General features: G+C 42.2%; 1 protein-coding gene across 2 annotated transcripts; it reads left to right on the top strand.

Moving 5' to 3' along the window:
- Positions 1 to 31,568: 31,568 nt before the first annotated feature.
- On the top strand, positions 31,569 to 51,259 carry SPIB (Spi-B transcription factor). Of its 2 annotated transcripts, none has more exons than XM_044281626.1 (6): positions 31,569 to 31,682; positions 35,965 to 35,989; positions 40,904 to 40,991; positions 45,809 to 46,011; positions 48,186 to 48,330; positions 49,639 to 51,259. In XM_044281626.1, the coding sequence occupies exons 1-6, from the start codon at positions 31,660 to 31,662 to the stop codon at positions 49,956 to 49,958; spliced, it is 804 nt and encodes a 267-aa protein (XP_044137561.1). In that variant the 5' UTR covers positions 31,569 to 31,659; the 3' UTR covers positions 49,959 to 51,259. The 2 variants fall into 2 exon arrangements, with proteins under 2 accessions (XP_044137561.1, XP_044137562.1); XM_044281627.1 differs by having other exon boundaries at positions 31,587 to 31,686.
- Positions 51,260 to 60,948: the final 9,689 nt, after the last annotated feature.

The raw sequence follows: 60,948 nt of genomic DNA on the forward strand, positions 1-60,948 counted from the left end.
TTGTGCTGTACTGTGGTATTTGGTTCTGCTGGGGTGTTATTTTGTGTGTTTTTGTGCTATTTTCTTGTGTTGACCACCTTCTGTCAATTTGGAACTGCCTACGATATGTGAGCCACTCAGTGATGTAGCTAAAGGCTCATGGGCTCTGGTGCAAGAGTTCAGCTTGGGCCTTCCCTTCGTGGCAAGGGGCAGGGGTTGCCCCTAGCCTTTATGCTGCCTGAGGTAAAAATTGAAACGGCACCCCCCCCATACCAAATTCACAACCTACCAGCCCTACTGTTATAAAGACATACAGCGCTACAAAACATACAGGGTAATACAGCTCCACATACGTCTTACATCCAGTGGTGTAGACATTCTCTCCTCATCATCTTCATTCAGACCAGACCGACTTGATATCATCTTTCAGCCATCTCTTCTCTCTGCAGAGTTTGACGAACAGACATCTTAGTTTTCTACTTTTCCAATCAGCCTCCCACCTTCTCAACACCCCATCCTGCCACCCCCAATACTGTGCCCTCGGTGCTCCCCAATACTATACCGAAGAAACAGTCCCCTTGAAAATACTAATACCACACCGATAGTGCCCTCTTAAATAATTTTTGATCACACAGTGCCCTTATATAAATAATTGCACCCAGCAAATAGTGCCCCTTACACTAATAGTGCCCCAAACATAATGTCCTCCAAAAATACTTGTGCTAAACTGGTACTGTGCCAGGGTGACCCCCACAGTAATAGTGGATAATAGTGCATAGTGTTAACAGTGCTCCAATAATAATAGGGATGAGCGAATCGACTTCGCATACAACATCCAAAGTTGATTCGAATAAAACTTTGTTTCAATACTGTACAGAGCGAGCGCTCCGTACAGTATTAGAATGTATTTGATCCGATGAGCCGAAGTTATTACTTTGTGAATTCTGGCAAGGCTTTACATAACTTCATAAATTGATTTCTACTGTAAAAAAACATTTTCCGAACTCGGGTTTGGTTCGCTCATCCCTTGTAATAATGCCCCAATTGTGTCCATACTAGTAATCATGTTTCCCATAGCCCCCCAGTGGTAATACTTCTCCTTATAATGTATGCTACTAGAAAAATGCCCCCAATATGTGCCAGTACAAAAATAACCCCTTTCAATGTGCGCCACTACAAAAAATACCCCTTTATAATGTGCTCCAGTGCGACAAATACCCCCTTATAATCTGTGCCAGTACAAAAAAATACCCCCTTATGTGCCAGTACAAAAAATACCCCTTTATATTGTGCGCCAGTACAAAAAAAACAGCACTCATTGTTGTCCACTTTATAAGACTCACTGCATCTTATAAAGTGAAAAAGATAGTAATTAGCGGTGCGCAAATAGAAAGGGGGCCCCCCGGTTTAGGGGCCTGGTCGCAATTGCGAATCCTGTGACCCTTATAGCCACACCACTGGACTTTTTTTTTCCCCCAGGACCCCTTTAAATTTCCAGGCCACTCCTGTTTGCAATAGAGACTTCAAACAGTTTTTCAACCTAGCTGATCACATTTTTAGCAGACAGAAGGCTGCCTTCAGCCATAGCAAATGATCATTCGCCCAATCTTTTAGACCATTGTTGGCCATAATTGGCCATTTCAGTGAACTTTACACATGGAAGACCTTATTATGGCATATGACTGCTGATGCCTGTGATTGACTGAGTGGTCAAGTGAGCAATGGACATGACATCATCACTTCTGGTTTGACAGGGACCAGAAACCCTAGGGATCTGTAGCTGGTGAGTAAAGCTTTATTCTTTGTTTTCTAAGCCTCTCTGCTTCCATGAAGGTTTTGAAAACATCAGGACAACCCCTTTAATATCAGACCCACGTTTCTGCAGAATTGAGCATACATTCCAATTCACTTTACCTTTAAAAGATAAGTCTGTTTTATCATTTCTTTTTGAGAAATCAACTTTTTATAAAGTTGTGAATTAGGGGAATGTCTATGGAATGGGAAGGAGGTTGTCACTCCGTTCATTCAGCCACTATCCTTAAAAATTAATTAATACCAAAATCATATAATAACAGCATATAATATTGTAGCCTAGGGACAAGGACTTGGATCTAAACAGGTAGGACAATTTCCATATATTGCCAGGACTGCCTTTTAAACATTTAAAGAAGCTTTGTCTGTGTGCTCTATTATCTATCAAATCATTAGACATTCAAAGAACCTTCCCCTAGGACATTTGCATGTTTCAGATAAGAGCCATCCCTTTCTATAGAGAACAGGGTTTCTACTTTACCTTCCAGTATATATATATATATATATATTTAAAAAAAAAATTTTTTATATAATATGCCAAGACTGCCAATGAACCCTCTGAAGTCCAAAACCATCATCTGTACTTTTTCTTAATGATGCATAGAGCCTTGGAAGTGCATTGAGTCCCTATAGTTCCTTGAAAGGACATTCCAGTTATTAGATTGGTAAGGATCCTACTGCTGGGACCCCCACCGATCACGAACACTGGGCCCTGTAAACTTCAGCTCCCCTTTAAAAAAAAATGGAGCTGCAGGTTGGGATTTTGAACTGCCGCTCTCAGGTCTACGGGGTCTCCAGTGGGGTTCCCAGCGGTAGGACCCTCACAAATCTAATAAATAACTTGTAACAAACGGTGTGCCTCTACAGTGAGGAACAGAAGTATTTGAACACCCTGCGATTTTGCAAGTTCTCCCACTTAGAAATCATGGAGGGGTCTGAAATTCACATTGTAGGTGCATTCACACTCTGAGAGACAGAATTTAATAGAAAATTCAGGAAATCATTGTATGATTTTTAATGAATTTGTCTTGCACTGCTGAACATAAGTATTTGAACACCTGAGAAAAATCTGTGTTAATATTTGGTAAAGAAGCCTTTGTTTGCAATTACAGAGGTCAAACGTTTCCTATAGTTGTTGACCAGGTTTGCACACACTGCAACAGGGATTTTGGCCCACTCCTCCACACAGATTTCCTCTAGATCTGTCAGGTTTCGGGGCTTTCGCTGAGCAACATAGAGTTTCAGCTCCCTCCAAAGATGTTCTATTGGATTCAAGTCTGGAGACTGGATAGGCCACTCCAGAACCTTGATATGCTTCTTACGGAGCCACTCCTTGGTTATCCTGGCTGTGTGCTTCGAGTTGTCATCATGTTGGAAGACCCAGCCACGACCCATCTTCAATGCTCTGACTAAGGGAAGGAGGTTGTTGCTCAAAATCTCACAATAAATGGCCCCATTCATCCTCTCCTTAATACAGTGCAGTGGTCCTGTCCCCTTCGCAGAAAGGCACCCCCAAAGCATGATGTTACCACCCCCATGATTCACAGTAGGTATGGTGTTCTTGGGATGCAACTCATCCTTCTTTTTTCTCCAAACGCGACGAGTGAAGTTTAGACCAAAAACTTCTACTTTGGTCTCATCTGACCACATGACTTTCTCCCATGCCTTTTCTGGATCATCCAGCTGGTCATTGGCAAACTTCAGACGGGCCTGGACATGTGATGACTTGAGCAGGGGAACCTTCCGTACAATGCATGATTTGAAACCATGACGACGTAGTGTTCTACCGACAGTCACCTTTGAAACTGTGGTCCCAGCTCTCTTCATGCCATTGACCAGCTCCTCCCTTGTAGTTCTGGGCTGATTCCTCACCTTTCTTATCAGTGATACTCCACGAGGTGAGATTTTGCATGGAGCCCCAGTCTGAATGGGCTCTGCACCTCATGGTGCCATTGAGACATAGGTTGCTAGGGGCTTGGGTTTTCTGCCCTTTCCCCTGTTCTGTTTCCCTGTGTTTTTATCTTCCCCAGGTGATGTGAGCCAGCTGGATACCGGGCAGCTTCAGGATTGGTCAGTGGGGCTGAGGGGCCAGTGATTGTTATTGGTTAAGTCGGTTGCTGTCTGGTTGCTGGGCCCTGTTCTAATTTTATCTAGGTCCTGGATTGGTTGGTGGAGCGGTTCGGCGGGAAGTCTTCCTATTTAAGAAGGTATCGTACCTGAGGAGTTCAGTCGTCGTGTCAAGATCAGAGAAGAGGCTTGTCCACGTCGGTGAAGAGGTCCGGAGGCGTCGGCGGTGAAGAAGGAGCTCCGGGTGTCGGCATCTGAAGGAAGAAAACGGCGGTGTGAAGCAGCGGTGAAGCGGCGCCTGAAGCGATAAGTGGGGCGAGTGTCGTTTGGATTCTGCGGCCCCTGAAGCAAAGAAGACCGGCATCGGAAGAAGAGTTTGCGGCTGAAGATGGACCCTAGCAGTACAGAGGCTCTCCTCGGCCACATTCGCAATAGAGCTCTTACCTGTGGCGGCGATGAATGGCTGCGCAGGTTGTTGGCCGGGGAGGTGCTGATGTCGCAGGGTACCGGTACGCAGCGAAACAAAGGAGTCGGGACGGCGCATGCGCCGGAAGAGGCGGTGCCAAGTTTTCATCATGTCGTGGCCGGAAGTTCGTCATCACAGGTGGCGAACCAGGAAGTGGGTGTCGCTGCTGGGGAGCTGTCGTCGGCCACCGCTACAAGGAGCTCCAGCAGGAGGAAGAGACCCAGGAGGGTTTATTCGCCGCAGAGGACCAGCAATCAGGGCAGGCACCAGCAGTCTCCTCCCAGGTCGGCGGTCTCGCAGCCTGGTTTCGAGGAGATAGCTGTGTCGCCGCCTGAAGACCTCATTCAGCCACCCAGGGGTGAGATTGCAGACAGGCAGTCATTGCTGTCTATTAACCCTAACATGTCTTTTTTGCAGGATTTAGCTGCATTGTTGTCAGATTTAGCTAAGGGAAATGGAGTAGGTTCAGTGCAGCCAGCGGAATCGCCATCAGTGGCGTGGGTGGACCCCCCGTTGCCGGCGGCTAGTTCGGCTCCTGGCGGAGGGGGTCCGGTTTTTGAAAATGCGGTAGGGGTTAATGAAGCTTGTTTAAAGGAAGCATTGTCATGTGAAGCTTCTCCTCTGGGCTTTCATCTGTCTAATGTGGTAAAAGAGAAAATTTGGCGGTGTGAGTATGTGGACATTTTGTCTCTACTGCCGTCTGCCAAAGAGGTTTTTAAGGTAGATAAAAAGACAGATGAAAGATCAGAGGAAGAAAGGCGAAGGGGTATTGTTAAATCATTTAACAATTGGTTACAGGCTTTTTCAATGTATGCTTCCATTTTAGTTAGTAAGTATCCGCAACTGGGAGTGGGTCTGTTTCAGCATGTTGATACTATATTGGAAGCTTATCGTAATTTCGGTGGGCTTTCATGGTTTCATTATGATGAAACTTTTAGACAAAAGTTGGCGGTGCATCCGGGATTAAAATGGGGCAACAAAGATGTAGGTTTATGGTTGAGTTTAATGTTACCTCAAAGGACGGTGTCAAGCAATAGGCAGCAGGTTGCGGGTTCACAGAGTTCGTTTAAGAAGGGCTTATGTTTTGCCTTTAACGAGTCGGCGTGCAAATGGTTGAGTTCGTGCAGGTATAAACATGAATGCTCCATTTGTGCGGGTCCGCATCCAATGTTTAGGTGTTTTAAAAGGCCCTTTGGATCTCAGCAGGTTGCCAATAACCGGGAGTATTCAAAGGGCGCGGACTCCAGTGATCTTGCAAAACATGCTGCCTTGGCTAGAAATATACCCAAACAAGGAGAAAGCAGAGTTATTAATTAAGGGTTTTTCAGTGGGTTTTTTCGTTCCTACTTTTAAAGGGCCAGGTTGTTTTTTAAGTGAAAATTTGAAGTCAGTTTCAGAGAATATGGATATTGTTAGAGAGAAAATTGTTAAAGAAGTAGCATCTGGTAGGGTAGCAGGCCCCTTTTGTTATCCCCCTTTTGAAGATTTTCGTGTTTCCCCTCTAGGTTTAGTGCCTAAGAAAGCTGTGAATGAGTTTAGGATTATTCATCATTTATCCTATCCAGAAAAATGTTCTTTGAATGATGAAATCGATGATCAGTTATGTTCAGTCTCTTACAGTTCCTTTGATGATGCTATAAAATTATTAAATTCATTTGGTAAAGATTGTTTAGTGGCAAAGGCAGACATTAAATCCGCTTTTCGTTTATTGCCAGTGTGCCCTGAGGGTTTCAACTCCTTAGGTTTTCAATTTGATGGGAGTTTTTTCTATGATATGTGTTTGCCCATGGGTTTCTCTTTGTCATGTTCTTATTTTGAATCTTTTTCGTCGTTTCTTCATTGGGTTTGCATGTTTAATGTTAAAGTTGGTGGTTTGCTACATTATTTAGATGACTTTTTGTTTATTGGTCCAGCAGGTTCAGAGGTTTGTTTTAGTTTATTGAATCGTTTTTATGAAGTATGTAGGTTTTTTGGTGTTCCGCTAGCGGTAGAGAAAACTGTGTTACCTTGTTGTTCTATTGAGTTTTTAGGCATAACTATTGACACCGTTGCAATGGAGTTTAGGTTGCCAGGTGAGAAAATTGAGAGGTTGTTGTCGTTAATTAGGAGAATGTTGTTAGCTAAGAAGACAACTTTAAAGGAGCTGCAAAGTCTATTGGGTTTGTTTGCTTTTGCGTCTAGGGTGATTCCAGTTGGTAGGATTTTTTCTAGGAGGTTGTATATGGCGACGAGTGGAGTGAAGTCTCCAGGAGCTCATGTCCGTTTGAAGAAAGAGCTTAACCCTTTCATGACCAAGGGTCATTGATGCCCCAATGTCCAGGTCAAAATTTACAAATCTGACATGCGTCACTTTATGTGGTAATAGCTTTGGAACACTTTTACTTATCCACGCCATTCTGAGATTGTTTTCTCGTGACACATTGTACTTCATGACAGTCATAAATTTGAGTCAATATATATCACCTTTATTTATGAAAAAATCCCATATTTACCAAAAAATTGTAAAAATTTGCAATTTTCTAAACTTCAATTTCTCTGCTTCGAAAACAGAAAGTGATACCTCATAAAATATTTATTACATAACATTCCCCATATGTCTACTTTATGTTGGCATCATTTTGGAAATGTTATTTTATTTTTTTAGGACATTACAAGGCTTAGAAGTTTAGAAGCAATTCTTAAAATTTTTAAGAAAATTTCCAAAACCCACTTTTTAAGGACTTGTTCAGGTCTGAAGTCACTTTGTGGGGCTTACATAGTGTATACCCCCATAAATGACCCAATTATGGAAACTACACCCCTCAAGTTACTTAAAACCAATTTTACAAACGTTATTAACCCTTTAGGTGTTCCACAAGAATTAAAGGAAAATGGAGATGAAATTTCTAGATTTCACTTTTTTAGCAGATTTTCTATTTTATTAATTTTTTTTCTTTAACACATTAAGGGTTAACAGCCAAACAAAACTCAATATTTATTACTCTGATTCTGCGGTTTACAGAAACACCCCACATGTGGTCGTAAACTGCTGTACGGGCACACGGCAGGGCGCAGAAGGAAAGGAATGCCATACGGTTTTTGGAAGGCAGATTTTGCTGGATTGGTTTTCTGAACGCCGTATGTTTTTTATTTTTCTACCGATCGTCTTGTGCAGGGGCTCATTTTTTGCAGAAAGAGTTGAGGTTTTTATTGGTACCATTTTTGGGTACATAAATTTTTTTGATCATTCATTATTACACTTTATGGGACAAGGTGGCCAAAAATTGGCTGTTTTGGAATAGTTTTTTTTTTTTTTTTTTTTACAGCGTTCATCTGAGGGGTTAGGTCATGTGACAGTTTTATAGAGCAGATCGTTACGGACGTGGCAATACCCAATATGTATACCTTTTCTTATTTATTTAAGTTTTACACAATAATAGCATTTCTGAAACCAAAAAAATGATGTTTTAGTGTCTCCATAGTCTGAGAGCCATAGCTTTTTATTTTTTGGGCGATTGTCTTAAATATGGGCTAATTTTTTGCGGGATTAGGTAACGGTTTGATTGGTACTATTTTGGGGTATATACGCCTTTTTTGATCGCTTGGTGTTGCACTTTTTGTGATGTAAGGTGACAAAAATGGCTTATTTTTTTACACCGTTTTTATTTTTTATGGTGTTTATTGGACGGTGTTGATGATGTGATATATTTATAGAGATGGTCGTTACGGACGCGGTGACACCTAATATGTGTGTTTTTTTTTTTGTTTTGTTTTTTTATAGGAAAAGGAAATTTATTTTTTACATTTTTATTTATTTATTTTTACTTTTATTATTTTCACTTTTTTTTTTTTTTTTATCAGTTCCCTCTTGGATCTTGAAGATCCAGTGGGGCTGATGATTGTACTATACTTTGCAATGCTCTTGCATTGCAAAGTATAATACAATCAGATGCCTGTAGGTGGCAGCACTGGACGCCTATACCATGGCAACCGGACGCCTTTGCAAAGCGTCCGGTTGCCATGGCAACCATCGGGCGCTGCGATCGCAGCAGCCCTGATGGTTGAGAGAGAGGGAGCCCTCTCCCTCTATTAACCCTATGGATGCCGCAGTAGCGGCATCTATGGGGTTACAGCAGTGTCAGCATAGAGCTGACACACGCTGCTGATGGCGGCGGCTCAGGAATGGAGCCGCCGCCATCACACACAGAAGGGGGACCGCATCGGGGGCAGGGGACGGGGCATCGCTGGAAACTGGGGAGAGGAGAGGGGGGCAGCATTTCATTATTTACAGGAAGGGGCTGCAGGAAGGGGCGGACCGCATCGGGAGGAAGTAGCAGGAGAAGATGATGGACAAGGGGGCGCAGGTCGGGGCAGGAGGGGGCGGACCGCATCGGGGGGGGCAGGACAAGAACGGGGCACAGATCGGGGGCACGGGGGCTTCAGGACACATTACCGATTTCAGGCTCTGATCTGCAGACCGCAGATCAGAGCCTGAAACCGGCATTTTTTTCACACAGCGATCCGATTAGTTAGTCTGCACAGACTAACCAATCGGATCGATTGTCGGCAAGGGGCCACTCTGATTGGTCCCTTGCCGGCATTACTGCACTGTATGCTGTCCGTGACAGCATACAGGGCAGGGGCAGAAGCTTTAATCCAAGCGCTTTGCAGCGCTTGGATTAAAGAGCTGCCAGAACGTATATATACGTGGTAGCTGCACGGGGTATGTGCAGCTATCACGTATATATACAGATTGCAGTCGTGAAGGGGTTAAGGATGATTTGAGAGTATGGGAGGAATTTTTAGTTAATTTTAATGGAGCAAGTATTTGGCAGGGTGAATTTGTGGAGGCAGCTGAGTTGAGGCTGTTTACTGATGCATCGGGCTCTTGGGGTTATGGGGCATTTTTAGATGGTCAGTGGTCAGCGGAGGCGTGGCCGGAGTCATGGAGAACAGCGGGGTTCACGAGGAATTTAGTTTTATTGGAGTTGTTCCCGGTGGTAGTGTCCTTAGTAATATGGGGTTGTGAGTTGGCCAACAAGAGGGTGTTATTATATACTGATAATAAAGGTGTATTATTTGCAGTAAATTGCTTATCATCTAATAATAAATTAGTAGTTAAGTTGTTGCAGGTTTTGGTTAGATGTTGCCTGGCTAGAAACGTTTGGTTGAAGGCGAAGTATTTACCAAGTAAAGAAAACGTTATAGCAGATTCTCTTTCTCGTGCACAGTGGAAGGAGTTTCAAAGGCTGGTTCCAGACGCGAGGAAGGAAGGCATCCCTTGTCCGGCTTACTTATGGGAAGTAATTTGGCATTAATGAACGAGCTCATTCGGAATTCGTTAGCACCTAATACGTGGAGTGGGTATGAATTAGCTTGGAATAAATGGTTGGGTTTTTGTAGAGATAGGAATGTAGGGGTTTTTGAAGGTGACATGGGTTCAATTTTAGATTTTAGTTGTAGTTTAGTTAGGATGGGTTTGGGTTATTCGGCTATTCAGAAGACACTGGCTGGTATTTCTTTCTTTTTTAAATTAGCAGGTCTTGCTCCGATTAATAGTTCCTTTATTGTGAAGCAGTTGTTGAAGGGTATTCGGAAAGATTCGTTTGTAGCTGATATGCGTAGGCCGGTTACTTTTGAGCTGTTAAAGAGGTTAGTGTCGGCTTTAGAGCAGGTAGCGTCGTCTTTGTTTGAGTTCCGGCTGTTTAAAGTGGCTTTTGTTTTAGCATTTTTTGGGGCCTTTAGATTAAGTGAGTTAGTGGCACCAAATACTCAGTCAGTGTCTCCATTAGGTTTGTTGGATGTTAAGTTGGGTAGTGATTCAGTTTTGATTTCAGTGTCAAAGTCAAAAACAGATCAGTTGGGGAAAGGTTTGGTTTTTTCCTTGAATAAGCTGGGTAAGTCGGAAGTTTGTCCTGTTCAGTCAGTTAAGGAATTTTTAATGGTTCGCCCGGTTGGCGCTAGTTCTTTTTTGATTCATGAGAATGGTTCGTCTTTATCTAAATTTCAGTTCAATGCTGTTTTTAAGAAATGTTTATGCTTGTTGGGTTTAGGTTCTGAGCGTTATTCATCTCACTCCTTTCGTATCGGGGCAGCTACGGAAGCTTCTAGATTGGGTTTAGATAGAGCTCTGATAAAGAGAATTGGTAGGTGGGAGTCGGACTGCTATAGAGCATATGTTAGACCTAATCTAGTGTGATGATTATAATTCTTTTTCAGATTCTGAAGAGATTAGAATTTGGATTATGGGACATTCGTTCATTTTCTGGGCTGAAAGGAGATCTTCGGTCCGTAATTATTCCCAGCAAGTATTTTTCAATATTCCATCTGTTTGTATATATTGGTTTGGGTTCAGAGGTATGAAATGGAGTCAAGTGGTTCCTATTTTAAAAGGGGAGTTACAGTCCAACTTACCTCCGCATGTGATTATTTTCCACGTGGGTGGGAATGATTTAGGTAGAAATAAAACGCTAGATTTATTAGCTGAAATGAAGAGAGATTTAGTTTTTATTAATAAGCGCATCCCTGGGGTGGTTTTGATTTTTTCAGAGATTATTCCTCGTTTTTTGTGGAACAATCCTCAGCTGAGATTTTTAGATAAGATTCGTAGAAGGATTAATCGAGGCTTGGAAAAATTTATGCCAATAGTGAATGGATGGTCTCATCGTCATTTGGAGTTGGAGGGGTCAATCCGTGGGTTATATCGAGAGGATTTGGTTCACCTCTCGGATATTGGGCTTGACATTTTTATTAATGGTTTGCAAGTAATGATTGAAAGGGCTGCGGTTTTATTGGTGGGGGGGGCAAGTGCGGATAAATCCCCACTTGCCTGTTGGGGTTAGTCGCTCAGAATTCTGGGTGGATTTAAAATTAATTCAGTAAATGGACTTGAATATTATTAATTTGGTTTTATATTGGTTTTAATGGTTGAGTTATGTAACCCCTAATAATTTAATAAAGACCGCGGCCTTTTCATCCATTTGGTGTGTTTGTGTGTTATTAATTTTGTTTTAAGGTTATTGTTGAATATGGCACCATGATAGGGGCTTAGCCTGAATGGGCTCTGCACCTCATGGTGCCATTGAGACATAGGTTGCTAGGGGCTTGGGTTTTCTGCCCTTTCCCCTGTTCTGTTTCCCTGTGTTTTTATCTTCCCCAGGTGATGTGAGCCAGCTGGATACCGGGCAGCTTCAGGATTGGTCAGTGGGGCTGAGGGGCCAGTGATTGTTATTGGTTAAGTCGGTTGCTGTCTGGTTGCTGGGCCCTGTTCTAATTTTATCTAGGTCCTGGATTGGTTGGTGGAGCGGTTCGGCGGGAAGTCTTCCTATTTAAGAAGGTATCGTACCTGAGGAGTTCAGTCGTCGTGTCAAGATCAGAGAAGAGGCTTGTCCCGCCCACCCTCCCTGAACTTTTTGTCGCGGTCTTTGTTTCTTTGAGGGGGGGTTAGTCGCTCAGAATTCTGGGTGGATTTAAAATTAATTCAGTAAATGGACTTGAATATTATTAATTTGGTTTTATATTGGTTTTAATGGTTGAGTTATGTAACCCCTAATAATTTAATAAAGACCGCGGCCTTTTCATCCATTTGGTGTGTTTTGTGTGTTATTAATTTTGTTTTAAGGTTATTGTTGAATATGGCACCATTATCCTCTTCCATTTTCTAACAATTGCTCCAACAGTTGATCTATTTTCACCAAGCTGCTTGGCAATTGCCCCGTAGCCCTTTCCAGCCTTGTGGAGGTCCACAATTTTGTCCATGGTAGTAGTGGTGGACTTTTTAAAGGCACAGTAACAGGTCTTTGAGAGCCAGAATTCTTGCTGTTTCTCAGGTGTTCAAATACAAACCGGATTCCAAAAAAGTTGGGACACTATACAAATCGTGAATAAAAACTGAATGCAATGATGTGGAGGTGCCAACTTCTATTTTATTCAGAATAGAACATAAATCACGGAACAAAAGTTTAAACTGAGAAAATTTACCATTTTAAGGGAAAAATATGTTGAATCAGAATTTCATGGTGTCAACAAATCCCCAAAAAGTTGGGACAAGGCCATTTGCACCACTGTGTGGCATCTCCCCTTCTTACAACACTCAACAGACGTCTGGGGACCGAGGAGACCAGTTTCTCAAGTTTAGAAATAGGAATGCTCTCCCATTCTTGTCTAATACAGGCCTCTAACTGCTCAATCGTCTTGGGCCTTCTTTGTTGCACCTTCCTCTTTATGATGCGCCAAATGTTCTCTATAGGTGAAAGATCTGGACTGCAGACTGGCCATTTCAGTACCCAGATCCTTCTCCTACGCAGCCATGATGTTGTGATTGATGCAGAATGTGGTCTGGCATTATCTTGTTGAAAAATGCAGGGTCTTCCCTGAAAGAGATGACGTCTGGATGGGAGCATATGTTGTTCTAGAACCTGAATATATTTTTCTGTATTGATGGTGCCTTTCCAGACATGCAAGCTGCCTATGCCACATGCACTCATGCAACCCCATACCATCAGAGATGCAGGCTTCTGAACTGAGCGTTGATAACAACTTGGGTTGTCCTTGTCCTCTTTGGTCCGGATGACATGGAGTCCCAGATTTCCAAAAAGAACTTTGAATCGTGACTTGTCTGACCACAGAACAGTCTTCCATTTTGCCACACTCCATTTTAAATGATCCCTGGCCCAGTGAAAACACCTGAGCTTGTGGATCTTGCTTAGAAATGGCTTCTTCTTTGCACTGTAGAGTTTCAGCTGGCAACGGCGGATGGCACGGTGGATTGTGTTCACTGACAATGGTTTCTGGAAGTATTCCTGAGCCCATTCTGTGATTTTCCTTTACAGTAGCATTCCTGTTTGTGGTGCAGTGTCGTTTAAGGGCCCGGAGATCACGGGCATCCAGTATGGTTTTACGGCCTTGACCCTTACGCACAGAGATTGTTCCAGATTCTCTGAATCTTCGGATGATGTTATACACAGTTGATGATGATAGATGCAAAGTCTTTGCAATTTTTCGCTGGGTAACACCTTTCTGATATTGCTCCACTATCTTTCTGCGCAACATTGTGGGAATTGGTGATCCTCTACCCATCTTGGCTTCTGAGAGACACTGCCACTCTGAGAAGCACTTTTTATACCCAATCATGTTGCGAATTGACCTAATTAGTGTTAATTGGTCTTCCAGCTCTTCCTTATGCTCACATTTACTTTTTCCAGCCTCTTATTGCTACTTGTCCCAACTTTTTGGGGATTTGTTGACACCGTGAAAATTTTAATCGACGTATTTTTCCTATAAAATACATACATTTGATCTGTCATCTACGTTCTTTTACAAATAAAATATTGACATTTGCCATCTCCACATCATTGCATTCAGTTTTTATTCACAATTTGTTTAGTGTCCCAACTTTTTGGGAATCCGGTTTGTATTTATCTTCAGCAGTGCAAGACAAATACATTTTTTAAAAATCATACAATGCGATTTCCTGATTTTTGTTTATTTTTTTATTCTGTCTCTCAGAGTGGGAATGCACCTACAATGTGAATTTCAGACCCCTCCATGATTTATAAGTGGGAGAACTTGAAAAATCGCTGTATGACATTGCTTATAGGGGAGAGTTTTGCTAATATGGCATCTGGTGGATATAGAACAGATACATGGAGAGTGTATGGGGTTGCACAACTTGGAATTTGTGTGACACTGTATGTAATACAGGTGCATGCCTAAGGTCTAATTTTTATACACCCTGAATGTACTGTTCAAAATCTGCCAGATCACAGAACAGTGACAGAGGGAATCTCTTGCTCTGGATGGCCTGTCCTGTACTGCAAGTTGTCCAGTTTACAATATTGATGATCAATCCTCATGACAGGTCATCAATATTAGATCGGCACTCCTGGCACCTCTGCTGATCAGGTGTTTGAAGAGACCACAGCATTTGTGCTAGTACTGCGTTCTCTTCCATTGCAAAGGTCTTGTACTGCAGAAGAGTACAAGGAATATGATAGGGAGGCTCTCTGTGGAAGGGATGAGGGTGAGAAGAGCATTCTGTGTAATAGAGGAGGGTATTGGGAGCAGTCTGTGTAATAGAGGCCTGTACGTGGAGAGCAGTCTGCATGAGAGGAGGTGGCATGATTGAAAACAGGCTGTGTGAGAGCGTGGGGAATGATGGAGAGCTGTCTGTGAGAGGGAAGTGGTCTGTGTAAGTGGGGGGAACCATGGAGAGCAGTCTGAGAGAGCACTGTGGGGGAGCAGTATAAAAGAGAGGGTGGCATGGGGGAGCAGTCTATGTGAGAAAGAGGGAAGCATAGGGGAGTAAGTAAGGGTATTACCCAGGACCTTAATAGAATTAAAACTTGTTTTAGCAATAGGAGCAATGTCATCTGAGAAGTAAGCAGTAATGCCAGTTAAACAATATAGGGATTTAAGCTGTCTTGTAGATCTGGGGTCTTCCTCTTTAAGACTAGAATGACTGACAGTGGGAGGTTGCTGCTTCTTATATCACCTGAAAATTATGCAATCAAATAGCTGATTCTGATTAGAGGTTTATTCATTTTTAATTAAGCCAATAAGCTTAGAAGTGTCTAAAACTGACCCTCATTGGGTTTCCTGACTTTAGGATCCTCACAGAGCACTAAACGTCACTGTACTGTAATTGTGAGTGAGGTCTGAATTTGCCATAAAAGTCATCATCGTGATCTGGGCTTGATGGAGAAGAAAGAGAATTTCTGCAATAACATAAAAATCATGGTCATGACCAAAATTTGGTGTATGGAGCAGCACAGCAAAAAAAGCTTCAAAATAGTCAGGAGCAGGCTTTAGAAGGTTGGACCAAAACCTTTCGTAGAAAAAAACTCAAAGAAGGAGAAAGTTGTTTTTAAAGAAATCCTGTGGTTTACTCACCATGTGGTCTTTCACCATTATATTCTGAGATATATCTGTCTGATTGTATGAAAAACATCAGAATTTTGTCGTCACTCTTATGGAAATTGTGTTTTGCTATGTTCCACGACCATTGTCTGTGGTACAGGCTGTTAGACAAAGTAAAGTGCAGCACGAAAGTTTATCAGTGTGCTGAGGCTCCATACCCGTTTATCATTTTACTGAAAATGGGAGATTCTGGGATAACATATTTAAAGGGTAACTAAATATTTGTAAAAACAAAAACATGACTGGACAGAAACACCTCTGAGTGCTCTTCCCCCTTTGGCTTTTATTGGATCTGCTCTGCATTTTGAGCATGCGGAGTACAGTTCCATAGATAGGACAGTATATGGCTGTGATGGCTACCTCCATCACTCCAGCTGTGGTAAAACTACAACTCACAAGATGAACACTTGCTTGGCTGTTCTCAGAACTCCACAGAAATGAATGGAGCATGCTGGGAGTCATAGTTTCACCACAGCTGCTGTGCCGGAGATTAGCCGTCACTGGTATATGGGATCTGTACTCCACACACTCGAAAAGCTGAGGAGAGGCAATGAAAGTTGAAGGTGAATAGGTCTCTGAGCAGTGCTTTTTGCATCTTTGTAATCACGGACGGACTGGGAACTTAAAGTGGCCCTGAAAAACGTTGTTGTTGGGTCCAAATTGACAGAAGGCAGGGCCAACACAAGTAGGCAGGGCCAGCAATACCATATTGCGGCACATTATACCACCTCAACAGAGCCAATTACCACAGTGCATCACAAAGTACCGCCCGAGCGGCACAAAATACATCCCCAAAAACAGCCACTAACTGGCTGTGAGGAGGGCTTAGGTGGTTTCCTGGGCCTCGGCCCACTGGGAAGATTCCCTGTAGGATCAATGACCAGTCTGTCCCTGTTTGCAATTATGTACAAAGGTTCAGTCGCCAGATTGTAGAGTGTGTAGAAGTGCCATCAACCACCATATAGTCCTGTGGTTTGACAGCATGCAATACCATGCAACATTGCCTAATTGCATAATCACACCATTTATTTACATACAATTTTACAAATACGAAGCTAGCGCCACCTATACTGCCTCAGACTGTACAGCTGCAGCGCAGACTAGTATCAGTAAGTAGTAAGATCTGGTATCGTATCGATCCGGGTCTAAAAGTATTGATTGAGTATCGATACTTCGATAGCCGGTGCAACACAAAAAATCCTTGTTTCCCAGGGGCAGATCATGCTGTGTAAACACAATCTGCTACCGGGAAACAAGTCTGTATGGAGAAGAGCAATGGCAATAGCGACCGCTCCTTCCCATATTCTGGAGGAGATCGCTGCATGTAAATACATCAGTCTCCTCCGCTAGCGATCAGCAGATTGTTGGGAAGGAACGCTTCCTTCCTGGTAATCTGCTTGTACATCGTCCCATGTAAAGGGACCTTTAGGGTACAACCACACAATGCGGTCATGTCATGGCTGCGGTTGAGTATCACCTGGCCATACGAAAGGTAATGGGTTCTAATTAAGCTAATTAGGACTCCACTGTTTAGTTGGTCTATATTAAGAGCTGTGCGGTCCTAATTAGTTTAATTAGAGACTGCTGTGACTCATACGGCCACATCACAACCTCGACATGACCACGATGTGTGGTCGTACCCTTAGAAAACATCAACTGAATCGTGGACAGATAGAAATATGTTAAGGGTCAAGTAATCTGCTCATTGTGTTCAGTTTCTTACAATTACTACATGCAAAACAGAGATACGTGTTGGATGCTGTGACCTCCTGGGCCTCCGCGGTGCATTGCTTGTATCACAGCCAAGTAGTAATCATTTTACAACAATCCTTACAAACTGTTGTAACCAAATGATGGAGATGAGAAGGGGCTTTTTTATGAGTGTGCACATGGCAGTTTTTTTTGTTTTGTTGTTTTATTATGGGGTTTTTCCCCTGCAAAAGATTAACAGCCTTTTTCCTGTCTGGTGATCCAGGTTACACTGATTGTGTGCATTCATCTGCATGAATTGGACCAGATCCTCCAATTGTTACAGGACCTACACATAATAATCTGTAACCTGTGTAAAGTGTGAGAAATTAACACATTAGGATTAGCAGTAAATGTCATCAATAATTAAAGAAGTTTTGAATAAATTCCTTTAATCCGATATCATTGGATTAATGGACTGTCATAGTAAAGTACATACGACTCACTTGTAAAGGTACCAGACCTTCAGGACCAAAACCTAAACTGTTACTGTTTTAATCAGAAGGCCTTCATACTGGGTTCTGTCTGCTCAGTCATCTTATTCTGGTCTTTAAATTGCAATTGTGTGCGGGAAACAAGTGGTAGATTATCGTACTGTCTGGATTATTAGATGCTGGATTAAAGGAACTTCATACACACATATGTAGATGTTTTAAGTTATAGAGTATTTTTATCTATAGCTATCAGAAATATTTGAGACAAGGTTTTTTGAACTGACAAAGGATGGACCAAACTGTCTTAATAAAAATTTTAAATGAAGACTCTATCTACAGTTGCAAGAAAAAGTATGTGAACACTTTGGAATGATATGGATTTCTGCACAAATTGGTCATCAAATGTGATTTGATCTTCATCTAAGTCACAACAATAGACAATCACAGTCTGCTTAAACTAATAACACACAAAGAATTAAATGTTACCATGTTTTTATTGAACACACCATGTAAACATTCACAGTGCAGGTGGAAAAAGTATGTGAACCCTTGGATTTAATAACTGGTTGAACCTCCTTTGGCAGCAATAACTTCAACCAAACGTTTCCTGTAGTTACAGATCAGACGTGCACAACGGTCAGGAGTAATTCTTGACCATTCCTCTTTACAGAACTGTTTCAGTTCAGCAATATTCTTGGGATGTCTGGTGTGAATCGCTTTCTTGAGGTTATGCCACAGCATCTCAATCGGGTTGAGGTCAGGACTCTGACTGGGCCACTCCAGAAGGTGTATTTTCTACTGTTTAAGCCATTCTGTTGTTGATTTACTTCTATGCTTTGGGTCGTTGTCCTGATGCAACACACATCTTCTGTTGAGTTTCAGCTGGTGGACAGATGGCCTTAAGTTCTCCTGCAAAATGTCTTGATAAACTTGGGAATTCATTTTTCCTTTGATGATAGCAATCCGCCCAGGCCCTGACGCAACAAAGCAGCCCCAAACCATGATGCCCCCACCACCACACCATACTTTACAGTTGGGATGAGGTTTTGATGTTGGTGTGCTGTGCCTCTTTTTCTCCACACATAGTGTTGTGTGTTTCTTCCAAACAACTCAACTTTGGTTTCATCTGTGCACAGAATATGTTGCCAGTACTGCTGTGGAACATCCAGGTGCTCTTGTGCAAACTGTAAACGTGCAGCAATGTTGTTGTTTTTTGGACAGCAGTGGCTTCCTCTGTGGTATCCTCCCATGAAATCTATTCTTGTTTAGTGTTTTACGTATCGTAGATTCGCTAACAGGGATGTTAGCATATGCCAGAGACTTTTGTAAGTCTTTAGCTGACACTCTAGGATTCTTCTTCACCTCATTGAGCAGTCTGCGCTGTGCTCTTGCAGTCATCTTTACAGGACGGCCACTCCTAGGGAGAGTAGCAGCAGTGCTGAAATTTCTCCATTTATACACAATTTGTCTTACCTGGGACTGATCAAAAGCAAGGCTTTTGGAGATACCTTTATAACCCTTTCCAGCTTTAGGCAAGTCAACAATTCTTAATCGTAGGTCTTCTGAGAGCTCTTTTGTGCAAGGCATCATTCACATCAGGCAATGCTTCTTGTGAAAAGCAAACCCAGAACTGGTGTGTGTTTTTTTATAGGGCAGGGCAGCTGTAACCAACACCTCCAATCTCATCTCATTGATTGGACTCCAGTTGGCTGACACCTCCCTCCAATTAGCTCTTGGAGATGTCATTAGTCTAGGGGTTCACATACTTTTTCCACCTAAACTGTGAATGTTTACATGGTGTGTTCAATAAAAAACATAGTAACATTTAATTATTTGTGTGTTATTAGTTTAAGCAGACTGTGATTGTCTATTGTTGTGACTTAGATGAAGATCAGATCAGGTTTTATGACCAATTTGGCCAGAAATCCATATCATTCCAAAGGGTTCACATACTTTTTCTTGCAACTGTAACTATCTCATATCTATCTATCTATCTATCTCATACAGTATCTATCTCATACAGTATATATCTATCTCATTTCTATCTATCTCATATCTATCTCATATTTATTTATCTCATATCTATCTATCATCTATCCTACCTAATCTATCTACAGTGCATTAAGAAAGTCTTCAGACCAGTTAACTTTTTCATATTTTGATATGTTGAGGCCTTAGTGCTAAAATTTAAAAAAAATAGTTCCCCCCCCATTGGGCCTCTTGCACAGGACCGAGATATACGGTCTGTGTGCACGTCGGGCTGCCCGCGGGACTATAGTCCCGCATTCATAAGATCATATGAGTGTGGGATAATAGTCCCGCGGGCGGCCCGATGTCCACAGCATCATTGTAGACTATGATGTTGTGCGCTCATGTGCGCACGATCAATGCCGCTCCGGGACCGTATATCTCGGAGGACATATGGTCGTGTGCAAGAGGCCTTATTCTGCACTCAGTACCCCTTAATGAAAAAGTGAAAACACAATGTTAGAAATCTTCCCTAATATATTGAAAAGGAAAAAATTTAATCTTGCATTGACATAAGTATTCAGACCCTTTACTCAGGACTTCGGCCACATTCAGACTAGCGTATAGCCACCGTGCCCATGTTGCTGACCGCAAATAGTGGTCCGCAATACATGGGCATCGACAGTGTGAACTCCATGAAGACCATTTGACTTGAATGGGTCTGCGATCCACAAGATACGGCAAAAGATAGGACATGTCCTATCTTTTGTGGTGCGGAGGCATGGACCTGAATGCCTACAGAAGGGCTTCAAAGTGTTTCAGTTGGCTTCCGATCCATGCCTCTTCACCTCAAATTATAGGACATGTCTTATCTTTTGCCGTATCTTGCGGAACGTGGACCTAATTTAGTCGATGGGTCCACATGCGCTATCCGGAGTTCACACAGCTGGTACCCATGTATTGCGGACTTCGCTGTTTGCGGTCCGCTACACAGGCACTGTGACCATATGGTCGTGTGAATAAGCCGTTAGTTGAAGCACCTTTGGCAGTGATTACAGCCTCCAGTCTTCTTGGGTATGAAGCCACAGTGTTTGCATGCCTGGATTTGGGGATTGTCTGCCATTGTTCTCCATAGATCCTCTCAAGCTGTATTAGGATGAATGGGGACCAGTGGTAGACAGCCATTTTCAGGTCTCTCCAGAGATTTTTGATTGGGTTTAAGTCGGAGCTCTAGCTGGGCCACTCGAGGACATTCACACAGTTGTCCGTAAGACACTCCCGAGTTGTCTTGGCTGTGTGCTTAGGGTCCTTGTCTTGTTGGAAGGTAAACCTTCAGACTGAGGTCTGGAACACTCTGGATGAGGTTTTCCATTCAGCTTTCCCTCAACTCTAACCAGTCTCGCTGTCCAAGACACTGCAAAACACTCCCACAGCATGATGCTGCTACCACCTTATATAGACGGGGGTGTCTTTCCATATTATGTCGAATCAACTGAATTTACCACAGGAGGACTCCAATCAAGGTGTAGAAACATCTCAAATATGATCAAGAGAAATGGGAGGCCCCCAGAGCTAAACTTCGAGTGTCTTAGTAAAGGGTCTGAATACTTATGTCCATGTAATATTTTAGTTTTTCCTTTCTGATAAATTTGCAAACACTTCTAAAATTTTCACTTTCTCATTATCATCTACCAATAATTTAATATATCTCTCACATACTGTATCTACAGTGTCTCATATCTATCTCTCTCTATCTCATATTTATCCCTTAGTCTGTCTGTCATTATAGGAAACCATTAAAAGATTAAATTAGATTTGTATATTATTATTATTATTCTTAGATTATTGCATGTCAGCTATATTGCTTCATTGTGCTGCTTCGGCTGTCATGTATTGCTTTGTCCCAGGTGATTGTGGTGCCTCCTATCAGTGGTGCTCTCCTGTATCCCCCTACGATCTGTATTCTGCTTAGCATGCTGACTGGTTGATCAAGCAGCTCTCTACATCCTCCAAAATGCCTTGCTATGGTTGCATCCCTAGTTACAGTTTAAAAAAATTGTAACTTTGGAGCAGGGGTGCACCTAGCCTTTCTGCTGCCTGCGGCGAAAATTAAAAAAGCGCGCCCCCCCCCCCCCTTCCCCATACCAAATTCTCAACCTAACCCCTTCCCTTCTAACATTATGTATATCACTACAGAACATTCAGAGTAATACAATGCCACATACCTCTTACATCCAGTGATGTCTCTTTGATGTAGATGTTCTCTTTCCTCATCTTCTCCTTTCAGACCAGACCACCATTTTTCAGCCATTTCTCCTCTCTGCAGTTTGACAACAAAAAAAATCTTAGTTTACTACTTTTCCATCATCCTCCCATCTTCTGGAGAAATCATCCTACCACCCCCAATACTGTGCTGCTGTGCTTCCTAATATTATACTGCAGAAACAGATAAACCCCCTAATAATATTAGTACCATGCAGATAGTGCCCTTCAATAATTATTGACACACAGTGCCCTAAAATAACTGTGACCAAGAAAAAATTGCCCCTGACACTAATAGTGTAAACATAACGTCCCCCAAAAATAATTGTGGTAAGCTGATATTGTGCCAAGGTGCCCCCACAGCAATAGTGCTCCCAAAAGTCCCACCAATAGTAATAATTCTCTGCTAGAGCACACATGGTAGTAATAGTGCTCCTGCATGGCCCCCAGCATGTCCCCACTGTGCCCCAGAAGTAATAATGCTCCCATAGTGCCCATACTAGTAATCATGTTTACCATAGACCCCCAGTAGTAATAAAGCCTACCATAATGCCCCCCAGTAGTATTAATTCTTCTTATAATGTGACAGTACAAAAACTGCCCCATTATAATGTGTGCCAGTGCAAAAAATACCCCCTTTTAATGCCCCCAGTAGAGCTAATGTCCCCATAGTGCCCCCATAATGTGCCAGTATGAAATACCCCTATATAGTGCACCCAAAGTGCTCCTCTCTGCCCTTCCTCCTATTGCCCCCATAATGTACCAGTATAAAATGCCCCTATATAGTGCCCTAGATGCCCTCAGTGTCCCCCATAATTTGCATGTTTAAAATACCCCTTCTTAGTGCTCCCCGTAGATGACCCCTTAGTACTCCTCTCCCCCCTTCCCCATAGTACCCACCATAATGTGTCCCAGTATAAAATGCCCCTTCTTTGTGGCCTCAGTAGATGCCCCCATAGTGTTCCTCTCCCCCTTCCCCCATAGTGCCCCCCATATAAAATACATCTTCTTTGTGGCCTTAGTAGATGCCCCTATAGTGCCCCCCAATAATGTGCCAGTAAGAAGTGCCCCCATAGTGCCACTCAATAATGTGGAAGTAAAAAGTGCCCCCAATAATGTGCCAGTAAGAAGTGCCCCCATAGCGGCCCCCCATTACTGTGCCAGTAAGAATTCCCCCCTTATAGATGCCCCCAATAATGTGCTAGTAAGAAGTGCCCCCATAGATGCTCTCCCCAATCATGTGCCAGTAACAAGTGCCCCCCATAGATGCCCCCTCAATCATGTGCCAGTAACAACTGCCCCTACAGTGCCCCCATAGCGCTCCTCTCCTGTATTGTACCATATAAAAAAAATAAACACTTATACTTACCTCCATCAGGCTTGCAGCGATACAGATGACTATGGAGATGAGCGCTTCCACAATAGAAGCGCTCATCTCCCTGTGCCCTGCCGCCTCCTCCCACTTGTCACCAGGGCCGTGCCGCTTGAGGCGATCGCCTCGCCTCACCTCTCCTATTTGGCCGTGTGGCCCTGCTCTGGAGCACCAGATGATGATCCAGCAAGTGAAATATTTTAAAAGATGCAGTCACCTCTACTGACATGTCTGTTTTAGTAATTACTTGGACTCCCCATTTAATAACAATTTGGGGGCATTTATTCTTATGAATCTCTCTTTATTTTATAGTTTATGAAAAAATTGCCAGCAGTCTGCAATAACGGTCCATCTATATTTTAGCAGCTGGGGGGTATCCCTACAGAGTCTAACATTGGAAACACTAATAGGATACTGTCAGACACACCTCCAACTGGTAACACCCAGATTATTGCACACTGCAGACAATTCCTTCATAACTTCAAGTAGGAATAGTAGAGGGATGGTACAACATAGTCATAAGAAAAAATGCTTCAGAATTGTATGTAAATGGTAAATGCAAGTAGCAACTAAAACAGACATGTCAGGAGAGGTGACAGGTCCTCTTTAACAGAAGAGAATTATTCATGAACAATTTTAAGTTTTATTATCTTGACACTATATTAACACTGTATAATGCTCTTTAAAGCTGCACTGACAAGTTGCAGGTCTTTTGTATGCACTATTTGTTCTAGGTCAGTTGTATCCAACCTGTGTCTTTCAAATGTTTGCTAATCTATCAATCCCATCATGTCCTAACATCCTTACCAGCATGCTGGGAGTTGCATTTTCACAACAGCTTAGTCTAAGTAGTTAAAGAGTCTAAGGTTGGAGACCACCAGAGTAGACTAACGTTTCCCAACCAGGGGCGGAGGTGCCATATGTATCTGCACTGTCAGGTAGCATGTAACACAAACTGTACCCTGACAGCCATGGTCTCCAAAATCAGCCCCCAGGGACTAAATTATACCAGGTTTAGGGTACTTTCACACTAGCGTTATTCTTTTCCGGTAAAGGGTCTCAATACCGGAAAAAAACGCATCAGTTTTATCTTAATGTATTCTAAATGGAAAGCAATCCGTTCAGTATGTATCAGGATGTCTTCCGTTCTGTCCCTTGTACGGTATTTGACCGGACAAAATACTGCAGCTTGCTGCAAAATCCAGGAACAATACCACACTTGTCGGATCCGGCATTAATTTCCATAGAGATGTATTATTGCCGGATCCGGTACCAAGTGTTCCGGAAATTGCCGCCTTGTCGGATCCGGTTTTCCGGTCTGCGCATGCGCTGGGACATAGGAGGAGCTATTTTTGAAAAAAATTAAATACCGGATCCGTCTAATGCATCCAGAAAAAAACATATTCCCATTTGCATACGGTTTCGTTCTGGAACTGCCTGACAGATCCAAACACTAGTGTGAAAGTACCCTTATAAGAGTTAAGTGTCTCCAATTAGACACTGCCAACATATAACTGGATCATTCCATTAATGTCCAATGTGGTGGATCCTCCACTGTGACACCCCCTGGCAATTGCTAGAAGGCAGCAGTGCTAGGAAAGCGGCATGGGACAGTGTCTCCTGATGGTTACTCTGGGCTTTCTCCAGAGGACATATGGTCTGCCATTAAGAATAATGTGCCAACTGTGTACCCTCTGGAGAAACCATCTGATAATAGGATATGATGTGGCACTGTGCTATTCTAAGAACCCATACCATTTCTTTCCAGTCCTGAGAACCGTCGATATGCTGAATATGGCAGAACAATTGTTTTCTATTGGATTGAAAATCATCCCCTTCTTTACATGCAACGCCTTTTGCCAGGATATTTAGATACCTGGTTAAGAAAGCAAAATGAATCTTTGCTCCAGGTGAAAGAAAGACAAGCTACCCCTCTGCATTAGGCTGGAAGCCGACAAAGAGAGATATTTCAACTAGTAATGTAAAAGGTTTTATTCTTAGGCCGTGTGCTGTGAACTCTGGCAGTCTGTGCCAGTGGAGAAATAGCTATCTGGCATAGCCTGATACCACCGTACACCCTCGGATCCCCATTCACTGCAATGGGATCCGGCCAGGATCCAGCCAGTTTACGGCATATATACTGGCTTTCCCCCAGGACAAAAATGCCTTGTGTAGTATTTTTTGTCCGTCCGAAAAGCGGCATATATTCCTCCGCAGGAACAGTGCGAGTTCACAGCACATATGTGAATACGGCCTTATCTGGACAGTCACAGCATTGATCACAGGGATCAGACAAGATATCCATCTGTTGTGACTGCTACTGTCAGACCTTGTTAGTAGTTGCAGTGCCAGAGGTTGAAGACCACAGATCTATGGTTACCTACACTAATCTTCTGCTTCTCACCCTCCTTATCACCCAAGAAACCCTGCCCCTTCTCATCCTGATGTTTAGCCCTCAGGCAGGAAGTTTGGGGTTTAGCTCTCTGACCACCAATTAAATGTTGCTTAATTAATCATGTAATTCCCTCACCACTATTAACTGGTGCAACCCGTAGGAGCCAAGGGGTTTTCGATGAAATTGGTCTGGCACTACAGTTGATTCTGGACTTAGGATGCTTAGAAGATGTGGTTATGTTCTAAAATGACGTGTAGGTATCATTTACACATTGACAATCCAAAGGATCCCTCACTGGTTAATGTATTCTGTTCTGTACCTCAAATCCATGATGTGGTTTTATTGGAAGGCAGGACAGAATTTGTCATTTGAAATTCAGTGTTTTTTGGGTCTGATTGGTGAGCACAGGATGAGCAGTGCTACAGTATGTGCGATGTAGGGCAAAAGTGTGGACCCGGCCTACTGTATTTGGGACAAGGCTCTTCCGCTGCATAGGAAAGTGGAATCATAAAAAAGATGTTTCATGAATGTCTATACTGTAGATTCGGTACAGAAGGTTATCAGATACAGTCACGTGTTAACTCATTGGACTCTGGTATTCAGTAGCTTATGCATAAATATTCATATATAGACCAGGATTTTGTCTGAAGTGCAAACATGAAAGAACTGGAAGCACTGGTGGGGGAGGCAAAAATGGGGACACCTTAGTCTGCACTTGACTTAGCTCCACATTTTAAAGTGGAACATAATAGGTACGGTATATTGGCTAAAAGGCCCTTTATGCTCGTTCTTCGGGTAATTGGATCGTTCATTACAAAAATCCTTGTTTCCCAACAGCAGATCGGTCCTTAAAGGTCCCTTTACACAGGACGATGTACCAGCATCATGTTCCTTCCCAACAATCTGCTGATTTCTAGCGGAGGAGACCGATGCATTTACATACACCATTATTCTCCAGCGTATGGGGAGGAGCGATCACTAATGCCATCACTTTTCCCCATACTGACAGCGTGTTTACAGCTGTCGATCTGTCGGGAAACATGGACTTTTGTGCTGCACAAACAATCTAATTACCCGAGGAACAAGCATTTTGCTTGTTCATCATGTAATCGGCGGTGCATTTACATCGCCAGATCATCGATAACGATGAGCGCTCATTAGCGATGATCTTTTCAATCCTCGGCCCACGTAAAGGGCCCTTTAGAATGGACTCCGTATTGATTACTGGACAAGACAAAATTGGTTCTGCATTGTTTATCAGCTAATGTGGGATTGCCTGCTGGCCAGTAAAATGGACTTGTATACTTGTCACTATAATGAGCTCTGTGTTGTATGTTGGCCCAGAGTTTATCCAGAAATCGTGCCTGCGATCATCTCTCTTACAGGTTTTTCAAGCTCCTTATACTGGCTGCGCTACTTTGGCACACTACTTGAAGTGTCTTAGGAAATTTTTGGGTGGCAAATGATCAACTAAGACCTGATCTGGAAAATATCCTGGGTGTAGAAGATATTTAGTGAAATTTCAAGGCACGAAAAAAAAAAGGGCCTTGAACTTTATTATCCCTAGGACCTGACTCGGGGGTTAATATGCTTTCAATATATAGGGAAAGACACCATTTAGGCCAAGCTTCTTTGCCTTCCGTTTGGTGGCAATTCAACCTCGAACTAGAAGTCATTTGAGACAGACTGGTTACTAGGGACAAGCTGCCTAACAACCTCATTGAAAACCATCTGCGGTGTTCCAAGTAACCAGACGAACAGCAGCTTGGTAGTAGTCAAGCCATAAGTAACATTGAGGTGGAGGACCACTTTGGCGCTAATCTCTCCAAGTCCGACTACATGTAATGGTCTGACTGCCTGAAATATCTGCCTGTCTATAGTTAAGTAACCTGTTCTGTGTTGCTTCATATCCTTTAGCACTAGGCTGCTGCACAGATATAGGATGTGACTACAGCTGTCTGTACCAGATAGACCAGGGATTGCTTAATGCTTTTTCAACAGAGTTGATTGTAAGTAAGACCAGTAAATTTTCCATTTCTGTTGCTCATGTCTTTTGTCCAAGTAAAGACAATGGGGTTAATTTCTCAAAGACCGACATGTGCTATACTGATATCCTGTACAGGATATGTTTTAGGCCCCATGCACATAACAGTATTTTTTGCGGTCTGCAAAAAGGGGTTCCGTTGTTCCGTGTCCGTTTTTCATTTCCGTGTGTCCTCCCTTATTTTTGGAGGATCTCCAGACATGAAGGAAAGTAAAAAAAAATGTAAGTCAACTTTGTCATGCAAATGATAGGAAAAAAGCGGACGCGGATGACAATCTTGTGTGCCTCCGTGTTTTTTCACGGACCCATTGACTTGAATGGGTCTGCGAACCGTTCTCCGTGAAAAAAATAGGACAGGTCATATTTTTTTCACGGACTGGAAACACGGATCACGGAAGTGGATGACAAACGGTGCATTAGCCGAGTTTTCCACGGACCCATTGAAAGTCAATGGGTCCACATATAACGGAACAACAGACACGGGACACAACAACGGCCGTGTGCATGAGGCCTTACGATGAGGCGCATACATCGTCATAAATTAAGCGCGTCCTCTTGCTGTCCATGTACCTAGACTGAAATCTATACCAGCTGACGTAGATTTCAGTCATCCTTTATGTCAGTAAAATTGGCGAGAGCGGCAATGGCATTTAAAAAGTTGAAAACCTGTATGGCTAGCTTCAGATCTCCGTCTGTCCTCTCTGGCAGGCTGTTCCAGCATAGAACTGCCTGGCGGAATTCTGCGGATCTGGCATTGATGGAAAAACTGCCCACAGGACCCCATGGACTATAATGGGATCCTGCCAAAATCTAGTCCGTACCCGGTAAATATGCCAGGAATCGGCTGGACAAAAAAATGCTGCAAGCAACAATTTGGAGGAAGGCCCAAGTAAATGACCCCCGCTTATCACATGAATGTAGTGGTAGCGGTGCTTGGAAAGCGTGATGTGCATTTATATCCTGTTAAATTCCGTTGCTTCGCATATGGCACAACCATGTGGATTTTAGAAAATGGAGACCTGAGAGGAGACAGAGTGGCACAGTGATTTTCTAGTACCACCACTTCTTCCTATCCCCCGTCTGGGGGTCACACAGTGGGACCCCAAGCTATTGGACACTGATGACATATCCTAGAAATAAGCCATCTATGTGTGGGATGATACTACCCATTTAATTACTGTGTTAGGGCACATGCACACAAACTTATTTTCTTTCCGTGTCCGTTCCGTTTTTTATGCGGAACCGTTCATTTCAATGGGTCTGCAAAAAACCGGAAGTTACTCCATGAGCATTCCATTTCCGTTCCACAGAAAAATAGAACACGTCCCATTATTGTCCACATTACGGACAAGGATAGGACTGTTCTTTTAGGGGCCAGCTGTTCCGTTCCGCAAAATACGGAATGCACACAGACGTCATCCGTCTGGGTTTATAAGCTACTATTGTGTCAGCATCTAATGCATAATAAGTTCCAGTATAATTGCTGTATGAAACCCAACCTATGAGGAAGGCATACAAAATGAGAAAATGAAATGACCACATTACAATCAATGATCAAATATGATATTTCATGAGATTTACGGAAATACTACAATACGATTCCCCTTAGCCTGTCAAATTCTGTGTTTTGTTACATTTTGAAACTGGTAGTTGCCCTTTAAGGCTACGTTCACACATGGGGGATTTGTTGCAGCAATTTTTTAATATATAATAAAAAAAGGAAACTTAATCTGTGGCACTTCCAAATTTCGGGAACTTGTCAGTATTTTTAACCAGTCTGTATTAACATAAACTCCAGCTGCATAAAACAAACGCAGAACTTCCCTATGAACTAAGTTACAAATGACAGTATAGCATTGTACTGCACAAATGTCTGTCCTCCTCCAACACCGAGCATACATATATCATAAGAGCATTCACACCTACAGTATGTATTGTCTCTGCAGGTTCTTAGAACTTGAGATAAGTGAGATATCCTAGTGATTCTGGTGACTTTGAGACTTCCTTTCTTTCATTGCAGGCAGCGTCGGCTGACATCAGAGAGCAATGCAGTATTTTCAGTTGGCTACAGTGGATCTGGATGTTAGTATGCCATTACCTTCGTCCCTTCATTGTACCAAACTTTCAGTACAGAAGAGAGATTTGTGTTTAGTTGTATTTCGCTTAGGGTGGGTTCACGTCACGTTTTATGCCTCCGTTTGATGTATACGTTACAAAAAAGAAAAGGATACAAATAACGCGCAGTTCCTGTATCCTGCACAGCCAAGTAATAAAAACGTATACCATACTTTTTTTTACAATGGTAACAAAAGTATATGTTTTTTCATATTATTTTTTTTTTACAATGAATCTGTATGGTAAACGGACGCCACTGTATGGCATGAGTCTAATGCATCCGTTTAACGTATACGTTTTGTGTATACGTTAAACGGATGTGAAAAAAAAAATGATGTGAACCCACCCGTACAGAGGGTTGTCTGGCCTGGATACATTTGTATGGCACGATCAGCTGTACCAGGCTGCCACTAGTGACAAACTGTGCAATAAATGGAGCTGGAAGCAGAAGGATCTGTCCACTGTGTAGTCACCGTGCCAGGCTACTGCGGCTCAGCCACCATTCAGGTGAATGGGAACGAAGCTGCTATACGCCAGTGACGGAAACTACCCAGTGGCCAGAGCCTTCAGTCCACTGTATAGTCTCCAGCGCTGGCACAAAACAGGTAATCAGTGGGGGTGCCGGGTGTCGGATTCCAACTGATCCTGAGGATAGTTAATCAGTATCTAAGCACCAGAACAACCCTTTAAGGCATGGTTGACTATGCCTAAAGGATGTATTGTACAGCCCAATGTGGCAGACGATTGTCAGGAGGGAAGCGTTCCCTCCCGGCAATCGCCTGCGCGCTACCGGAGGAGACCGCTGCTATTACGTGCAGCGATCTCCTCCTCCGCATGTTGTATAGTGATTTGCTGCCGGCAGATCGTGAATGACAATCTGCCGCCTGCAAATGATAATTGTTTAAACATGTCAAAAGATTTGGATTTCCTGATAAACGAGCATTTGCGCATTCATCAGCCAATCGCGGCAGTATTACAATGCAAGATGATCACTAACGAGCTTTCGTATGCACTGTCCAAAAAATCGTCAGGTGTCATACAGGTTTTACATTGTCCTAGCTATATGTTTACTAAATTCAAGCAAGGTAACGTATGACCTAATGTGGTGAGATTTTATACATTGATGGAAAAAAAAACAATTCACAATGAAATCATTTTAAAAAGCAGTACAACTTACATATAACTAAATTACCCATTTTATTAAAATAAATGTTATTCTTGTAACTATGGCACACGGTGGCTCACTGGTTGGCACTGGTGCCTGGCAGCGCTGGCGTCCTAGGTTCAAATCTGACCAAGGACAACATCTTCTTTTCAGCCTGTAGGGCAAATTTGCCAACATTTGAGAAATGATGGAAAAGGAAATTGCAATAATTGTAATTTTTTTCACTGTTTACTCCACAAAATATCAATATACAATTTTAAAAAGCCACAAAATGACATAAAAATACCCCAAATCCCTTCCCAAAAAAGAAGGTATCATGTACAAATAAAAAAACTATTATAAGCCCTTGAATGATAAAATTTGTCTGGTCGGAAGGTCCAGAATTTTCCTGACCCAGGGCAATACGCAAACATTTAGTATCATTATAACTAGTTATAGCAAGAAAAATATTGTCAGAATTGTATTTCTTCCCAAATTATTACTATTCCCCACCAAAATATAAAAGGTATAAGAGCCCCCAACTAAAAAATACAACTTGAACTAGACAACTATAAAGTACAGTATAGTATGTAGACTGCAAAGTAAAAAGCTATGTGCCCTGGATGCTGAGATGTAAAAGTCCCAAAACATCAGTTGGGATCTAAGATCTAATGTCATCCTTCCCATAGTGGCATCTAAGAGGTTAAAATAACTGTGTCCCTGGGTAAGTGTGAATGGTAGGGACTGTTATCACTGTGCACATGTGCATCTCCTCTATTGTGAAACTTCTGGCCCCTCCTACGAAGTGTAGGGCTCCTGTCCCTCCCTCAAGCAAAAAGTTAAAAAGCACGCCTCAGGTACATATATGATATCACAGTGTGCAGGGGGTGCCATAAACACAGAGAATACTCTCTATAGGAAACTGCCCTCGGCGGCTTCGCTGTCCTGCCAAAAAGATGCTCTCTCTGGATTCACTACAGTAGGTGATTTTTTTTTTATGTACCTTTTTTGTTTTTACATCAAGCACACAGATGTAGCAGAGTTGACTTTGTTATTTAACTTTAGGGGTGCGTCATTTGTGTATCGTGATAAGACAATGAGTACGTTTACCTCAATCCTATATTGATGGTATTCACAGATATCCTGTTGTGATATTACAATGAGTTGTTCTAACTTTGCTACATTTGTATGGATGCACCAGACAGACAGAGGCAGATAGATAGATAGACAGACAGACAGAGGCAGATAGACAGATAGACAGACAGAGGCAGATAGATAGATAGACAGACAGACAGAGGCAGATAGATAGATAGACAGACAGAGGCAGATAGATAGATAGACAGACAGACAGAGGCAGATAGACAGATAGACAGACAGAGGCAGATAGATAGATAGACAGACAGACAGAGGCAGATAGATAGATAGACAGACAGACATATAGACAGACAGAGGCAGATAGATAGACAGAAAGATAGTTTGATAGATAGACGGATGGATAGATAGATAGATAGATAGATAGACAGACAGACCAATATATAATTGGATGATAGATAGATGATTGATAGATAGATAAATAGATAGATAATTGATAGACAGGCGGATGATTGGATGATAGATAAATAATTGATAGACAGGCGGATGATTGGATGATAGATAAATAATTGATAGACAGGCGGATGATTGGATGATAGATAATTAATAGGCGGATGATAGATAGATAATTGATAGGCGGATGATAGATAGATAGCATTATAGTGAGATGAGACTGGTGCTCCTAGACTCTGGTTCTGAGCACCTAGGAGGTTTCTCTCTATATTTTTGTTGATTGCACTTTGCACAGTACAGGTTGTAGTGACAATGTGACATACCAATGTCATACGCTAAGTATTAATCATTCCTAAAATATTGATCTTTACACAATGAGAAACTGTCTTTTGGGCCCAGACAGGATAGTGAAGATTAAAATATACCTTGAGATGAAATCTTGCAGAACATTAATGGCTGCATACAATAATAGAAATCATTTTTACTGGGTTGTCCTGAAATTTTTCTTATATTTGTATTTAATACTGTACAATTGTCTTTGTAACTAATTCAGTCATAGATATCCGGTAGATAATCTGTAGATTTTAGATAGATATGAGATGGATAGACAGATACATTTTTCCTTTTCACTTCTATGTCCATGGTAGGACACCTGTACCAATATGGCATGTTACTTACTATATGGCTATTATCTATATGGTTAGATGATTGACATGCGCTCTTAATTAAGAAAACTTTACAACTTTCTTATTATTTCAGTCATAGATATCAAATAGATAGATATGAATATTAGAAAGATAATTGATAGAGTGATGATAGATTTCAGATGCATTTTCACTTATGTTACTGTGAAGCATGTTACTATTTGGTATGTGTTACATGAGTGACATGTTCTTCTCATTAATAAGGTGGACTTATGACTTTGTTAGTAATTAGCCACATATAGATATGAAATGGATAGATATAGTTATTTCAGATAGATAAAAATGTCCTCTTCACTTCTGTAATCACTGTATGACACATTAGCATGTAATGTAGGTAGCATGTAACCGTCTGTAAAGGATAGAGGGGTATTATATTTATTACATCAATGTCTTTTGAAGCCAAGGAAAACTTAAATGGAAGCTAACCCAAATATCTGTGGTAGTCTGTGGGCAATCAAGTTGGCTGCAGTAGTCAAGTATACAGATAATCCAACTAAGGCAAAATAGCTTGCTGGTGCCCTCTTGTCTCTATAACCAAATACACTGGGCACATGCCCTGCCTATATGCCTCCAGCTGATGTGCTTTTAACCAGAACCAGATTTTCACCAGCTCCCCCTAGTGGCCAGTATAGTATCTGCTTGAGGTAGACTTAGCCTATTCATTTACTTACTATAACAAAATTGTGGATTATAAATTTGAACATGCCAGCCCCTGCAGAACCTCTTGCCAGTTAGAAATAATTCCTCTGGATGTACTGTATTCTATGCTTGGGCCATGTATGTCTTAGCATCGATGTCTCTATGCAGTCATACAGGTTGTGGTTTTGCAGTGTATATTTTTGCTGGACCAAGATAGTGAATGATAATATTTGCCACTGCGCTAGGTATGAGTAAGAGAGCCAAATTTAGACATGTAGATAGTGCAGCTGAACTGTAGACTGGCTCATGTATGTAATCTGAATGTTGTGTAGCATACAGCAAAACAGGACTTTATTTCTGGTACTTTTATTGTATCGCCCTTTCCCTGGCATGCAAATGCTGTCCCTCGGGGCAGTAAGATACACAGAATGAGAAGCAAAGTGGGCGAGTGGAACTGTACGAGTCGCGATCCATGAAGTAGAAGGTGGCGCGAATGACGCACACGTCTAGCTCTTCTGACATTTTGCACTTTCCATTTGTAAATGTTCTGTATGAGCACTTGCTGACCACAGGGTCCACTGCATGGGAAAGGCATGTCTAAAATGCTGACTGTTGTAGTTGCTTTTTTACGCTGAGAAAAGGGGAAACTAAACAACAACCCTCAGCAGAGACTTATGGAAATAGTCATATCCCAGTAACATAAAAAAAAAAAAAAAATCACATTGCTATGAGGCCGATCTATTGTATCACCCTATAACTAGGCCGATTTATTTTGGACCACACCCCTGTAGTAGCTGCACTGGCCATCACAAATTTCCCAGAAGCAGATGTCTTAATTTTAGCTGTAAATGTTATTCATTGAGACAGATTTACTAATGCTGAAGATGGCGTACACTTAGACCGGCACCAGATTTATCACAGGGCTCAGGCTAGATGATAAATCTGGTGCAGGAACAGGAGTGCACCTAGCCTTTCTGCTGTCTGAGGCAAAAACTGAAAGGGTGCCCCCCCATGCCAATTTCTTAACCTAACCCCTTTGCCACAATGAAAGCACTCATTGCCCATGGCCCTTCTGCTACCCCCTCTTGCCTATTCCTAATGCTGCCTGAGGCCTCATTGGTGGTGCACCCCTGTGCAGGGATAGACACTTTTCTCTTACTCCATACCAGCTATGGGGTGGCTTACTTCGAGACAGAGTTTTACACCAGAGGTGTGGTGCAATACTGCCACAGATTGCTCCAGCTTAAGCTCTGCTGCTTTGTCGGACTTAGACACACACAAACTTTCTCTAAACCTGGATGCACCAAATTGCGCCACTTTTTAGCACAATTTAGGCCAAAATCTAGGTACACTTACGGGCAATTATATACAAGATATATACCGGGGAAACCAGAGCCACCTGGACTTAACATGCCCAATGCTCTCTAGGAAAAGGTGGGGTAACCATAAACACGGAGCCCAATGTGACCCTGTTTCCCAATGGTCCACATAAACCTGGAGCCAGCCCTGACAATAATTCAGATACTCCTCACCTCAGAATTGACCAGTATAGTGAAGAGAATGGCGTATTTATGCCATATATTATGAGCAGTAGACCTTTTTTTTTTTTGAAGGGACTAAACCTCTAGAGGGCTGAAATTTTGGGTGTTATGGCAAAACGGTCCATTTTTCACAGATGCCTTTCTGGGGGGAAAAAATGCCATTAAAAACATCCAACTTGAATTGTTTGGGGGCTGTTGGGCCATGAAAACTGACAAAACGGGAAATGTCCTATTTTTGACAACTGGTATTCACAACCTGTTAAAAAACAACTGCGTGAATACATGCAAAGAGTCATTGTTCTGAAAAACTTTTTCACTGCTGTGTGAATAAGACATCATGCTAGACAATGATACGCGTCTCCATTCTTAAGGGAAAAAAGCATTGCATTTCTATTTTAATATGGTTCCTGACTTTTGACTTGCCTTATATACAAGTGTAAAAGAGCTGAGTTTGTCATTTGGTACCAGGCACCGTGATATCAAACTGCATTCGCTGTAAATCTCCATAAGACGACAAGTAAAAGAACCAGTTATATGACACATACGACTCTGCTACATCTGTATGCTAAAAAGCTTCTATCTGATGACAAAAAAAAAAACACTCATGGCAGTAGAGCATACTAGTGATTTGAGGATTTTTCAGGTTGTTATACCAGCAATTTAGGCTATAGTAAAAGAAAATTACCAATTTCTATCTTCGGTTTCATTCGTTAACACTATTTCAGGAAGTGTGATAAGGACATTAATCGACTGTTAGGAAGCACTGTATGAGCACTGAGCGCCGTGGTCTGGACATTGTATATGACTTATTTTCTTTCTCTTTTTCCCACAGTTTTGACAATTCCTTCAATTGGACGGTAAGTAGTCTCTATATATTTATAGTAGTGTGTGTCTAGAAACCCATAAACCACATATAAGTAACCATATACTAAACGGCGTGTCTGGTATATAACTATGAGTGGTTACTGGCTGCAATAACAAGCCTGAATATAGATTAGTGAACGGGGTCTGTATCTGGAAACTAAGAAAAGCTGTTATTCTTTATTACCAGTATTTAGTCTTTTGAGTGTAAACTGGTGGCTTTACTGTAGTAATAAGGTTACATTTATGTGTTATACATTGAGTTTCCTGAGGTATTCACTTAAACTGTAATTATATGAATAACATCATGATTCAATCCTGCAAGCCTGCTTGTTGATGGATAGGCCCAAAGTGCTCATATTTTGTAGTATAAACTCCATTAACACTGGTTTCACACTAGTATATCAATAGTAAATTGCATAGTCCAAGTATTGCAGTTTTAATATGCAGGGCCGTCTTTAACAAGGGGCAAAAGGGGCAGCTGCCCCGGTCCCAGTTGCTCCTGGGGGCCCAAGGCAGCTGCCTCTCGAGCCCTGCTGGTCACTGCCCCGGGTGTCAGGCTGTCAGCTACACAGGGGGGTGCTGCCATGCCTGCCTGCCGGCACTCCAGGCAGCGAGCTGTGAGAGCTGTGATTCTCTTAGGAGAAAGGACCTTAGATGACATCATCACCATGTAACCAGTAACTTAGCAATATTACTGGTCACATGGCTATGAGGTCATTAAAGGTCCTGTCTACCAGGAGTGTTGCTGCAGGAGAAGTTTGCCTTAGGCTAGATTCACACCTGAGCATTTTACAGCGCGTAGGAACGTGCTGTAAAACGCCCTACACCCCAAGAAGTACAGGAGCTTCTTTGGGGCGTATTGTCGCGCGTTTCCGCCCATAGACTTCAGCGGGAACGCACCTAAATAGGCGTTTGCTTGTTTCCGCCCATTAAAAACGCCCGATAAAAACGCCTGTAAAAAGCGCTTATCGAATACGCTCAGGTGTGAACTCAGCCTTAACTGTGGAGCATTTTTTGTGAAGATTACATCAGCAAAAGGTGAGCGGGGCTGTTATACTAATATACTGTAATCTACTGTATACTGAGGGGGACTGTATACTGTGGTGTGCTATACTGCTCTGCTGTATACTGTGGGGGGTTCTGTATACTGTGGGGGTGCTATACTGCTCTACTGTATACTGCGGGGTGCTGTATACTGTGGGGTGCTATACTGCTCTACTGTATACTGTGGGGTGCTGTATACTGTGGGGTGCTATAGTGCTCTACTATATACTGTGGGGTGCTGTATACTATAAGGTGCTATACTGCATACTGTGGGGTGCACTTTAACGCTAGGGTGAGCCGAGCCCCGGTCTCCTTCCTGCAGAGCGGTGCCCACTTCCAGCCTGAGCCCAGCTGCCCAGAGCAATGATCCTGAGCTGCTGGAGTCTTCAGAACTGGAAGTATTTACAGTCATTCACTGTACTCTACCAGATGTGGATTTTTTGTGTGTGTGTTGTGGTGGAGGGCGTGATTGCCTGCTAGGGTGTGGGAAGGCAGGATCCAGGGGTAACTTTCCAATATCCAAGTCAATTTTTGCCCAGGGTCCAATCAATATTAAAGACGGCCCTGTTAATATGGATACTAAAATGTGGCTGTATTAAATGTATAAAGAGGATTTAGACGCTGTGATGGCTAACCTTCGGCATTCCAGCTGTGGTAAAACTACAACTCCCAAGATGTACATTCCGTAGAAAAGAAAGGACTCACATTGCTTTCCGCCTATCTATTATTACTATACAGACAAGCTCATTTCAAAAAAAAAATAGCTGCTTTTATTCTACAAAAGGCCTTAGAAAAATAAGAGCTACAATGTGAATAGTTGCCATGGGCAATTTTCACCTGCAGTACCTACAATTACCTGTTCCCCTGTGTTTGCCAGCGTATTGAGGTCTATATGGTTAGCAATTTTTACATGAGTTCTCTTTTAGTTTATCCATATTATTCTGGATTGCACATTATAACCTTTCCCAGCATGGCCATGCCCTATTTGCAACCAATAACAGCTCAGCTTTCATTTTTCCAGAGCCGTTAAAGAAATGACAGCTGTGTTCTGATTGGTTGCAGAGCTAGTGCAGCCACAAGCAATCTGGTTTCTCCATCTTAGGCTACATCCACATTTGCACTTGCCATTGTGGTATTCTATTCCGGCATTGGGTCAGAACACTGGAATTAATGGATCCGGCACATCACATGCAGCAGAAAATTCATGCTGGAAACTTGGCCAACCCCACTGTAGAGGGTAGGATCATGCAGTGGCCGAGTTTGGGGTGGCCCCAATGCTGTGCTGGAAGGCCTGGACACCATTGAGGTTTCACCACGTGTTGCTGCTCTCTGGAAGGGATGGTAAGGCGTGGTGCACCCCAATAGGAAATAAGTCCAGAGAGTCAGGGTCTGCAGTAACCAGTGTACTTCTTTACTGGAGGAATTCAGGTGCAAAACAATAGAGGTGAGGCATAGGGCTGGCTTCACCAGTCTCCTCCAGGGCAGAAGAAGGGTTTGATGCTGAGGAAAGGCCTGAGCTAGCTGTTCCTTTCTCTTTCAGAAGGCTGGTACCCTAGCCAAAGGCCCAGGGTCAGTGGCAGATTATCACCATCTCAGCGTCTTCTTCAGGTCACTCAAGTAGTCTGGCAGAGTCTCCTCTTCTAAGCACTGATCCCTAACTGCAGCACACTAGTGGCTCTGACTGCTCTCCTTATATACAGTTTCTAGCTAAACTAGACCCTTCTAGTGGGGTGGGGGTGGGGGTGGGGTAAAGTGGGGAAACTCAGCACAAACAAATACAATGTTACAACTACTGTCTTTCATAGACTTGCATTGGAGCTTCAATGATACTCAATGGCAATGGCACAGCAGTTTTCCAGACAAAAACTGGTTTTCCAACATAATAACAGAGCTAAACAAGACATCCAAAAGGTCAATCTGTCTGGTTTTGGTAGTAAAGTCTGGGTTTTCCCCTCAAAAACATGCTCTTCTTTAAACCTTATGGTAACTGTGGAAAATTACCAGCTTCTCATTATTAGCTATAAAGTTCCAAAAGTCTCAGTATTCATTGACCCCTTCCAAAGTGTCATACAAACACAGTGAAAAAGAACAGGATATATATATATATATATATATATATATATGTCACAACATACATATGAAATGCAGTTACACAGTATTAAACAGTATAAGTCAATGCAAGTTAACCCTTTAAAATGAAACAAGTTAAAGGGGTTATCCAACAGCCCCCCCCCCCCTTCCCCCAATGTGCCGGGCCCCTCACAGGTAATATACTTACCCTACTCCTGGTGCCGTTCCTGGTCCCCACACCGCCACTGCTGCTTCTCCCTGTACACGGATGAAAACATCCGGTGTCGGGGGGAGGCAGGCAGGGACGAGCCTCCCTAGCATCGCGGGGATCTTGGAGATGTTGGATAACCCCTTTAAAGAGTTGATGACTTTGCATAGGGGAAACAGTCAAATGTCCAGAATTCAAAGTATCCCATCTCCAGGGTACTACAGGCCTATTCCAGATCCAGTAATTCTGGTATTCTGCTCCTATGCCAAAACAGAATACCGCAATTGCAAGTGCTAATTTGGACTGCGAATGCCTATTTGCAGTCTAGTATTTAAAACAATAATAATACCGAACTGTGGTTCCCCAGATATGTTGAAACTACAACTACCAGTATTTTGCCTTAATGATCAAGGCAAAGTATCAATGCATAATGGATTTACTACTCAAAATGTGCCTGCATTCTGTTTTAGACATTTTGTTCGTCTTGCCTGACAAGGGGTGTGGCTTAAAATGCAACAGCGGGCACAAAAATCCTGGTCCAAAGTAAGATAAGCAATAGGTGGTAAAAACGTAGACTAGACCCTGTAAGGATGGACCAAATGTACCGTCAGCATCAGCCACTGTGATAAATATAAGGCATTTTTAGTCTGTCTAGTCTACGTTTACACATTTTGGACAGGACTAGCCTATACCTACTGGTATAGGGTACAGCTTAATAATAGCTTGCCTCTGTTTCAATGTTTATCAGTAGCACCAGGCAGGACGTACAGTGATGGAATAGATCATACTTGGTATTGAATTTTTTTTTTTTACTATAGCAACTGTACATTTCACTGTTCAGAAGAGAAAAAAATGTCTAAACGCAAGGCTTTCACACTTCGAGTTGATTTGTTGGGTCACTTAAAGAAATGTTTACCAACTTACACACTATTGGTATAACCACTTTTGGCACCCCACCTTTTGGTAGAAGGGGTCTACTGTCTATCATTTTGAAGTCAAAGACTAAATGGAGAAGTGGTCACATGGCTTCTCAAATGAAGTCTAAGGGATTTCTGAAAGGAGAGAAAACACCTCAACAAATAACACAGCAACAAGTGGACCCATGGGGTCTTAGCGGACAACACTATCTTTAAATGAAAATTACTTATTGCTGGGGTCTATTATTTTTGGGTTCATTGATTAATTGTCTTAATGATATGACCTGTGTGCTTGATAACAACCAGGGTCAAAATGGCCCGCTAGGGGTTCCTCAAGTAGGCCCTGGTTCTGTCATATTTTTTCATATTCCATGAGGTCAAACATAACTGTAAAAAAAATTATACCGTTGATTGTGAATGTGCACTTCCTATGACCCTCAGGCCCTTTTTTCAGCTGGTCCCAAGGTATCCCATTCCAAACCTGATAATAACAGTTTAGCATGTAATTACAAGAAGGTATACCTATGTTCTGTATATCTGTAGGGCAGAACCTCAGGACCATTTTCTCTGGTGGGCAAAGGAATCTTCAATCCAACCCTATGGTTTCTCTTTGTACTCTATTTTTTATGTATAGTTCGTAGTAAACTAAGAATTTATCTTTTCCTCAGTATCCTGATATGATGCTTCAAGACTTGGAGAACTTTGCCAAGCATCCTGCCAACTTAACACAGACCACTGAACCTGAACCTCACATAGGTAAATTGCACGTTCCTTCCTCCATTCAGTTACACACATTACTTTATGAGTTGTTATATCAATAAGATTTGATAGTTAAATGAGGAAGATATCCGATAGGTAAACAATAGACTGTTGTGCAGTGTAGCTGGTTTGTCTGCTTAGGGGTGATCTTTCCAGAATGCTACAGCTTGGTCCGTACAGTTGGTAGAACACTGACTTCATTATAATGATGTAATAACTTTGTAAGCTTTGTTCTGTAACATTATAGAAAAGTGGCAGTTGTTCACTGTTATCAGCCATTTCAAAGAAGAGAAAGGCTATAGTGGTCTTCAATGGGAAAGAGAAATTGAGACCTCAATCTACCAAGATAATGGGAGTTGGATGATCTTTGATTAGATTTAAAAGCCTGCCAATGGAGGCTGCAGGGTGGAGCATAAGGGCAGGGCTAGCCATGCATGTGCCCGATGTGGCCCTCTTTTTTGTAGTAAAGTAGCAATGGATACAATCAAAAAGTTCTGATGCCCCTACTTTCCTATGGAAACGATGGTTGACTCATCATAAGTCCAGATTCACACTTCCATGTTCCGATCATGTTATCTGTCTGCATTTCCTGTGTGTCACGGCCAAAACGTGGGATTAATTGACCCACACATTGGCATAAGGTTGGATCACAGAAGTAAGTATCTGGTCTGTCTGCTTTATGAGGGCAGATTAGAGATGAGCGAAACGATTTTTCACCTGGACGAGGCTGTCCCTAGTAGTCAAAAAGTTACCATGCCACTTGATTGAAAGGGGCTGACATCTCACCTCTTCATAATCTCGCACCAACGCCATTGCTCCAAGTAGGGGAGCAAGTGTAGTAGTTCTGCTTCCACTTCTTGAGCTACAACTGTTCATGCGCCACTACCTGCACAGTCACTGCTCTGGAAGCGGAAGCAGAGCCTCTGCACATGAGCCACTACTCGGCGGGTTTTCAGAACCCTTCACTTTTTTCACATTTTGTTATGCTGCGGCCTTGTGCTAAAATAAAAAAAAATCAAGGTTTTCTCCATCATCCTGCACTCAATACCCCATAATGACAAAGGGAAAACAGAACGTTAGAAATTTTTACTGATCCATTGAAAAGAAAAAGAAAAAAAGTATTCAGATCCTTTACTCAGTACTTAGTTGAAGCATTTTTGGCAGTGATTTACAGCCTCCAGTTTCTTGGATATGATGCATAAGGTTTGCATACCTGATCTGGGGACCTCTGTCTAGTTAGATGGCGTCTGTCAGAAGACAGCCGTTTTCAGGTCCCTCCAGAGATGTTCTATTGGGTTCAAGTCAGGGCTCTGGCTGGGCCACTCAAGGACATTCACAGAATTGTCCCTAAGCCACTCTTATGTTGTCTTGGCTGTGTGCTCAGGTTCATTGTCTTGCTGGAAGGTGAGCCTTCAGACCAATCTGAGATCTAAAGCACTCTGAATTAGTTTTTCATTAACAATATCTCTGTACGTTGCTTTCCCTCAACCCTGACCAGTCTCCCTGTCCCAGTAATTGAAAAACACCCCCACAACCTGATGCTGACACCACTATGCTTCACTTTAGGGATGATATTGGGCAGGTGGTGAGCAGTGCCTGGTTTCCTTCTGCCATGACATTTAGAATTGAGGTCAAGAAGTTCAATCTTGGTTTCATCAGACCAGAGAATCTTGTTTCTCACAGTATGAAAATCCTTTAGGTGCTTTTTTTTGCAAACCCAAGGTGAGCTTTCGTGTGTCTTTTACTAAGGATATGCTTCTTTCTCACCTCTCTGCCGTAAAAACCAGATTGGTGGAGTGCTGGAGTGCTGCAGTGATGGTTAATCGTCTGGAAGTTTTTCCCATCTCCACACAGGATCTATAGAGCTCAACCAGCGTGACCATTGAATCTTCGTCACCTCTCTTACCAACTGTACAACCTTTTATAGACAGTAGTGTGCCTTTCCAAATCATGTCCAATCAACTGAATTTACCACAGGTGGACTCCAAACAAGGTGTAGAGACATCTAAAAGATGATCAAAAGAAATGGGGGGCCATCAGAGCTAAATATCAAGTGTCATAGCAAAGAGCCTGAATACCTATGTCTAGGCTCAAGCGAACCGAGCTTTGGATCATAGATCCAAAGTCAATTTGTTCAAAAACTTAAGGCCAGATTTATCATTACACTTACATCTTACTCCACTTTTACATATGTCCAAAGTCAGATTTATTAATGGTCCTTTAATACTGTGATAAATGTCAGTAGCAGTTTATCCTTCAGTAAGCGGCTTTACAAAAGTCGCACGTCTTTACGAAAAAGTCACATGTTCTATTAAAAAGTCGCATAAGATAAGCATGGTCCACAATTTTTTGCGACTTTTAAATTGTCACAATAGTAAATATGTCTAGATTCATTTACATAAGAAAACACACTCACTTCCAAAAAACTGGCAAGCATAGCGCAGAGCCAATAAAAGTTAAAAAAATTTGCGCAGTTTTAGCGATTGCGCTAAAATTTGCTACTTTTTCACTCCATTATTTTCACTTGAGCTAATGATAAATCTGGCCCTTCGTTTTTAATGCTGTTGCCGTACAGCATAAAAATGTATTGTGTCCGTGTAGGCAAACTTCGTATCGCCCGAATTTGAGTGAGACTTCAGTGAATTAGTATGGTATTCCTATCTGCGTATTTAAAAACATTTTAAAATAGGAATCCTAAAGTGGGCTTTGGTACCGAGGTACCAGCCAGTACCAAAGCCCACTTTGGATTCCTATTTTAAAATGTTTTTAAATACGCAGATAGGAATACTGTACTAATACAGTACAATACATTTTAATGCTGTACAGAAACAGCATTAAAAACTAAGGGGGTCATTTATTATCCTGAAATACTATATTAGGTGTATTTCAGGCACAGATTTCTGCACAATAGTTAGTTGCGCTGCAATCTGCGACTTTTACCCGCTCATGCCAGGTCTAAAAAACTGTCGTGGTCGGGGAAGGGGGCGAGCCGGCAGGCCAGTCTTATTCATCATTTTTTATGCCTGTTTTAGGCGTAGAAAATGGTCTAAATGTAAGCCAGCTAGGAAGCAGTCTTACATTTAGACTGACTCTGGTTGCGCAGAAGTTATGTAGAGACCGCTACCTCTTCATAACCTCAGCGGATGCACCACCAGGTATAGGGGTTATTAAGACCGTTGATTTAAACTTAATAAATGACCCCCTAAGTTTTTGAATGAATTCGAAGCTCGATTCTCTCAAGCCTACTTATGTCCATGCCATATTTTAGTTTTTCCTTTTCAATAAATTTCAAACATTTCTAAAATTTATGGGGTATTGAGTGCAGATTGATAGGGGGAAACTTGGATTTTTTTTATTTTAGCACAAAACCGCAACATAACAAAAAGTTAAAGGGTCTAAAGACTTACACGCTGTTTGTGCCTCATTCAAAACGAGTGTTTGGCCTAATGGAAAAGGGTATTGTTTAAGATGCCAACTATTGGTGCCAAGTAAGCCAACCAATAGGTGGTGTAAAGTTACACAACAGTGTCTGACAATGCACCGCACTTAGCATCCAGCCTCAGTCACTGTGATATATTTTAGTCAGGCGGTATGACAAGTTTGGTTAAAAATAAAGAAAACAAAAAGACGTAATGAAACAAGGCACAGGGGAATCTCCATACTTACTACATGTAACCATTACTCATCATCCTCATCATCAGACTGCAAGAGGTGTCCTAAACACAGAATCAGTGTCTCAATTAGAAAAAATGCGATAAAAAAGTCATCTATTTATACAGATAACAACTAAATCAGAAAAAACAATACTTAAAAAAACCACTACTTTTTATTATTGTTTTTCCACTGCTAGCTGTTGAAAACCATGAATGGGGCTGTGCTGCAATACCAGCCACTGCCCGTTAAAAAGAGTGGCACTGTTTCCAGAAAATAATCAGACCCTTTTCTTCTGTACTGGGATGAGTGACATGAACCAGAAAGGAGGAAGTGGTTCATTTTCATGGAGTTCTTTTGCCCCCTATTTTTCCTACCTGCCTGCTCTCCCGTCCCTCAGCCAAAATCCTTTTCTCATGCATCGGACACGAATATAAAGAGCTTGTTAGGACTCAAGGTGATATGCAAATAGTCCTCTAGGAAATTTGCAAGACTGTTTTATGGAAATTGGGAGCTGGCAGCTTCTTAACAAAGGAAGTTCTGTCGCCTCCCTTCTAATATTCCCTATCACTAACATAACAGTCTTCATTATCTCCATCTCTGTATAGTTTTATTGTCCGATCCTCTAACACATCAATTATACTAGTTAACCCCTACATTCCTGAATGATGCTCCCAACTTCTATATACTCACTTTCATACTGTGTGAAGGAAGTACACGGGGGAAGATGTTTAAACCTGAAAAGTCCCTTTGGTTGCTGTGGCCTTACAAGAATACCATACTTGGCATGAATACTATGCATTTACCCTCATACATGGGGATTCTTTCGATGAGCCACTTTTAGCTTAGAGGATAAATAAGTCTGGTGGAGATTTATTCCTCTCTCACCACTGAGAAGCACTAAAGACAGTGGGGGAAACCCATGGGGAAAGGACTGTGCAGAGAATGGCATCTGTTAGAGCATTCTGCATATTGAATATTCAGTTTGTGCCTCATGAAAATTTCCAGACAAAACTTTGGAGGTGTGAACACTTCCATGGAATGATATTGGTCCCATGTTGTGCACCTATTCCACAGCCACAACCCACAAATGTGAATGAGACCTCCTTTTATTGTTTCCTTGATGAATTAAAGTGGGTTGATGGTGTCTTGTCTGCTTCTAGACTACCTATGGAACTGGATGGACCCCCAGGATGCCTGTTATGAGGGGTATGAGAACGGCCAGCTAACACCACTTCAAAATGTCCAGGTTTCCTGCATGCAGGGAACCTACCCTCACTACTCCCTAGACAACAGCCAGAACCTAAGTGGTGCATCCGCTTGTCTGACGCAATGTCCTGTGCCCGAGGATATGTACAATACTGAGGTGAGCATTTTACTAAGGTCACTATCATTAACCATTATTTAGTCAGTATTTAGTTACACCCTCCATTGGCTAACTGAAAAGTATTTAGGGTATGTTCACATGGAGATAAAATCTCATCTACACTGTGTGGGAAAAATCCACATGGAATGCATTGAGAAACTGACCTGTGACGCAGATGTTAAAGGGGTTTTCTGAGACTTTAATACTGATGACCTATTTTAGGGATACATTATCATTATCTAATTGGTGGCGGTACGACACCCAGGACCCCCGCCGATCAGCTGTTCGGTAAGCAGTAGCACTGTGACCTTCTCTCTGCTTTTCCTAGGCCGAGTGACGCCTAGGAGCAGCTCGGCCCCATAGAATTGAATGGTGCTGAGCACAATACCAAGCACAGCCGCTATACAATGTACGGCGCTGTGCTTGGTGATCTGAGAGAAGGCCACGGTGCTCACAGGAGCGCCGCTGCCTTCTTAAACATCTGAGGAGTGGGGGTCCCAGGTGTCGGACCCCACCTGAGGATAGGTCATCAGTACTAAAGTCTCGGAGAAACCTTTTAAATCTGAAGCATGTCTGAGGCAAATCTGCTACACAATCCATCCACAATAAAAATCTGCATATAAAAAGTGCTGATTTTGCAGTAAATTCCGCAGAAAATCTGCCACAGATTTTTTTCCATTGCAATCTATACCCTGTATGGACATACCCTTAAAGGGAACATGTCACCGGGATTTTGTGTATAGCGCAGAGGACATGGGTTGCTAGATGGCCGCTAGCACATCCGCAATACCCAGTCCCCATAGCTCTGTGTGCTTTTATTGATACATATGCAAATTAACCTGAGATGAGTCCTGTATGTGAGACGAGTCAGGGACAGGACTCACCTCAGGTTAATTTGCATATGTATAAAATCGGGTTTTTTTACACAATAAAAGCACACAGAGCTATGGGGACTGGATATTGCAGATGTGCTAGCGGCCATCTAGCAACCCATGTCCTCAGCTTTATACACAAAATCCCGGTGATATGTTCCCTTTAAAGCACATGTTTCCAAAACCCATTCACACTAAAAAGCTTTTCCAAAATTAAGGGTGCATTGACACGACTGCAATACATGCAAAATATAGGATGACGTCTGTGTTGCATCTGTATTTTTGGCAGTTCCATTGTAACAATACCTATCCTCGTCTGCAAAATGGAAGAGAATAGGACAAGGGATGAGCGAATTTCATGTTATGAAATTTGTTTGCGCTTCGTTTGGTGGTAAAAGCAGAATTGCGTTATGGATTCTGTTACCACAGACCATAACGCAATTCCCTGAAGGAATGCATAACGCAATGTCTTCAGAGGCATTCCATTATTCATTCCGTCATAATAGAAGTCTATGGCCTGTATAACAGATCCATCCCGTTTCCGTTATGCAGGAGAGGACTCCCCTGCAGATCGGAAACGGGACAGATCTGTTTTGCATCCCATATACTTCTATTATGACGGAATGAATAACGGAATGCCTCTAAAAGCGTTCCGTTTTGCATTCCAAAATATGAAATTTGCTAATCTGTAAATAGATTTTAAAAAAAAATTGCAGAGCTATGGAACAGACATACGGATGCAGACAGCACATTAAAATGAATGGGTCCACATCCTATCTGCAAAAAATGCGGATCGGATGCAGACAAAAAATACGGTCATGTGAATGGTTCCTAAGCTGTAGAAACCTTATAAATATGGGCACACATTTAGTTGGGGAAGTAGTCAAAATGATATTATATAAGGGCAGACAGAGGGGAGAGTGTCTACTGTCCCTAAATACCTTTCCAGAGCTCTGCAGATTACGATTAAGAGTGGCCCTGCTCAAGCCAAACACATTAGCGTAAGGATTTGATAACCAAAGCTAATCATAGCCACTTAGTGAACCATGGCTCATGTAGATGGTGGCACCACACTCCTGGTAGTCTGTAGCAGTGTATAATCAAAGTGATCAGTCAATAGGTGTCCACCTACTTTATCTTGCCATCACCGATCACTTTTTCTATAGAGGGTTAATGGTAGTCCTTGTCTCATTTCAGTTCAACCTATCTAAGCCTGTATGGTCTTTCAACAAATCCAGATTTCATCTATGGAGGACTAAACACATCAGTTATACTAATTGTTGATTTTCTTTCTCCCGATAGCCACTTAATCCCTATCATCAGACTTATCAGTTACCATGTAACCTAAGGAGCCCATCCCTTTCTGAAGAAGATGACCCAAATCTAGAGGTGTCAGACAGCGAATCTAGTGTTTATTCTCCATCAAGTTTTGTGGGTTGTGAACCAGGTATTTGAATGTCATCTAACGATGTATATGTAGTAGAATATGTTACATATTTTGCACTGAAGGCGGGCCCAAGCCACTCTATGCACTCCTGCTCCTCTTGCCAGCTCTGGCTCTCTAGGACCAGGTTCCTGCAAAGTCATCTTGCTTGGCCTTGTCAATCAAGGAGAGGGAGGGCTGGCAGGAGGAGCAAGAGTGCATAAAGTGGCTTGGGCTTGCATTCGGTGCTCTTAACTGCTTATTTGAATATGGATGAAAAGTACTTTTTTCCAGAATGAAGGACCAGATCACTAAGTGAAAGGTATCATTACACACAGCTGAGATAGACCTACAAGGCATTGTGTCTGGTTTACCAGTGAATTTCCTGGTGACAGACTCTCTGTAAAATAAATCAGTTGCCCCCAAAAAAGATGCAGTACAGCCCTATCCAAGCAATCAGTAATAGCACAATCTGCTGGCTTTTTCTTATTGCCACCATTTAAATCCTTGGGACCCATTTCCTGGCATTTCCTTGTAGATCTGGAAGCTCCTGGTTCTAATGAGTAGTTTACTCATTTGCATAACAGGATACACAAAGCTCATACATATTAATGGTTTTCCAAAATGGAAGCCAAGGATATCCTGAAGCCCTAGGACTGACAAAGTCAACCTCATTAAGGCTACTTGCACACATTGAGGATTACGCCCGGAAAAACTGCAGTGTAATACAGTACCAGAAAAGTGCATGAGATTTCAGAAATCTGCCTTTTCATTCATACAGAAAATTACCTGCCATGCGGATTTTGAAATCCACAGCATGTCAATTTTTTGTGCACTTCTTTTGTGTGGATTTCACCCTTTTCAACGCAAGGGTGAGGTCTGTGACAAAACCACATCGAATCCACACCAAAAGCCACAAGTGACACATGCCGATATTCGTGTGCAATTAGCCTAATCCTTCTGTTTTATCTTTGAATTGTAGGATACAAAAGGGAGTAGAGTGCATTGCTTAACAACTGTTATCATAGGAGGATAAGTCAGAGATGTTATATGCTGCATCCAAGCTAAATACAAATAATAAAAAAAAGATTATATGACTGTCACATAAATCAAGTAAGACCAATGTGACCTTGGTCACATACCCATGAATCAAAATATATGGCTACCATAAATCGTTGCCACCCACAGCTAGGAGGCATGCTTCATCTGGTGCACTCTGTATAGGCAATCATTAAAAGAATTTAAAAAAAATGTATTACAATGTGTTATATCTTCGTCACGACAGCAGTTTCGGACTTAATAGTTCTAACCTCCAGCATCTATATTTTTAAGGTGTTCGAAAGAAGGTTCGACTATACAAATTTCTTCTGGAGCTCCTGCAGAATGGTGACATGAGAGATTGCATCTGGTGGCTGGACCGTGAGAGAGGGACCTTTCAATTCTCCTCAAAGCACAAAGAGCTTCTAGCTCACCGATGGGGGCAACAAAAGGGAAACCGTAAGAAGATGACCTACCAGAAGATGGCACGTGCTCTACGCAACTATGGCAAGACTGGAGAGATCAGGAAGGTGAAGAAGAAGCTGACATATCAGTTTGATAATGTATTACTGAGTGAAAGAAAAGCTGAGTCCGCCATGCATCCACTCTGTTAAGCCAATCATCATCTACTGACTGTCAACTTTTATATACTTTTGATGTTCTCATATTTCAATGAAGTTTTGTAGACATCACACTGGCAAGTATATAGGACTTCAGAATCTTCGCTGAATCATATCCCCTATGTAATGAATAAATGGCAAGTAAGGCCCATAATTTCCCCACAGACCTTCTACAACTGCCTGAACATCATCATGAAGGAGAACATTTGTTGGGACAAGTTTTTTTTTTTGTTGAGAAGAAGGATCTTTAAGGGAAAGCAGTTATTTTCTGACAAGTGGATGATAAAGCACGTGCTCTTTAAGTCCACCGTGCCTTAAGAGTTGATCCCCACTGCCAGGCCTTATCCCAAACAATGCAGATGTTTATTCCAAAAGTGGACATTTCCGCAAAAGATGAACTCATTTACTTTATAGACTGATCCTCCTTTTATCATAGACTGATATCAGTTTCAAGAAGGCTTTAAAAAAACAACAACAACAAAGGACTTCTACAGTACAAAAACATTTGGGGGCTTTTGCTTTTTTTTAAAGGTCTATTGGCAGGCTTGTCAGATCCTTCTAAAATCTGTTATTTTTTTCACGTTTCCTTTTAAAAAAAACAACAACCCAAAACCTTTATTTTCTTCCATATTGGATAGATTAGGGATAAAAATACAACTGAGAAACTTATGATATTAAATCACTGGCGTTCAGTTGCTGGCACTGCCATGTATGTATCCCTCAGTTTGATCTATGATCCACTCCTTTGACAGTTGCAGGTGATCAATGAAGCAGCAGTTCATATAAAGATGACAGATATTAATGGACATATTACCTGCTGGTTTTAATCTGTCCCCTGCTGGCATCCAATGCATTCTAGTTATAAAGAGGACCACACCTCTTAATAATTGTAGTGCATCTGTGCACCAAAAGGGAAATCTACACCAGGAAATGAGCTGGTGAAGATTTCCACTATACAGCTTCCTGGCATAGACTGTAATAAATGTGCCGAGCCTGCTACAGCCAACTCTGTACTGCTCACTTTTTGGAAAAGTGAGGAGCAGGGCCCTAAACCCATAAAAAGTCACAACATTTTGTGCAATCATAACAGGGTTAAAACTTTGCTGCTTTTTGACGCCACTGGTGTACAGAGGATGATAAATGTCCCCCAAAGTGCACTAAAAAGGTTCTGCACTTTGTCTGATGATCTATCCTCTGGATAGATCATCAGCATCTGATCGGCAGGGGTCCGACACCCGGGACCCCCGCCGATTAGCTGTTTGAGAAGACAGTGGCGCTCCAGCAGCGCCGCAGCCTTCTCATTGTTTACCGCCGGCCCAGTGACGTCACGACTAGTATAAACTTGCGGTAAACAGTGAGAAGGCCGCGGCGCTGCTGGAGCGCCGCTGCCTTCACAAACATCTGATTTGCAGGGGTCCCGGGTGTCGGATGCCCAGCAATCAGATGCTGATGATCTATCCAGAGGATAGATCATCAGTTCAAACAAAGTGCAGAACCCCTTTAACTTACCACCCATCATAAAGTCCAAAGAAGTACTCATATATGATTGTAGAAAAATGTCAGCCTATAGCCATAATCCCAAGTGGAAGTCAACAATGCTTTTCATTGTTACCTGCTTGTGAGTTCATGCTCGACACATTAGGCATATTCATAGTCTATATATATATAATTTGATCAAGATCAAGTCATGCAACACAAGGCTAGTCCAAATCTTCATAGGAAACCATAGGATCCTTTATTCACCAAGAAGAGTTCTGACATCAGAGTTAAGCCTCATGCACGTGACAGTAGTATTTGTCCGGATCCGTTCTGTCACCCGGGCGTGGAACCATTCATTTTAAGGGGGCCGCAAAAGATGCGGAAAGCACACCACGTACTGTCCGCATCCATATTTCTGTTCCGCGGCCTCGCAAAAAAAAAAAAAAAAAAAAAAAATAGAACATGTCCTACTCTTGTCCATTTTGCAGACAAGGATAAACATTTCTAACGAAGGCCTGGACTTGCAAAATGCGGAACGCACACAGTCGGTATCCGTGTTTTGCGGATCCCCAATTTGCAGACCGCAAAGATGGCTACGGCTGTGTGCATGAGGCCTTAAACTTTGATTTGGCCATAAGTTTAGGAGAGTGCTGAAGAGAGCTGTCAGATGAGCTCTCAAAAGTGATTTGCGTGTGAACTGCGTTCTGCAGCTGGATATGTACTGTCATACATAAAGCTGTGGAAGGCAAATGGTCCAAATTATAAATTAATAAAATACAATTTATACTGAATCTTTTTCCACAAAACCATATATAATTCTCTCTGCTCCTCCTGCTCTATAACATGCTGCCCACAGATAGGACTGCATGTACAACGTGACAGGTTCCCTTTAGGGTCCATTCACACGTCCGTAGTGTATTGCAGATCCGCAATACACCCGGCTGGCACCCCCATAGAACTGCCTATTCTTGTCCGCAATTGCGGACAAGAATAGGACATGTTCTATTTTTTTCCGGAGCTGCGGACTGGAATATTGGGGCCACGCTCCGGATATGCGGATAGCACATGATGTGCTCTCCTCATCCATTCTTGCCCCATTGAGAATGAATGGGTTCGCACCCGTTCTGGATATTGCGGAACGGATGCGGACCCATTTCACGGACGTGTGAATGGACCCTAAAGCAAATACATATATCTAGAGTGAATTGATATAAATACTGTACATAGACAACCAAGATCATTCCAGGTATAGGAGTATCAGCCAGAATTTGTCTAATAAGATCATTGTGTAAACTGTAAAATATTGAACTGTAATAGAACATGAACACCTCTGGCGGAACTGTTTGAAAAGCTATAGCGGTTTATTTTTTTTATTTTTCTTTAGAGCAGACAAGCGTTTTACTCAGATGGTACGAGTCATGTAGAGCACCACAGAGATCAGTCAGGTCACACATACATAGGACACATGTGAGAGCAGAAGTGACAATGGAGAACCTCTTCTCACCTGGTTTCATGTACATACTTGTATTTTTTAGAGGATGTTAATATATAAATAGATTTAAATTGTTAAGTTTTCTTTCTTATTTTAAAAAAATAAAATGAGTCTGTGTGTGTTAAATCGTGTCATGCTTTGTCAGACAATCATCCTTGTTTTAGCTAGAGCCTATGGGCCAGATTTATCATGACTCTGACAGCTCACTCCACTTTCACATATGGCTAAAGTCAGTTTTAGCCAAGTCAGATTTATGATCGGCCCTTTAAGACTGTAATAAATGTGGTTTGACGGTAGCAGTTTATCCGTCAGTAAGCAGCTTTACAAAAGTCGCACGTTTTTATGAAAAAGTTGCATGTTCTATTAAAAAGTCTCATAAGATAAGCATGGTCCTCACTGGAGTGAAATTGCGACTTTTTTGCGACTTTTTAAATAGTCTCAATAGTAAATCTGTCTAGAGATTCATTTACATAAGAAAACACGCCCACTTTCAGAAAACTGGCGAGCATGGTGCAGAGCAGAAAAAAGTCGCAAATTTGTGCGCAGTTTTAGCGTTTGGGACTTTTTTTGGGACTTTTTTTGGGACTTTTTCACTCCATTATTCTGACCTGAGCTGATGATAAATCTGGCCCTATAAGTTTAGCTGAAGGCATAAGGGTCAGTTGTCGTTTTTTTTATATTTATAACAAATCCAGTTATAAAAGCTAGACCATTGTCCATCCTCTAGAACTTAAACCACAGCAGAGAATGTGGGGTCCCAGTTATTAGCGGTAGAGGATGAGCAGCAATTATCTCTTTCTAAAGAGATGAATCAGAGTGTCGGAAAACTGTGGAGTGCACAGGCATAAGACTGTCCTCACTGTCACAGAACAGGGATCGGTATAAAAATAAAGATGAAACGTGATCAGCGTCTTCCTTTGTGCAAGATTTATGTTCCACCAACACAGCAGACAGGCAACGTTTCGGCTTCACATAAGCCTTTCTCAAGCCATAATAAAATGCACATAATGTGGATATTTATACCTCCGACAAGTGGTTGTACTCAACTCTCCTCCAATGAATACTTGATATATACTTAATATACAGTCATATATCGTGAAACATTCCATATATCTTCCTCTCACCAATAATGATGTATAAGTGAGCTGCAGTATGGCCTCCAGCACCTGTCTCCTCAGCGTCTCCAACAATCCACTGCGCATGTCTCCGCTAAACGCGTCCTGCGTCACAATATCACATGCTGCACATGTCACGTCCTTTTCTTTTTCCTTATTTTCACGCAACTTTATTGACACACAACTTCATTGACAGGGACAGCGGCTGTTTACACATTATATATATTTTTTTTCTCTTAAAATCCGCAGCATGAAGGAGTCAAATGGCAGCGAATACACATCCACGGATACTGTCCATGTACTGGCTCCCATTCCGTGCCTGTTTTAGTGCACAACAGGCCATTCCCGTATAACGCACCTGTCACAATTTATCTGCTATGGAGACATGCGAATACTGCCGCCATTCCGGGATCGGGGGAGTTCCCAGAGATCTGAATGTTGGGTTCTAGAAGGAAAGCGGGGGTGGGATAAGCCTTAGGCTGAGTTCACACGGGCGTGACGGATTGGCTCAGGATGCGTTCAGGGTGCGTTCTGTGAAACTCACACTATTTTGCAAGCAAGTTCAGTCAGTTTTGTCTGCGATTGCGTTTAGTTGTTCAGTTTTTTCCGCGCGGGTGCAATGCGTTTTGATGCGTTTTTCACGCGCATGATAAAAAACAGAAGGTTTACAAACATCTCTTAGCAACCATCAGTGAAAAACGCATCGCACCCGCACTTGCTTGCGGATGCAATGCATTTTTCACGCAGCCCCATTCACTTCTATGGAGCCAGGGCTGCGTGAAAAACGCAGAATATAGAACATGCTGCGATTTTCACGCAACGCAGAACTGATGCGTGAAAAACAACGCTCATGTACACAGACCCATTGAAATGAATGGGTCAGGATTCAGTGAGGGTGCTATGCGTTCACCTCCCGCATTGCACCCGCGCGGAAATCTTGCCCGTGTGAACTCAGCCTTAGGGCGCATTCACACGAACATAAGTGTTTTGCGGTCCGCAAATTGTGGTTCCGCAAAACACGGATACCGGCCATGAGCATTCCGCACTTTGCAGACCGCACATGGCTGGCGCTATATAGAGAATGCCTATTCTTGTCCGCAAACAAAGGGAAAGCACAGTATTAGAATGACTCCGATTAGCCGAAGTTATTGCTTCGCGAAGCCTTGCGAGACTTTACATATTAACTTCAAAAACTGTGGCTCGGATCCGGACCAGAACAACGGTCGTGTGCATGAGGCCTTAAGAGGGAAAAATTCCTTCCCGACTCCAATCAGGCAATCAGAATAACTCCCTGGATCAACGATCCCTCTCTAGTAGCTATAGCCTGTAATATTATTACACTCCATAAATACATCCAGGCCCCTCTTGAATTCCTTTATTGTACTCACCATCACCACCTCCTCAGGCAGAGAGTTCCATAGTCTCACTGCTCTTACCGTAAAGAATCCTCTTCTATGTTTGTGTACAAACCTTCTTTCCTCCAGACGCAGAGGATGTCCCCTCGTCACAGTCACAGTCCTGGGGATAAATACTGTAGGTGATGGGAGAGATCTCTGTACTGACCCCTGATATATTTATACATATTAATTAGATCTCCCCTCAGTCATCTTTTTTCTAAAGTGAAAAGTCCTAATGCTGATAATCTTTCAGGGTACTGTAGTTGCCCCATTCCAGTTATTACTTTAGTTGCCCTCCTCTGGACCTTCTCCAGCTCTGCTATGTCTGCCTTGTTTACAGGAGCCCAGAACTGTACACAGTACTCCATGTGTGGTCTGACTAATGATTTGTAAAGTGGTAGGACTATGTTCTCATCACGGGCTTCTATGCCCCTTTTGATGCAACCCATTATCTTATTGGCCTTAGCAGCAGCTGCCTGACACTGGTTTTTGCAGCTTAGTTTGCTGTTTATTAAAATTCCTAGATCCTTTTCCATGTCAGTGTTACCGAGTGTTTTATCATTTAGTATGTACGGGTGACTTGCATTATTCCTTCCCATGTGCATAACTTTACATTTGTCAGTGTTAAACCTCATCTGCCACTTATCTGCCCAAGCCTCCAATCTATCCAGATCCCTTTGTAGCAGTATACTGTCCTCTTCAGTGTAAATTACTTTACACAGTTTAGTGTCATCTGCGAAAATTGATATTTTACTATGCAAGCCTTCTACAAGATCATTAATAAATATATTGAAGAGAATAGGGCCCAATAATGACCCCTGAGGTACCCCACTAGTGACAGTCACCCAATCTGAGTGTATACCGTTAATAACCACCCTCTGTTTTCTATCACTGAGCCAGTTACTTACCCACATACAGACGTTTTCTCCCAGTCAGAGCATTCTCATTTTATATACTAACCTTTTATGTGGTACAGTGTTAAATGCTTTGGAGAAGTCCAGATATACGACATCCATTGACTTGCCGCTGTCAAGTCTAGAACTTACCTCCTCATAGAAACTGATTAAATTAGTTTGGCATGACTGATCCCTCACAAAGCCATGCTGATATTATTTCCTTACTTATTTCCGTTGAGATGCTCTAAGATAGCATCTCTCAGAAAACCTTCAAAAAGTTTACCCAAAAACAGATGTTAAACTTACCGGCCTATAGTTTCCAGGCGCTGTTTTGGGCCCTTTTTGAATATTGGCACCACATTTGCTATGAGCCAATCCTGTGGGACATTCCCTGTCAGTATAGAGTCCGCAAATATCAGAAATAAGGGTCTGGCTATGACATTACTTAATTTCCTTAGGATACGGGAGTGTATGTCATCCGGTCCTGGCGATTTGTCTATTTTAATCTTTTTAAGTCGCTGTTGTACTTCTTCCTGGGTCAGACAGGACACTTTTAATGGGGAATTTATTTTTACATTCTGCATCTCATCTGACTGTTTATTTTCCTCAGTGAATACATTGGAGAAAAAAATATTTAACAGCCTTGCTTTCTCTTCGTCGCTTTCTGCGACTCCCCCCTCATTACTCTTTAAAGGGCCGACAACTTCAGATTTATACTTTTTAACATTTATATAATTGAAGAACATTTTAGGGTTAGTTTTACTCTCTTTGGCAATTAATCTCTCGGTCTCTAGTTTGGCCACTTTTATTTGTTTTTTACATGTTCTATTTTTTTCCTTATAGTTTTTCAGTGCTTCCATGCTACCCTCCTGTTTTAGTGATTTATATGCTTTCTTTTTGTCATTTATTGCTTTCTTTACAGTTCTGTTTATCCACATTGGTTTCTTTTTGTTCCTTAACCTTTTACAGGGAGTGCAGACTTATTAGGCAAATGAGTATTTTGACCACATCATCCTCTTTATGCATGTTGTCTTACTCCAAGCTGTATAGGCTCGAAAGCCTACTACCAATTAAGCATATTAGGTGATGTGCATCTCTGTAATGAGAAGGGGTGTGGTCTAATGACATCAACACCCTATAACAGGTGTGCATAATTATTAGGCAACTTTCTTTCCTTTGGCAAAATGGGTCAAAAGAAGGACTTGACAGGCTCAGAAAAGTCAAAAATAGTGAGATATCTTGCAGAGGGATGCAGCACTCTTAAAATTGCAAAGCTTCTGAAGCGTGATCATCGAACAATCAAGCGTTTCATTCAAAATAGTCAACAGGGTCGCAAGAAGCCTGTGGAGAAAAACAAAGGCGCAAAATAACTGCCCATGAACTGAGAAAAGTCAAGCGTGCAGCTGCCAAGGTGTCACTTGCCACCAGTTTGGCCATATTTCAGAGCTGCAACATCACTGGAGTGCCCAAAAGCACAAGGTGTGCAATACTCAGAGACATGGCCAAGGTAAGAAAGGCTGAAAGACGACCACCACTGAACAAGACACACAAGCTGAAATGTCAAGACTAGGCCAAGAAATATGTCCAGACTGATTTTTCTAAGGTTTTATGGACTGATGAAATGAGAGTGAGTCTTGATGGGCCAGATGGATGGGCCCGTGGCTGGCAAGAAGGCAAAAAATCTAATGACATGGCCTCCTTGTTCACCTGATCTGAACCCCATTGAGAACCTGTGGTCCATCATCAAATGTGAGATTTACAAGGAGGGAAAACAGTACACCTCTCTGAACAGTGTCTGGGAGGCTGTGGTTGCTGCTGCACGCAATGTTGATGGTGAACAGATCAAAACACTGACAGAATCCATGGATGGCAGGCTTTTGAGTGTCCTTGCAAAGAAAGGTGGCTATATTGGTCACTGATTTGTTTTTGTTTGTCAGAAATGTATATGTGCAGGTAATAGTCACCTGCACATACAGATATCCCCCTAAAATAGCTAAAACTAAAAACAAACTAAAAACTACTTCCAAAAATATTCAGCTTTGATATTAATGAATTTTTTGGGTTCATTGAGAACATGGTTGTTGTTCAATAATAAAAGTAATCCTCAAAAATACAACTTGCCTAATAATTCTGCACTCCCTGTATTCCCATACGGAATGTACCTCTCACATCCTGCAAAAAATATGCCCTCACAAAGCTCTATCAAGAGAAAAAGAAAAGAAAAAGTACGATTCTCAACAAATACCTGTACCAATACCAAAGAGAATGATTAAAAGCAACTCATTATAATCTGTTGCAAAAGGTGGCCTTTCCCTTCTGAACCCTGCTGCATACCCAAGCAGCCGTTTATATACACATTTATGGTGTTTCTGTACCCTGTAGAACCCACCTAACAATTTAAGGGTCGTGGTGCGAGTTTCAGATCGCACATGCTGGCCACAACATATTAGGCACTGAAATATGGAAAACTTGTAATTTTCATTTCAATCCCCTATTTCAATCCCCTACTTTCTGCAAATTACCTGTGGTATGAAAATTCGCACTCCACCCCTTGATAAATAACTTGAGGGGAATAGTTTCCAAAATGGGGTCACTTATTGGGGGGTTTCCACTGTATAGCTACCTCAAATATGATCTCTTCAAATATGAAGTGGCACCTAAAAAATATTCCAGCAAAATGCACACTTCATCCATCAGGAATATCGTCTGCAAAATGGGACCACTTCTCAGGGGTTCCATTTGTTATTTCATCCCAGAGACCGTACAGTTGTCAGAACCAGCTACGCAAATCACCACATTGTGTCTTAAAATGCTCATGGTGCTCTTTTACTCCTGAGCCCTCTCATATGTTCATGCAACAGAATACGGCTACAAGTAGGGTGTTTCTAAAACCAGGAAACACAGTGTAATAATAAGATGGCTGCCTTTTCATATTGGTATATACTGAGCACAATACAGTGGGCATTGAAATGGCATATCTGTGGAAGAATTGAAATTTTCACTTTTCACCTATGGGCTAAAAATACTACTTACACACCTTGGTAAATTCCGTGACAGGTATGTTTTATAAAATGGGGTCACTTCTTCTGAGATTCTTTTCATGCTGATTGGATTAGAAAAGCTGGTTGCTTTAAAAGTAGGGCTGCTTGAGATAATTTTCTTCTTCTGTTAACCATGGTTACCTCCAAAGAAACATGCAGTGACGATTGCTTTGTAAGGGCTTCACAGACATGGATATCGCTGCTTGTAAGATTGCACCTAAATCCACCATTTATTAAATCATCAAGAACATCAAAGAGAGAAGTCCAGTAAGTGCCAGGACAATCTCCTAAAGAGGATTTAGCTATGGGATCGGGTCACCACCTGTGCAGAGCTTGCTCAGGATGGCAGCAGTAAGTACATTTGCATACAGTGAGGCAAAGGCTTTTGGAGGAAGAAGAAGCACATTTTCTCCAAGAAAAACATCAAGGACAGACTGACTTTCCGCAGGAAGTACAGGGATTAGACTGAAGAGGACTGGGGCAAAGTTATTTCCTCTTATGAAGCCCCCTTCAGACTTACATCTGAAAAAATGATTGGAGAAGAAAAGGTGAGTGTTACTATGATTCCGGTATCAGGCAAAAACATTGCACTTTTGAGTCGATGGTCAGAAAACTCCCTGCATCTCAATTTTATTTAGAACCTGAAGTCAATGCTCCAAAAGCAGGTGGACAAAAAAAAATACAGAAATTCTGAGAAACTCGAAGCATCATTTAGGCATAAATGGTTTGCCATCAGTTAGGATTTGGCCATATCGAGCATGCTACAGAAAATTACAGATGTCTTGAAAAATAAGGCCCCTTTCACACAGGCGAGTTTTCCGTCCGGGTGGAATGCGTGAGGTGACTATGTTCTCATCTTAAAAAGATTAAAATAGACAAATCGCCAGGACCAGATGGCATACACCCCTGTATCCTAAGAGGTTTAAGTAATTTTACAGTCAGACCCTTATTTATGATATTTAACCCCTTAGGGACGCATGACGTACCGGTACGGCATGTTTCCTGAGTCCTTAAGGACCCATTACGTACTGGTACATCATGGCTTTAAATTGCGATTCCGGCGCAGCGGGGGTTAATCAGAACAGGATACCGGCTGAAATCATTCAGCCGGCATCCTGTAACAATGCCGGGGGGGGTCATTTGACCCCCCCGTATCGGCGATCGCAGAAAACCGCAGGTCAATTCAGACCTGCGGTTTGCTGTGTTTCCGGTCCATTCGGGTCTCCGGTGACCCGATGAACCGGAAAAAGACTGCGATCGGTGGCGTGATTATACACCACCAATCACAGTCCGAAGATTTGAAGAGGCGGTGCTGGCCCTGGAGCTGAATGCTGCTGTCCAGGGTGCCGATTGGTGCAGGGGAGAGAGGCGCGAGATTCAAACTTCCTGCGCTCCTCTCTCCCCTCCTCTTCCTGTTCTGCACGAGCACCCTGCAGCACCAGCTCCTGAGTCCCCCTAATCATCATCCATCACCCTCCTGCACCCATCGCCCTCCAGGTAGGTTAGGGTCAGTGAGGGAGAGGCACAGAGGCACCGTTAGGCAGGGATAGAAGGGAAAAGTTAG

The sequence above is a fragment of the Bufo gargarizans genome, chromosome 2, assembly GCF_014858855.1.
Source record: "Bufo gargarizans isolate SCDJY-AF-19 chromosome 2, ASM1485885v1, whole genome shotgun sequence".
NCBI lineage: Eukaryota > Metazoa > Chordata > Amphibia > Anura > Bufonidae > Bufo > Bufo gargarizans.

What these genes read in the sequence shown, in the direction of transcription:
- SPIB (XM_044281626.1), top strand. Translation starts at nt 31,660, where the DNA reads ATGCTCTCTCTGGATTCACTACA. An exon ending in CTCTCTCTGGATTCACTACA is followed by an intron (nt 31,683 to 35,964) that starts GTAGGTGATTTT and finishes TTTTTCCCACAG; the next exon opens with TTTTGACAATTCCTTCAATT. An exon ending in ACAATTCCTTCAATTGGACG is followed by an intron (nt 35,990 to 40,903) that starts GTAAGTAGTCTC and finishes TCTTTTCCTCAG; the next exon opens with TATCCTGATATGATGCTTCA.